Below are 72089 nucleotides of genomic sequence, written 5' to 3'. Positions count from 1 at the left end.
ATCATTGTAATTATTGATATCTTCTTATTGATTATCAAATTTGATTTTATGTATTATTAGTTTTTATTTTGGAGCACTGGAAAGGGGCACCATTTTCATGTTTGGCCCATGTTCCAAAAATCCTAGTTACACCCATGTGTTTGTGGTTTAAAGCACCTCCTATATTTTTGGTTTTCTGCAAATGTTATAACTAAAACAACACTCTTCTATAGTATATATAAATCCAACTACTGCTTGTAGAAGCAATGGAATAAAAAGAAATAATACTTATTTTGTAATTTACTGAAGGCTGATTTTGCTACTTAGTCCTTGATATAAAATAAATAAATAAATATAATAGCACAAAAAGGTGGTGGGTTTCAAAGTGCTTGGGTCCCCAACAGGACTGCAGAAATAATTTTTAATTTAATCATGGTCATTACACTAATATTTGCTATCATTCTATATTAGGAAGTGAAATTGTGTCTTTATCATTTAATTGAATATTGTTTTTTGTATTCAGATTAATTATTAAATTAAAATAAAAAAAGTAAATATAAAAAAAATAAACACATGGTAAGTACATTAAAAATGTGATTAAACATTTTCTGTTTTTGTTATTATGAATCAAATTTACAAAATCCCCCTAATAAATAATAGACTAGTCCATTTCCTATGCTATCTTTCAAACACTCTGTCCCTTCATTTCCGTGCGAGTGTTATTATATTACATAAGGCGGAGGATTTTCTCATAGACCATGTTAGTATTATTTGTTTTATAGGGGAATTATAGTTGATGGTGTGTCCAGGTAAGTATCTCACTTTATAAAACCACCACCAACATTATAGTCTTTATTTAATGTAGTCGATTTATTGACTAGGGTGGAATTAGAGGTTTGCACCCAGTGGACACAGTGTGAACAAAATAATTGTAACAGTGTGTTTACAGTGTGAACACTATTCTGCAGTGTCCGCAGTCAAAACACTGTTATTACTATGGAGGTATATGGTTACCACTGTATTATGTGCTCACTCTGTGGACACAACAGTGCAAACCTCGCCAATTTCACCCTAGCAAATATACTGTAGTTAACATAGGGTGTACGCTCTGTGTCATTTTTCAAAAACAGCTCCATTTCTTGACCTTTATTATGAGCCTATTGGTTGTGTAGTAATCCTGATAGGAAGTTAAACTGATTAAAGCTTCCGAGGGTAGGTTATTCATCCTCCAAATTCTTACCAGTTATTGACCAAAACAATGTATGGGGAATCCCCCAGCCATTACTTATCCCTCTGGTTGCATCAATAATGTAATGTGCATTCTCAAAATCGACCAGTAAAAAACAATAAGTCTCTGATTTCCTTTGCCTTTTTGCTTTTCAAACTTCCAACTTTACTAAACTCGGTCCTTATTTGGGACATTTTATGTCATTAAAGGAAGTCAGGAATTGCCAAGTCATTTTCTACTCTCCCTTGCAATTTAAGTGTCAAATTAAAAACATACAGTAATACCGCACATCCCACCATAGTTTAGGGATTGTTGACAGAACCTATGTAAAAATACCTGGAAAGGATGTGTGCTCAATTGTTTATGCATTGTCTCTCCCAGCAAGGATGCCCAGTAGATGCTTGACTTCTGTAGGTTATAGTTATCTTTGGCTAAAGCACTGCAAGCTATCGCATTTTATTTTACAAACAATTGTTGTATGCCCATATATAGTCATGATGTGCCCATATATAGTCATGATGTGCCTATATATTGTCATGATTTGATGTCATCATGACCATATTTAGGTGTGTCACATGTTTTTGTCAAATAAGATTTGATAGTCTGGACAGGGCTTCAGATCAGTCTGAGGTTTACAATGTTTTCAGGACACAGAAGTCATACAGTACTTGTTCACACAACACCCACACAATCCCTATCCCAAAGAAATTCATTGGCTACCAAACCAATCAACCTCGACATCTACACATCATTATTTTGGTCTCTTTGCATCACAGGGGCGAAGGCCGGTTTCCTTCCTCAGGGTGGGGGATGGCGGTGGGGAGATTGCAAACATTGAGAATGCTGAACTAAATGCTATATTATTGAAAATTTAATTCACTTGTATATTTTAACTGAGTGGAAATAATTTGCTGCAACCCCTCCCCCCTCCCAGGCTACACCCTTGCATCAACTGTCTCAGTGTTGTAGCTATCCTCATTGCAAACTCTGCTATGCCCTTGCACCTTATCATTATCATACCATTTTCTTTGTGTTGCATCTCTGAAACAGCATCCCTGAGCACATCACCCATGTTGATTTAATCACCTTTTTCAACAAAATTCTGAAGACCTATTTTTGACTTGATGGAGCCTTGCTTTATGTTTGTTTATTTATTTAAAACTATATTTTTAAGAGGGTTACCCGTCCAGAAGCCAAGAATATGTGGCGAAGACAAGCCCAACCAGTCACTACTTGCAAATTATGTTTTCGGAGATAGTGGCCAAAACATGTTGCAGAGGTCCCAATTTTCTCGGAATTCCCGGGAGTCTCCCGAAAATCGGTATGGTGTCCCATACTCCCGCAAACGGCAAAAATCTCCCGCAAATTCATTAAAAAACAAATCTTTTGGTTTTATTTAGGCCTAAACTTTGGTTGCCGATTATTTTTTGCAGTCTGACAGTGCCATTTCTGGGCTTCTAAAGGTACCTAACTCGAAAATGTCATCACCTCAGCCCCAATCATGGTGGGTCTGGTGTGGACATAGTAGCATCCCTAATGTCATTTAAACAAATCTCCCGGAAATGGGTTCTTCCAAGTTGGAACCCCTGATGTTGTGATGTCAAAATTTTATACATCGTACTATGTTGTATCTATACATCATGCTATGTTGTTATTTTCCTCATTTCTGACTCTGAAACAACATTTTTTTTTAAATTGGATGATAGTTTCTGGCTGAGAAATGGCAGAAATCCTAAACTTTGAAAGCTGATTTCTCAAATACTGTACTGCTCTTTAAACAGCTGTATGTTTAAACTCCTACTGTATATTGCATCATAACAAAATGTCGGATTTAAATGCTTACAGTATATTAACCATTTTATAGCTTTCGTTTTGCTGTTTACAGTAACCCATATGATTAATAGTAATAACTAAAAGTCTATTTTATTTATTCTAGGAGCGACTGCTTTGACAGTCTTTGCCATATGTTAATTGTCTATCAACATTTAACTTTTTGCGATATAGTGTAATGTACAGTAAATCCAAAATGTTGTTATGATATTTAGCTATACTTAGACTACAGCATATTGAATTCAATGAAAATGGATACTGACACATGAAAAATCTTTTTGTTTAGATGCTAAATACAGTATCTAATCAACCAATAAATTTATATTTCAACTTATGTCAACTTACAGTACAATACTAGTTAGTTTGTAACCTGATCTGAATGTATAATTAGCACAATAACTACTCTACAGGGTACTTATTTGTCTGTTGTTTGTAAAAATATATTTTTATGAGATCTGATATTAGTGAAAGCTGTGTTTGGCTGTGTTTCCACAGAATAATAATTATCCAATAATATTCCTAAAAACTGTGATTTCTGATGGACTAGAAATGTGCTGTAGAAAATGAAATTATTTGATCATTATAGTTCAGTGCAATGCTCGTGCCAAAGAAGTTAGTTAAATTTCATGCTCCTATTTTACCACATCAAAAAATGTTAAAGCATAAAATGTATGCATTGTAGATACTGTAGTTATTTCTTGTAATTTGTTTAGTATTTGCTAGAAAGATGTCAAACTTAATTTAAAGAGGTGAGGTTAGTTTGAATGTTAAAATGTGAGGGTTAAAGCTTTGTAGAAAGACATGTGTAAAAGACACCTGTATAAAATGCAAGCAAAATAGATTTCTTTGAGTAATATTGATGATAACCATTTATAAACAAGTTTCCTGTGATTGAATAAAAATGAGGTTCACTAAGAAACACACAAGTTAGGGGTAGGTTTTGAGGTCAGTCATTTTATTTCAACCAAAAGAAAAGAACACGTTGATATTTTTCATTTTGAAATTGATAGAAAACTTTCAATTGAATATGTTAGGGAATTGTAATCATATTAGGCCCTATAAAAATTATTAATTAAAATTAAAATTATTAGTTTATCACCCTATCTACCTGTATGCTGGAAAAGTGATGAGGGAGGGAGGCTTTTTATTTTTTTATTTTTGCTATAAAGCCAAATATCACCCCCCGGTTGTTTGCTAGTACATTGATATTCAAGTAAAACATGATTGAGATAATACAAACAATATCATCTACTGACTATTTACTATAACATATTTTTTAAATAATTTTTTTCCAAAAAAAAAAAAATTCCAATTTTTTTATTTTTTAATATATATTTTAATACCATAGAAGACATGCACATTAATAATAACATTTTGTTAGGCCTTAGGTCAGAATCAAATGCAAGAAAAATTTCTTTATTAGGAAATTGCTACAGGAAAGAAATAATTGCACATAAAAGTACATAAATACACACAGACATTGCAAAGAACATTAGGGAATATTTACTGTATATACAGGTAGTAATATATGAATTAAAATTGTGAGGTACTTATTTAAAATGTTTAAATAAAGATGTTGACATTCGGGATGTATTGTCCCATGCAAAATACCAAAGAAATCATAAAAAAATCATTTTTGAAATTAACTTGCTCATTTTGAAGTAACACAAATTTTCAACATTTAGTATATTTAAAAAATGTTTACCCATAATTTTAAAGCAAAAAATGATGTCACTGAAGTACAAGATAAAGATAACTTTATTGTCCGAAAGGAAATTACATTATTTATTAATTATTATTTTCACACAAGGTACACATTTTTTTAATTCAATAATTTTTATGCTCAAGTTAACTAAGGTAAAGGTATTGTAAAGCATAAAAATAAAGGTGGAATTATGAATGCTAAGCATGAAATATAGGAGAAAATGTAATGAATTGCTTAAATTCTTGTAATTTCTATAGTGCAAGTATCAAGTACAGTAATGATTGGTGCTCAATATGTCATCTTATAATGAAAAAGGATGTGATGTGGGTCAGTAGGTCGGTAAGCGTTGATTTGACCTTGATCGTCCGTCTGTTATCAAGTCAATAATTAAAATTGCAATCAATTTTTTTCACAACTGTTTCAGTGTACTGTACAATTCAAAAAATCATGTACAGTAAATTATGTGCATTACAACTACAGTATTTGTACAAGGTAACATTGTATAATAATTTACCATAATGTTATAACATCTGGATCTAGATTGTAAATGAAAATGTACCAACTACAGTGTATATACTATACTGTATGATCATTATATAAATTATGTTTTTCTAAGAATTTCGTCACTTATTTTTATATATTGATCTTACTTTAAAGATGTACTGTACTGTCCCTTGAAAATGACCAAAATCATAAAAATATAATTTTTAAATTGACTTGCTCATTTTGTAGTAACATACAAATCATTTTTATAGTTGTGATTTGATTGTGGAGAGAGAACAATTAAGTGTTGATTTAAAAAAATATGTATACATTATGATTAACATATTATGTAATTTGAAACTTTGTGTAATTCTTAAAACTATTGGAGACGTTTAATGACCACTGGAACTCAAATAGAGTGCTTTCAAGTCATATTCAATGCACTGCCGCTAATGGATTAGACCGCATTTGAAGGATGACGTACTTTACTTCTCTTAATTAACTGTATTATTAGAAGAATTCTAGGTCTGAGAGCTTTCTCCTATGTTTACTGACATGTTTAGTTTATAGATTAATTCAGAATAGAATAATATAAAGATACTCTAAATTATTGATGTAGCATATGGCTATATGGTTAGCCAATTTTACATAATTAAACTACCTGCTTGTGTGATAAATTAAAAGTTAATGAAATTTGTCTTGTATACTATCGTCATCATTTATGCAGTTTAGCAAGCAAGTTGGAATTCAGTTCAAACACTTAGTATTCTGGCGTATTAATATTAATAGAATAATCCTGTAACCATGTATTACAAGATGACATATTGTTATTATTTAATGTTGATGACCACATTTCCAAAATCTGAAGATTTGATTAGTTTCAATTATTAGTTCTTGCGATTTTTAGAAAATGATACTACTGTAGTAGTAGTATAGAAAATTTAGGGTTTACATAAGGCAAAATAAAAAAAGAATAACGAGTTTCCCATCCCCTCGTCCATCCATTTTCTATGCTCACTATTTATTTTTTTTTTTTTTTATTTCCTTTATTTTACGAAATGTATGAAAACTTCCATCAGTAAAATTCCTCTTTCAATCATTCGTGGTTGGGGATAAATAGGGTATGAATCATGTCTAGTGCTTCTTTTATTTGCTTTCAATGTGTCTACTTGGTAAAAGTGAGAAAATACAGTAGTAGAGCTGTTTCCATCGATCATCTTGGATTTGCCATCTCTGAGTTAAAAAAAAAAGTGCTGTCATTCTCCTTTTTTTCAAAATATTAATACGAGAAACTACTCTTTTTTTTTTTAACTTGGCTTTATATACAATGAAACCATTGTGGAACATAATGCAAACATTTCATTTTTTGAATTTGGATATTATATATTTTAAAAGATATTGTGGTACTGTATGTTTACTGTAATAGTGAATTATTCAAATAATAAGTCATAGAAACCATACTAATAATAATATTGTTATACACCCTTATGCCAATAAGGCATAAGCAATTTACATTGTTAACCCCCTCAGGAAGAGGTTCATTAGGAAAATTTTAATTTTAATGGGTGAAGGAATTCTATACGGTAGTATTTTACTCTATTTAAAGATTACTCTAGTTTACTGCATAGTACTGTAATAATTACATATAATGTACATTGCTTATGTGACTATTTCAAACATGAACAAAATATTATAATCATAATCATTTATAATCATAATGAAAATCATTGATTCTTGGTAGTTACAATATTATAATATAAACTTGTAGAATGTTATGTGGTTCTCAAAAGGATAAATTTGATAATTATTTAATATTCAAATTCTATCAGGTGATTTAAAGTCTACTTGGTCTAGCTGGAATTTAATAGCACAGCACAATGGATCTAAAAATAGGCCCAAACTCTGTGTGTGACATGTTTTTTCAATCCATGGGAAAGCTATAATCATACAAACATTAAATCATGCAAGTACTAAATTTTGTACCAAGAGTCATCATTTTCTGTTGAAAATACAAAATTGTTTTCAATTAAGCAGCATTTTAAAAATATGTTGCTACAGTGGATTTAATTTTGATTCAAGTTACTAACAGTATAAAGGATAAATATGTTGTAAATTTTTTTTTAGACACTGAATGTTAAGGCCTCAGATGTAACTATTGTGTGCAGATGCCTAAATGGGCCTAGATTATCTTGTCATTCACCATGGCAACTAGCCTAGTAGTACACCTCCATTCCCTCAAATCTTTCCCTGCTGTTTTAGTGCTTTAATATAGGCAAAATGTTTAGCATTTAATTGGAAATATAAAAAGAAGTACAGTAAGTAATTTATTCACCAAAGAATGCCATATAATTATTCTTTTTTTGTACAGACTCTATAATCAATTTCAAAGATTTTAATAGTAAGATGTTAGTCTGTGAAAACAGCGAAAAATATTGCTTTGAGTCTCTGTGTTGTATTAAATGTTTGAATCTTAATCTTTCTAAATTTTTGCAAATCAAGGATTTAATAATTACATTTAATTTACACAAGTTTTCTATATTTTACCTCCAACATCACAGTCATTAATACAAAAATGCCTATGGTGATAAAACCACCCACCATATACTGTACTAATATTATCAATTTCAATTTTACCTCCCATTAATAACATTCATTCATGTCGTGTTTTGCTTGCTTCAGAATTCCTTCCTTCAGCTATATGGCCATTCTAAATGCCAGCATTTGAATTGGACTAGGATTAAATAACATTTATCTCTGTAATTGACTTTATGGATAGTTAGTTTTGTAATAATGTTATGTTCTGAGATCAATCAGACTTATTTTTAGATGCTCTTTATATCCAACAGCATAGTGGCTCATCAATTAAAAGCTGGATGTTATGTAAATTTTGGGGCTAGATGAATTGCGGCATCAGTGGGGGTCGGAGAGTTTCAAGTCTGTCGGACTGACTAGGCCCCACTTGGCCATGACACAGATTTTTAAAAAAATGAGAATTTTGTTTCAGAAGAGCTTAGTAATTACACAAAATTACTCAGTTCTTTTAGGTGTTAGGGACCTAGGGCTTTTCCCCTGGACCAACACCAAGAGGCCTGCCCGGCTTGTCCCTCTGAATGTGTACTGTATCCCACTACAGCGAGCCAGAATGATTCATTTATTTAAAATGAATGAAATGACACTTTGCAGAATTTGAATCCCTGATGCCATATGGTTCTTCATTATTCATTCCTTCCCATCCCAGCTTCATATACCAGTCACTGTGCAACAGTATTATATGTGCATTGAGTATTAAATGATCCAGACCACATAGTAATTTTTTTTTTTTTTTTATTTATTTCAGGTGGCTGCATTGATTTGGAAGAATCCTAATGCATTTGATATTGAAGCTAAAACTGACGCAGTCTTGGATAAATGATCTACAGAATATTACAAGATGGTTATGAGATACTTAGCCCATTGCAGCTTTGCAAGAAAAAGGATTATCTGATGTTTGTGTGGATTTTTTGCACTTTTACATTCATCTAACAAAATGAACAGTTAATTGAAACATATTTGCTTTTAGTTTATTGAAATTGAACAGGGTATTATGGCTCGTCAGAGCAGAATGCGAACCTTGTTGACAGTTGCACTTACTGCAGTCGTAACAATTATGATCACTCAGAACATGTGCGATGTTCCTGATATCAAAGGCAAAATGGTTCCTAAGGAATCAATGAAAACAATTGAAGATGACGAGAATAGGGTATATGAATACCATAAGGATATGCCATTGATTTTTATTGGCGGTATGCCACGTAGTGGTACCACATTGATGCGTGCAATGCTTGATGCGCATCCGGAAATACGCTGTGGTGAAGAGACTCGTCTGGTTCCGAGGCTTCTTGGTATGCGCGTTCAGTGGCGGAAATCAAAGAAAGAACAAACACGGCTATTAGAAGCGGGTTTAACTGACGCTGTCATTGACGATGCGTTGAGAGCATTTATTTTAGAAATTATCGCAAAACATGGTGATGCCGCACCAAGGCTCTGCAATAAAGATCCCTTCACGCTTAAGTCAATGATGTATCTGAAATCTTTGTTTCCAAATGCCAAGTATATATTTATGATACGAGACGGTCGAGCTACCGTGAACTCTATAATCTCACGCAAAGTGACAATTTCTGGGTTTGACATAACAAGCTGGCGTGACTGCCTAAAAAAATGGAACTTAGCTGTGGAGGCTATGCACAATCAATGCATGAGCGTAGGCTCACGCTACTGTCTGCCAGTGTATTACGAACAGCTTGTCTTACATCCGGAACAATGGCTACGAAAGATTTTACATTTCTTAGATATTGATTTTGATGATTCAGTTCTACATCATGACAAGCATGTTGGCATGCCGGGGGGTATAAGACTATCTAAGTAAGTAAATGCATTTGCTAATTTCTAATTTTTTGTCTATCATTGCTGCTGCCATTTTTTGTTTTTTATGGCTGTATGAGGAGGGAGTCTTTTTTGTTATGGCAGTAAAGTAATTCAGTTTCTTCTTGTTAATCGTTACTACATATTCTTACCAAATAAAATTAACAAAATCTAACTTACAATTTAAGAGTTAAAATGTCAATTTTCATTTTTATACTTGGTACCTTGTTGAGTAGATATCAACTGTTCTCCAACAAGGCCAAGTTATAGTCATAATGAGAACTGGAGGGAGTGGATTGTTTTATTAATGAGTGGAAGTGGTTTGTTGCAACGGGAACGGATTGGTTTCCCAACCTTGAGGTCGGGTTTCAATCCCTCGCTGTGCATTTTGCTTGTGTCCTTGAGCAAGGCACTTGTTCTTAGCACTTGTCTCCACTCAGGAGTATAGTACCTGGAGGGGTTGCCCGCTTCTGTGCTGATCACCAGAAGTAAAACTTAATGTGGACCAAATGACCAGGAAAGAAAGTGCTATGTGTCTGCTAAGAAAACCCGCTATAGATGATATGAATAATAATAATAGTAATAAATAATAATGAGAACAAAATTCTGCTATTTGAACTCGGTACCGTGGATTGGAATGCAATCAACTTAACATCCATGCTTGAACTTCACTCTTTGTTGGATCCAAAAGATTATGTACTACTAATATTCATTTAATTTTTTCAGGAAGGAACGGTCAACTGATCAAGTAATCAAACCGGTAAATTTAGATGCATTGACTTCATGGGTAGGAAAAGTACCAGCAGATGTGATACACGACATGGCCAGCATTGCCCCCATGCTGCGAACTTTAGGGTACGATCCTTACGCCAACCCACCAAATTACGGCAATCCAGATCAGTTTGTGCTTGACAATACGAAAGAGATTCACATGAACGCAGCCAAGTACAAAGAAAAATTAAAAGAAGTGATCGGACAAGAGCCGGTTGATCCCGATTATGTTGTTCCAAAAAAACCAATACCAAAACCATCAAGAGGCAGGCAAGATATACGACGGCCTCAGTTTCGTAGAGGGAATATGCCGGTTGCAAGAAACCATTTGGAATGAAGAAACTCCATCAATTTAAAATAAACATAGCCATGGAAATATGTTTGATATATAATATGATTGAAAGAGTCTTAAGAATTATGCTGCCCTCTGTTGGCAAGTACAGTATTGAAGCAGGTGATAATGTTGTAGTAATATTACTGTAGGAAAATTATTGGAGAAGAGAAAGAGAGGAGTGAAGCCGGAGTGACGTGGTTAGCAATCAAGGACCTACGGTTCAAAGGATTTGGAACCTGTTATAATTGGACAAAGTTTTGGGTTGTTCACAATGCCATAGCCAGCTGTTTTTTAAAAACGAACTTGGGTTCGTCGGCCCGAGCTGGTGAAGGGTTTGAGAGGATGTTCCCCTCCAAAATGAGATTTTTTTTTAAAGAATAGGAACCTCTGGATGGCCAGAAATAGCACTCTCTGATTGTGCCAGACGTGTTGGCTTGGCCTGGGCCTATTTGCTGCGAAGCAGCCAATTCATATTCTTGACAGCAATTTGACCTCTGAAAGGTCATTGTTTGTCAAAAATCAATCGCCTGAGACAACTGAAAAGCGGAGTTTCCTTCTTTCGTTCTGCCGCGTACCCCCCCCCCCCACTTCCGTTAGCTCCGCCACTGTACACACATAATCCTTTGTTGCATGTATTTATGACATACAATAACAGATGTCTTCCACACGCATCATTAATTCCACAAGTCGTTGACTAATCTTGGGACACAGGTTAATAATAGGTGAAGCTCTATCCATACTACAGTATCAAATTTTATGTAGCAAATACCTGTAACTGTGATTTTTCCCATATATGGGTATGATGATGTTCAGCAAGTGTGAACCACTATCAAATGAGAACAATATTTCTCAGGAACCTGATATTTCTTTCTAATACTACAATATTGAGATAGCCTTCCGCACTACCACAAGAAAGCAAAATCTCCCGGACACTAATCTCCCGCAAGTTTATTACATGTTAAGTTGAAGGGCCTGGATGGAACCTAGGTTATTTTCATATATGCTTATGTTGCTATTAAGTCTGGTTACGACTGTATCATAGACTATCCCCCGGAATTCAACTGGAGATGTGTATCAGCAATGTACAGCAAAATATTGTTAGCAGACCCAGATCCAGAAGGGGGCACGGTTGGCATTTGCGTAATGTCGTTAAAAACATTTATGGTATAATGGAATTGGTGACCAGGTCCGAAAAGGGGCCCCAGTCCCAAAAAACCACAGGGCCCTTGTGTTATGCCACTGACGGTGGGGGTTTGGGGGCACGTTCCCCGGTTTTGTTACTAAATATTAAAATTTCAATGCGTATATTGAACTTGGCGCTACTCGCTTATCTATCCTGAATCCCCTCACCCCCCTCCCCATTTGAAAAATTCTTTATCCCTCCCTGGTGAGATGTGTTAAAAAAGCTCAATCACCAGATCAGCCCTGGAAAAAATATTTTTGTGCCTATTACCATGAAAATTGCCTCCAGCACCAAATGTTATCTTTACACTATTATTATAGCTAAACAGTAGTATAAAAGTACATTTAGTGGTTTGGAGCAAGCATAAATATCAAATTTAATTACCGGTATGCATTAAATTGTGACGTGTAAAAAAAAATTACTCCAGGGTAATGGTTAATGACTCGGACCGCCCGTTGAGGAGTCACGCACTTTTTCCAGCCGTGCACCAGATCTCCCTTGAGTAGTTTCTTCCAACTTGGGATCCCTGCATTGCCATCATTTAAAAGTGATTGCCCCAAAATATATATTTTCATGGAACAAGAGGATTGTATTTCTTCTAAGAAAACAGTGCAATACTTTCAGATAAGTGAATGGATTTGTTGAGTAGATACAGAAAACTTGCCAGTTTTACAATAAAATTAATATTCTAGTTTATTATATTTTTGAAATAGAAGCATAAAGTACAGTATGTCCACAAGGATTATAATAAAAGTAATAATACAAATCAGATGAAATGAATAAGTGAAAAAAAATTATCAAAATAATAATAGTAATAATTTGTAGTTATATTTAAAATAGTAGCATGTAGCCAACAAAATGTCTGTGTACATGAATGAATGAATATATCTGAGAGTGGCTGATTGCCTCTTACACGCCGGGGCCCGGGTTGAAGACCCAGTTCTGCAACTGAGTAATTTGGGTCTTTTATAAATGCTCAGCTCCTCGAATAAACCCTTTCAGAGGAGTTAGGCGAGTTAAGGACCATGTCTAGTATCCGTTGTGTGTTGTAGATTAAGTCGGGTGGTGTGGACCCAGCCCAAATTTCACAGTGTTTATTAAGTTTGAGATAAATATCTCAACGAGTCGTGAAAGTGTTATTTTAATTGTATAATTACTAGACTATAGTACACAGTAGCTTCATAAACTAACTTGTATCTTATATATTTTGTTTATCCTGGTAATTATATCATTTTCTGCAATGTGTTCTATATTCTTTTTACATTTTACTTTAATACTGTATAATGTAATGCATAAAAATATACAAAGAATATCAAGTGATGCATATGATATGTATGCACAAGGGTAAAAACATAAATTCATTTGATATTGAAAGTATTTATGTAAAAAAAAAAATCCTATTTTGTATAAAAAAAATTTCACAATTTTAACATTTTAATATATTGGACATTTTTTTAATATGATGAAAAGCCAATTGCATGTCAATCCTCTATTTAGTTTCTTCTGATTAGTATCAGGGTAGAAAAAAAATTCATGAGAGCTCTTTCCAGTTTTAATGTCCAGAATAATTGTGACATGTCGTGACAAAATGAGTTTTGCAGTATACACAATTTGAGATATTCAAGAAAATATACATGAATTGATATTTTTACAAATATTGGGTTTCAGTGTTTCACAATAACAAATGTTTGGGGTTGATTTAAATTTAGTTGAAAGTGTTTTTGAGACACATTTTGTAAAACTCTTTTTCTGATTATTGATAGGAAAACCAACACAAAATTTATTACTACAGTATACTGTATTTGTTTATTTTTAGTGGCAATTTTGTCTAAAGTATGTTTTCAGACTTCTGAATTTGAAAATGATATTAATTTAGTTGTACTTAGCTAGGAACCTGATGAAAGACCTAAATAAAGCCTATGTAGTCATCTACAGTATATACTGTAAATATATCAATAACTCATTTTTTATTTTTTATACCACAAGACTGTTTTTGTCATGACAAATCACAGTTGTCCTTTCAATAATGTTCAGAAGTAAATTCTGAATTTTCTGACACTTACAGCCACCGTAATTAAACTATAAAAATGCTCTCAATTAAAATTTGTCTTATTTGTGTATGTTTTATGGCTTAATATTGTATTGGATTTATTAACAGTTTAAAGAATTATAACTTTGATGTAGTATTTAACAACTCAATGTACAGTATGTAGTATCTGTGTATATTACAGTATTAGCAAGCAATTGTAACATGTCTGTGTATTCTTTTCTTCAAGGCCTACAGTTGTAATTGTACAGTAGAAATGGCTATAGAAGATATCTATTTTTGTATGCAGTTGATTGTGAACAATTTTTCAATATTGGATTTGGAGGCAAAACATTTTCCTTCTCCCACCTATTCCCCTCACCAGCAATAAAGTATTGGTCTGGTGCTTAGTTAGCTGCATGAAAGGCATTTCTTTTCCCATCCCCCATAGGTGGAGACGATTGAAATTATCTGGACATTTTGCTAACCCCACCCCTCCCCACCGCCCTTTGTTATTCATAAGGGTTCCTTTTTGTCTCCTGGTTCATTTTCTTGATTTTATTATTCTGCTATTTTTGACAACAAATTTGAGATCTATTGAATGTGCCGTGTAATTTTTGTTTACCCTTCAAGTTTTCTAAAAAGATTTTGAAACTGCAAATCTCCTCTCTCCCCCCCCCCTCCCAACCATCACCTCCCCAGGAATTCCCTGATTTATTTTCAAATTCTGGATCCAAACCCTTATCTTATTTTTGCTATATTTTCTGATTTTATTATTATTTTATTTTGTTTTTATTACTTTAATAATTGTTATCATTGGCAATGTTATTAATGAGCTTTTATATGTTTATGTTCTTTAAATGCCAAAATAATTTAATATGTATAAATATTAGGAGTAAGCCAGTGAGTATATATTTTGTTCTGGAACTCTTGTAGGTACCGTAATTCTGTATAAAAATTTTGTTTTAAGAGATATAAAATTGTAAAATAATATGAATAGCCTAGATAATAACAAAAAATGGCCAGTTCTAAATTTACCATTTTTTGATGATTGTGTGTACTATTATCAAGGTTATTGAAGGTACTATAAAGTTAAGTTTATGTATTAATTTTATTATGTTATTGCTGATTTATTTTTGTGCCACTCTATTAATGGAGGAATAAGTATTCGTCCATGCTACAGTATATCTTACTTTATACATTACCATACAGTAGTATATTAAAGTTTTTAGGGGAAGAATGTGTTTTCAGTTCAGATTATATTTAATGGAAATATAAAAGTTGAAAACAAAGCGTAAGTAACTAAGAAATTAAGAAATTTTTCTTGTTTTTATAACAACATAATGAAGTAAGTTGTATAAATTTGATAGTTAATTATATAGCTTTTTGTATGTGCTTATACTCATTTTTTTTTACATATATGAATTTATTAACATGAATCTGTATCTGTATAATAAGTGGTCATTGGTTAGTACATCCATGGTTCCAGTCTCCCTACTTTTTTCTGAATTTATTGTTAATTCCTTTATAAATCCAAACTTAATTGGGTGTATAAAGGAGTTAGTCAAAACAATTACGTTTAAACTTGCCGAAGTCGACTTCGTCTGAATTCCAAAATCAGTCTAATTTTACATGCCAAATTGTTGTTTCCATTAATTAACAATCTCCAAGTCAAATTTTATACAAGTCGAACAATTTTTCAATGCCATTTTAGAAGTTCAACTGTACATTTCATATTGAAAGAACATTTTCCACCCATTAATTTACTTATTCAATTCCCAAAGCATGGATTTTAATCCAGTAATTACTGTCACTAGCCAAAATCCATGAAGTGGGGGTTGGCCACAACACCATAGAATAGACCTGTAGTACAGAACAGGTCCAAAATTCTGACAGATTGTTCCTGGGTACAACAAAATTTCGAGTCTAATTAACAAAGTGTAATGTATGTCCACAAAACATGGAAAAAGATGCAAGTTAATATTTTTGAAAAAATTAAATGAAACGAGTTAGCAATGTGTGGCATTTGTGTGTTGCTCTTATGCATAATAATAATGAAACCAATTAACCCAATACCATATTAAAGTTTAATAATTAGTAAAAACTTGATACATTGTGACCATATCCTCATTTTGTGACACAAATTTAGTTTATAAACACTACCAAAATTTCTCTTCCAAAAAAGCAGTATAGTTATACTGTAGTAACTATTCCTGGACTCGGCAATTGTATGGAATTTATCCGGTTAACATATTCATTTACTATTCTGTATTCGCTTTCAATTTTGAATTAAAAAAAATAAACCTTTATTACAATTATTTTAACATTTTAAATCTATTAGAATAAATCTGTATAAAAGAAACTTGAACCATTGTTTTTTATTTGATGTGACTTTTCTCAGCCACTGTCCAGTGTCTTTTGGTTTTTAGTGTGTAACCATCTATAGAGGGCGACAGGTAACATTTTGATATCTATTGGTTTATTTTTCATATTGTACAGTAGTTGCTATTACAGTATGTAGATTACAATACTATGAAAGTTTATGTAATCGCAATACTGTATCTTACAAGGTATTAGTATTGATGAGGTCAAACGTTTGTCAAGTTGAAAGTGATTTGTTTCATTAGGGCTACAATATTATGGAGCTTCAGTGCAACCATTTATATAATTCCATGAGATGATGATTTGGGTGTGGCTGAATTAGTTTTAAATACATAAAAGATCAAATTAATGATTGTCAAATAGTCTTTATGTCAGTTGATTGGCTCAAATCAGTTCCTCCTTTTTAACTGACTGTATGTTGTAAATTTATTCCATCAAATGTAACTTTTTTTTTTTTAGTACAGTATCTCATTTATTTTCAGTATTGCAATCTAAATAGTTTTCATTGAGAAATCAGAGGATAATGGTTCATTGATTAGGGGTCCAATGTTAACCATGTGGGCCCAGGTCTATGATGAGATCAAATGTGGGCATAGCCAGGGGGTGCCCAGAACCACTGGAAGAGGGAGGGGGAAGGGGCATACTGTAGCTCAGAAATCTAACAGTTCAGGGATTTTAAGTGATTATTTAATCAATTTTAGAGTCTTATAAACTATTATATAGATTTTTTTTCCCTCCCCACAATTTGTGGTTTTTCTCAATGGTGGATGTGGATGTGAGGGAGGCAGGTCTATCCGACAGGGGCCTTTCCTCCCCTGAAACCACCCGTGATATTGTCTATATTGTGTGCTTCTGTTTACTTTATATGTGCTGTAATCCTCAAAAGTGGGAATAAAGTAGATTTGTTATCAATTGTTGTTTTATTTCATTTTTGTCCAGTTTAAATTCTTCAATGTTAGCATTTCATTATTCGAAAGTTAAGTCTTACTCTTAAATTTGAATTTTCCCTTGCCACAAAGTATACATGGGAATGGTTTTTCCCCAAAGCTTACCAAAGCAATCTTTTCAATGGGCAAACTATCACACACTAGATTATAATGAAACTTTCCACTATGCCCCACCCCATACATATTGTTGCTAAGGGAGTCCCACAAGACGACAGTGTTGGACGTTATGCGAACACGTGCCTTTGTGGGACAACACGTGTGCTTTTTGGGCGCGCGTATTTCTGGCACTGTTTCTGATTGGTCAATTGTCAAGTTTGATTGCCACTCTGGAAAGGTCCATTTTGGGGTTACCAGTTCCCACCACCACGTTGGTATTTCAAGAGTTATTTTTTTAGAACCATAAATACGTATTCATAATGTAATTTATTGATTGATGATGAATACATTGCATTTTATTCTGACAACCTATCATAAAATATTGCAAAGTGTTTGCTTGTTGATAAGTAGTGGCAGCTCTAGGGGAGGGCAAATGGGGCACCCAGATTTCCCCTCCCTCAGTTTTGCTGGAAAAATGAGCATTGTAAAGATTGGCCAACAAAATTAATTGCTCCCATCGGTCTGTCATTTCAAGGTCACTAGCCATTTAAAAATGATGCACTGCTTTAACATATTTTTACATTTTGTAATAATTATACTGCGAGCTTTTAAATAAAAAAACAAGCAGGATAGAAGCGTTGCCCGTCGATATGTGTTGTGATACATTATAATTGTACCTCTGGTCTGCTATGGGAAAAATTTTTCCCTACTAAAATTTTACTTTCCCCTCACTTACTCCCCCAGATTTCGGATTCTGGCGCCACCACTGGTAATAAGGAGTAATGCTATAAATGTAGGACAAGAATTGTACCCGGGACAGGACCATCTCTGAATCTGTTCTTGAGATTACTGAACACGTCTGATTTTTTTTCCCTTTTTAATCATTAAATACCCTACTTAACTTTTTGTACGCTGGTTTATATGATTTTCCATATTAAAGTTCTGTTTTTTTATTTACTTTGCACCTCGGAATATGTTTACCTAGATAAATTGCCCATTTTTAGGTTTTATATACACTTTATTGTTAGGCCATTTTTTTTTGCATACTACATTTTAAAATCTGGCATTGTGTTGCGCTAAATTAGAGTTGCGTAGCGCCCTCTATAGTAAAACTAGTTTATCGAGGAGCAGATGAGCAGTGAGAGTACAATAAAAGTGAGCTAGGTGACTACTACCAAAGATACTAGAAATACAAGATAGAGTTCTCGCATTGTAAAAATGAGGCGGAAGTCGTGCCCAACGTAGGCGGCGCCCTTCTTTTTAACCATTCAAGTTTCCTATACTTCGTGCCCAACGTACAGGGCGCCCTTTAGATCCAACTGTAGGGGGCGTCCCATTTTTCGTATTCCCACCATGCATTTCGGTGGAACACAGTGGAACACTTTTTTTGTGTGGAGAACTCTATCTTGTATTTCTAGTATCTTTGCTACTACCAAAGGCTATCCTTTCATTGAGAGAGTTCCCCAGCGAAACCATCGTTGTCAGTCCTGAGAAGAAGAACTCCTTAGTTAGTAGTAGACAAAATAATGGCTTCAAACGGCAGCTGCAGGAGTCATGATGTCATGTGGCAACCTTCCTCCGAAGATAAGACAAAGATGGGTCAATTTCGTATCCGTGTCAACCAAAGATATGGGCTGAATCTCAGTAAGCTTACAAACAATACATAATATTTAGTTAGAGTAGCAAGACAGCATGTATCGAATCATCATACCACCTCAGCTGATTATCCTTGCATGCCACAACCAGTGACATGTTTCTTGTTAGGCTATTTCCATTTTCTGCATGGCTACTAGTACTACTACTTTAGGCTGGTTACTACTAGGTGAAGGAGGAGATATTGTATTGAAGTTCCACTCACTGACCGCTCCACATCATACGAACGTAGCATCCCTGGACCCTGTCTGGCTCAGCTCAGCCTGGCCCCCGGGGCCTTTTTTGGGCCTGCCTACTAAGCCTGCCTAGCCTGGTGATAATGGTCTCATCAGTAACTTTGAGTTTTCAGAATTGTATCTAGCTAGGCTAAGTAATAGTTTAAAAAGGGGGTATTGATGGGGAATGCAATTGGTGGAGTTGGGGGGATGCTTGTCCAGGAATTTAATATTGGGGTCTGGGAAATGCCCCAGAATCTGTGGCTTTATCAATTATTGTATACTGTATACCTAGCTAGATTTTAAATGATTAGTTGTCGTTTATGGAATAAATTTTGGTTATATTAGGGCATATAGGCCCTAGGCATATAATTTTTTTCTATAGTGACTCAAGCCATGTGCAGAATCAAGGGGGCCCCCGCAGAAGGCCCCAGTGAGGTCGAGTGAATGTTGTTAATAATGAAGTATGGGGCTGTAAGGGAAATGCCCAGAGAAAAATTTATGCCCCATTTACCTGTTATTGGAATTGTCCAAAATGGATGACATTTTAACTCATAATATTTTTTCCATAGTGGTTTAGGCTTCTACACAAGGCCTAATAACTCCCCTCTCAAGGCTACTCTCCCTGTCTGTCCCCCTTTCTTGACGTTATTGCCAATTGTAACACTGACGATTTCAGTCCATCTTTGTCTATAAGTTCATATAAATTTAATTCTTGGTTGATATTCTGTTTAATAATTACAAGATTTGATCATTGAAATTGCAACTCTGTTTTGACCATAATATATACTTGCATGAAGCATGTATTTGTACCAGCAACTTGCACACTACCAGCTACTGTATCCTAACCAACATCTAATATTGATCACAGTATTGCAGACCTCCATCATACTGTAACATCCCCATGGGGTAAAATTATTTGGAGGTTGCTTTTGCCATTTTTTTATTTGTGTTTTCTGATGTTTTTGTGGATGCAATAGTTGTTTTTTAAGGCAAAACAAAGTTGTTTTTTTTTTTAAGTGTCTTGTTTCAGGGTGAAATGGAAAGTTGGATGACACATATTTGCAAAACAACTATAATATCAGAAAGAATAAAATACACTATGAATTAATACACAAAGATTAAGAATATTTTGCACTGCTGGTATTTGGTCGATGATGTGGCAGGCTAGGAAAAGGATAAGAAATTGTCAACAATTATTCAGCCAATCAAATTGTTCCATTCCGTACACACCCATTACAAACCCTCTGAATTGTTCAGTGATATTTATACAATGTTGCTGGTATTTGGTCTATGAAGCATGCATATCAACTTGCTCAGTCTGAGAACTAAAATAGTAAAGTTGAATTAATATATGGTTATGTGTATTTAATATGTAAATGTAAAATAAATAATTTTGTATATTTTATCCATAATACCAAAATCCAATCTAAATAAGATAGTATACATACTCCAAGTATGTTTACAAAGATATGGTTTTTTTCTCCCTCATAGAAATAAGATTTTAAATATAATAAACAATATAATGAAATAAACTAATGCTTGAAAAGCTATAAATAACCGTCTTCCTCTTTTGTTGATGCTACTCAAGTTTCCAATTCAAGAGATAGGCTTGAGCACAATTGGCTATTCTTACTACGTCTGTTGTAAAATGAGAAAAGAATAATGTATAAGCCTGTAGGAAGGCTTCTGTTTTTCACAAATGGGCAGACACACCTCAGCCCCATCATGGTTGGGAAAGATTTTAATACATATAATACCTCAGATGTAAAGATTTAGTCTAAACTCATAGCAGATAGTACAACTTGTAATGAGTCTACCCTTGACCAGTCTATTTAAGCATAAATATAATGCCAATCTATTAATATACAGGCATCACTGATTATTAACTAACAGACTATCCATGGACCTATGGACCTATCTATTCAGGTATGCAATCAATAGTACTGTATGGTATGCTCTTGTCTACTTCACTGTATATGCTAATGAGATTATTACAGTAGCAATGCCAAACAATAAACTATAAGCATTATTAGTGTCTATTAATAATATAGCTATAATAAAATCTTTTCACTATGGGGGAATATAACCCTTAAAATTAGTATTTTTACACTGACTAACCTTCGCACACACAGTTGACATAACAATAACAGCTTTCTAAGTTTGTGTTTAACAATATAGTACTGTACTCTAATTTGTATTTGACAATAAATGAATTGAATTGCTATTAATATTTTCTCCATGTTGACCTGCACTGATTTCTTACCTATATTTATCTTCTGCAAATTAAGCATACTGAAAAGACTAAGAAAATCAGAAATGTGTAGACCCTTAATTTGAAATTTAAATGAAGCATTGTGAAGTGTTTTAAACAAGCAAGTTGCAATGCCCTTGATAATCCACAAATTGTGAATGATACCAGCATTTTGTCATTACATATCAATAATTCAATTCAGTAATAAAACCATATGATTGTTAGTATGTGTACTGTAGACTGACACAATTGAAAATTTTAAAAAATTCTGCACTAGAGCCTTGTGCAAAATTATCATTAATAACTTCACAGGACAAAAAGTAATTGAATGTTTCTTTTTTCCTGACTAAATGTATAAAATATATAATAATAGGCCTATTATTTGTATAAAATATAATAATAACATAGTAGGCCTATTTCTTTTATTTTCAAGTATATTTATTTTGATTTTTACTTATTTCTTGTAAATTAATTTAATAAAAACTGTTTTAATAATGAAAATTAATGTTTCAACTTTAATGAATCAACAAGTATTTTCTTATCCTCCTACAACATACTCTGCATAACCAGTCCTCCTTGACTTTCTCTGGATGAGAAAAATGGATGTTATAAAATACCATTTATGTGCACTCTCGCATCAATGTTTTTATTTCACTGATGATGAAATACTAGTCATAAATTTAGAATTAAAACCATCATATTGTAACATTTTATTATTAAATTAAAATTGGATGACACATATTTACAAAACAACTATAATATCAGAAAGAATAAAATACACTATGAATTAAAACACAAAGATTAAGAATATTTTGCACTGCTGGTATTTGGTCGATGATGTGGCAGGCTACACAAGCCATTATAATATGATACAAAGGATAAGAGATTGTCAACAATGATTCAGCCAATCAAATTGTTCCATTCTGTACACACCCATTACAAACCCTCTGAATGGTTCAGTGATATTTATACAATGTTGCTGGTATTTGGTCTATGAAGCATGCATATCAACTTGCTCAGTCAGAGAACTAAAATAGTAAAGTTGAAATAATATGTGGTTATGTGTATTTAATATGTAAATGTAAAATAAATAATTTTGTATATTTTATCCATAATTCCAAAATCTAAATAAGATAATATACATCGTGTGGGAATTCAATATTTTGAATTAATTTGAGATTAATCAGTGGATCTTTCAGTTTTTAAAATCCAATCCCCTTACCAAGATTTATTTTAAAATAATTATTTGAAGTTTCAGATTATATAAAGGGGTGGGGAGGAATTAGTTAATTTTGAGGGGTTTTTGTTTTTTTTTTTCTTCCATTTTCAAATATTTTGTTGTTTTTATTGTTTTCCATATTTCATTTGTACTTTTTGTATTTGTATATTATTTTTATTCGTGTTGTAGCCTCCTACGATGACCTGTACCAATGGTCTGTGAAGAATTACTGTGAATTTTGGAAGGAATGTTGGGAGTTTGTTGACATAAAGTGTTCCAAGTCCTACGACCAGGTGAGAACAAACACCAATTATTCAAATCTATATATGGTGTTTATATATAATATATTCATATTATAATATAGGCTACTGTATTTATATGTGTGTATATATATGTGTATGTATATCACATTTTTATCATTCTTTTCCTCAATATTATATTTATATTTGTCTATAGGATCTATCAAATTGTTTTACCTCTTAAATGTATTTCTTCTATAATAATCTATACACTAATGTTAACATAAACTTTTAACTACTTTTAAAACTTATAATTTAATTGTTAAAGTATAATGTTTAATTACCAGTCTTTTGATACTTTTTTGTTTTTAGACAAATATCTCAAAGATGTAATTAGTAATGACACTATAGTTGAGTCATTTCCAGGGGTGATTCCTGTTTATATAGTCTAGGGGTTGTGAACTACCGGCCTGCTGGCCATTTCCGGCCCATGGGTGTATGTTATCTGGCCCTTTAGAACAAGCCTAAAATAACATTTTTCGATAGGCTTAAGTCTTGATTTCTTAAACCTTAAAAAGTTTTTGTATTCTGTTTTTGACTCCTAGACTTATGCCCTACATAATAATATCTATGTATTTAGTAATTAAACAAATCGGAATAAGTATTGCAGAAAATATCATGTAAATTATAAACCTGTCAGATTCAATGTTTACAGGCAGCTATTAGTAATAAGTTGGGTAAAATAGTTTAGAAATAGGCCTACACAATATAATTATAGTTAAAGCCACTATTATTGCATCGTTGCGCACTACGTAGCATGCAATGATGCAATAATAATGGCTTTAACTATAATTACATTGCCAACATTCTTTTTTAATTTAGGAGTGGCTACACCCCCTTTTAGATCCTAGATTGTTTAAAGAATTTCATGATCATTCGACCTTCAAATTGATTCAGTCTGCTAACTTGGCCCTTGTCATAATTGTTGGCATAATAGACTGTGCTTCATTGGAGACTAATAGTGCATACTAGGTATATGTAAAATCATTCTCCTACTACTCCCTTCCCCTACGCACCACTACTCACTACCATCTCTAAACCCCCCATCTAAACTCCCCATATAAACCCACCCCTTCCATACAATTACAGCCACACTGTATGAAACCTAATACTTGTGTATAATGAAATAGACGCTTAACAAGAGGCAGTTGCTTCTTCAAGTACTACTATTCTACACCTCCAATAAGTCCATATAGGGAAGTGTGATTATAAATTCATAAATTCTTTTCTTTTAAAGTATCCCTCGTACACATATCCCTTCCCAATCAAATACCTTTGATAAATTTGAAATATAGAATGAACAATATACAGCATGATCAGATGTGTATATATTTTTTTTTAATGTTTGCAGGTAGTCGATGTAACAAAGGGTGTTGATGATGTGCCAACATGGTTTGAGGGTGCTCTATTAAACTTTGCTGAGAATTTGCTGCGTTACGATGATGACCGCGTTGCTATATATACTGCAGGTACTCTCATTCATAGCAGTCGATACTTTTTAATAAAATGATAAATATTTGTTGTGTATGGTATAAACATGAAGAGGTGTATCTACGGAATTCATCCAAGTTCAGTTCTTACATAGGGGATACCACCAGTGTATACCCCAGTCCAGACCATCACATTTTATTTGACAAAACATGTGACATGTCTATATATGGTCATGATGACATCACATCATGACCATATATAGGCACAGCATGACTATATATGGGCATACAAGAGTTTTTTGTCAAAGAAAATTTGATAGTCTGGACAGAATGTTATTCTACTGAACTAATCCTGCTTTTGTGTATTAATATTTTTAAATAACCATTAAATTAAAATATTTTTGATATTATAATATAATAACTTCAAAATAATTTTTTCTAAATAATGTTGTTTGCATATAAAAAAAATTTTAATAATTGTTTTTTTTTACCCTGTAAATTAAAGAACTGTAATCCTAATTGTTTAAATTATATCTATTTTTTATAATTACTGAATTATCTAATAAAGCGTTTTTGATAATTTTAATTTATTTCTAAATTGTAAATTTTACTGCTATTTCTTAATATTTCTTGAATGTGCTGCGTTCTTTCATTTGTTTGACTTTCTTTTTAAATGTGCCTTTTTAATGTAATTGACTTTTGGTAATATTTGCTATTTTTAGTGGTTAGGGTTAGTGCAATTTTCAATGTTTTCTTTCCGTCTTGAGGACCCCAATGGAAATACGTTTACTCGTAAACTTTCTTGGGTATATTCCTCAGTTCATTCAGTTGATATTGTTCTTTGTACTCTTTATCTGGTTCTGCACTTTTGTATTGTTTCGGTTTTATCTCTCTGAATGAACTGAATAAACTGAAATGAAATGACCATATATAGGCACAGCATGACTATATATGGGCATACAAGAGTTTTTTTGTCAAAGAAAATTTGATAGTCTGGACATAATGTTATTGTACTGAGATAATCCTGCTCCTCATGTAATTGTATTTATCAGTTTTGGCATGGTTGCTTAGTTAGAACCAACCACCGATGTACACCTCTCCTCCAACCAATGCATGTCTATTAAGCTAAGCATAGGACAAGATAATTCAAATATTAAGAATATTAAATATGATAACAACCTTGATGAAAGTATTTACAGTTAAACTAACTTTGTCTAACTCGAATACTTTCTAAGTCGATCCTTTATATTACAAGCCAAATTGTTGTGGTTTCCATTAATTAACAATCGGTAAGTCGAAATTTTTTTTTTTTTTTTTCAAGTCAAATAATTTTTCAATGGAAATTTGGATTCAACTATGGCAAGTTCAACTGTATGTTTTTTGTTTTCTAAGGTGAAAGAAGAGATGTGGAGCAATTAACTTTCAAGCAGCTCCGAACAAACGTAACAAAATATGCTGCAGCTATGAAAAAGATGGGCATCAAGAAAGGGGACCGAGTTGTAGGTAAACAGAAGTTTACTTATTCATGCTTTAACTGAACACCGACAGATTCAAGGGGGAACCAAGTTGGTCTGACTCCCTTCCCCCTCAAAAAATTTTTAAAAATGAAAAAGAACTGTAGTGAAAAAAATAGTCATTATGTAGAATTTGCAGTTTATGTAAAATTTACTTTCTAATGCTTTTTCATTGCTTTTGATGGAATATATATTTATTAAATCTAAATAATATCAATTATTCTTGTTAGTATTATATAAAAATACATAAGTAACTCGATGAATAGAGATGAATAATTATTAATTCATTACTAATTATATTTAATAATAATAACATTTATTCATTTTCAGGGTATTTTGAATAACGAACAAATCATTTATTTCATTATTATAGCAGGAATAATATTTGTATTGTAAAATTGGTTCATTTAACAGAGAACATGTTTTTTATTTATATAATTATGTTTGTTAAATGCCTGGCTTGCAATGCTGTTGGAAGTGTGACGTTCACAATACGACCCCATTATTGGATTGTATTACAATGACTTTATTGATTATAACTACAGTAGTCAACTTACTGTATTTCAGTTCAACTTTATATCACAGATTAAGCCTACTGTATATAAATTCTGCTTGATATTACATAGTGTGTTGCATTTCACAGCTTTAGCAGACAAACTTTTATCCTTCTCATTGTAATAAATTTAATTTACTGATGAAATGCTAGCATATCATCTTAAATGGCCATGATAGCCATAATTACATAAAATTATCAGTAATTAACAAATGGTTTATCAATTTATTAATTAATTACATATTTTACAAGAACATGAGAAAATAAACCAATGCTTTCTAATTGGAGAATTAAAGAGATATAAGTGCAGATAGCATATACAAAAAAAAAATACCTTTTTTTTTACTGTTGTTAATGTTGTTTAGTTGTTGTAATACAATTAGTGTACTCTATATTATTATGAACTGAGATGAGAGCCCATATCTGAGGGTCTCTACTATCAAGTAAACAAGTACTATAGTTCCTCTGATATAAGCTCACCCCCCCCCCCCCTTACATAATTATGTAAGGGTTGCTGATAATGAGCATTTGGCGCGGTGTGTAAGGTGTTGGACTTCTGATCAGGGTTTCGAGACCCACGCTCGTCGCATTGCTTGTGTCCTTGTGCAAGGCACTTTACTTACCGTTTACCCCTCTCTACCCAGGAGTATAAATGGGTACCCGGTAGGATGGTATGGCATTGGTATGCATTGAATGTATGGGATACTCCCCAGGGAGCAGAGAAAGTTGCACAATGGGAGGATCTGCCAACTCGGTATTCAGTGATCAGGGAAATAATGACGCCAGCGCCTTGTATATAAATTCTGACCATTGACGGCTTCTCCGGAGGATTCAGGGAGGAAAAAGTCGGAAAATTTTGGACCTCCGTTAAGGAATAAGGCTATATTATTTTTGGAAAAAATATAAATGCATTGATTTATGATTTCTTGCAGGTTACATATCCAACTGCCCTGCAGCAGTGGAAGCCATGTTGGCTGCAGCTAGTATAGGAGCAGTATGGAGCTCAACGTCACCTGATTTTGGTGTGACGGTATGTGTGAATGATATGGGACTGAGTGAAATGTAAAGATTTACAACATGTTATAAAATCTATCATGTCTAACTACTCAAAACATATGTCCCTTTACAGGGCCACCATAATGCAAAAAGGAATTTGTAAGTTTCTGTCTGTTTAGTGTATTTCAAAACCATAACGATAAACAAAGCATATGCAAAGAATCCAACAGCAACGCTCATTTGTCTATAACGCCCTGTTATAATCTAAAACCATGTGGACTGAGTGAGACTGTCTCTTATACACATCTAGATGTGTATAAGAGACAGCTACAGGAGAGCCTAAATGGATGGTTCACTCTGCTGGAGTAAGTATTATGGTGACTTCCATTCAATCACCCCCTCTATATCATGTATTCATCAGGTACTACAGGAGAGCCTAAATGCATGGTTCACTCTGCTGGAGTAAGTATTATGGTGACTTCCATTCAATCACCCCCTCTATATCAGGAGAGCCTAAATGCATGGTTCATATGCTTGATTACTACAGTACTTGTAAATCATTCTCATATTACGCGGCTAATGCACACATGCATACATTTTTTAGGAAATAATGGCTCCTTTGAGCTCTATTTTCTATAGGGTCCTCAGAACTTGACTATAATTGTATGTTAGAATAGGTATTACAAGTTAAAATAATGAATTTGAATCTGATAAATATTTTAGCATAGTAACATAAGTTATTGAAAAATTATACAATAAATGTATAACTTGGTAACTTTATTCATTCTCAGGGTACTTTAATTCAGCATCTTAAGGAGCATATTTTGCATGGTAACACAACAAGAGATGATACAATGTTATATTATACCACAGTAAGTACTTTCATTGAGCCTTGTCACATCTAATATTTATTGCAACCATCATTATTATTGTGTATTCTCAACACCATCATTAATGTCATTGCCATTATCACATCAATGATTATAACTGATATGGATTTATTTTACAATATGTAGTATTAAATTTTGTTTCACAAAACTAAATTTACAATGGCAATTGATGGCTTTTGTAGCAATAAATATTGAATCTCTTGTTTGGATGTAGACTGGTTGGATGATGTGGAATTGGCTAGTAAGTTGTCTTGCTGTTGGTGCTAGCATTGTCCTCTACGATGGCTCCCCTCTGCTGCCAACTGCTAACGTCCTCTGGGATCTTGTCGACCAAATTGGGTAGGTATCAATATGCCAACAAACATATCAAGCTCCTTGTGCTGTAAATACTCGGTAATGTTGTAGTTCACTGTTTTCCAAAAAGTTTACAGACTTCGCATTGGATAATTTTAACCAAGACGGAGAATAACTTTAACTTGGTCAAATCGTGCAGCTGCTTGCATTGAGATTTGAACATGCATTATGTATTATCCAGCCTGTGGCTAAACAGATTATATCCTGCATTTTACATTCTGTAAAAAGTTTTACTAGCATGTGCTTAGGAAGATTCAGTGTTTCTATTTGACAGTTCCTATTTGGAGAAAAAAAAACTGGCTACTATTCTTAAGCCGGGCACTTACTGCGTCATACGACGGTTGTACGGCCATCGGCCGAGGAATCTCACTACGCTGCTCCCTTAGAGCGTTAGACAACGTGACATCCTCTGCCGATTGTCAGTGGCAGTCTGAATGGATCGTTAAGAACGATATATTGCATGCGCATCATGGTGTTGCATTCTCCATAGCATCATGCTGGCCAACAACCGTCGGGCATAGTGAGTCCCCGGCTTTACCGGGCAACGCTTGTGTGTCCGTAGTTTGTGAATGCTGCTTTGCACATTCAAAATAGTGAAACGGTGTCATAATTTCTAGTGATTTTGTGTTTTCAGAATCTCCATCTTTGGAACAGGGGCTAAGTGGTTGTCGGTTTTGCGAGATAAAGAGGTCCACCCAGCTGAGACTCATAGTTTGAGAACCTTGCATACCATCTTATCTACTGGTTCACCTTTGAACCCTGTCTGTTATGATTATGTATATGAACATGTGAAAAAAAACCTTCTACTTGGATCAATAACAGGTATGTGATAAGTTACAGTTGAACTTGCCTAATTCGAATCCAAAATGCTATTGAAATATTGTTAGACTAAGAGAAAATTTGACTTGCAGATTGTTATATGATGGAAAACAACAATTTGCCATGTAAAATTAGATAGACTTAGAAATTATTCGACTTGGGCACAGTTGACTTAGGCAAGTTTAAATGTATTATGGAATGCTTTCATAGTCTATCAGAATTTACCTGGAATTAAATTAATCTCTTGTACTAAGGCAGTGGCGAATTCAAGGGGCGGAGGCTGAGCTAGCCCGGCCCCCCCTCCCCTAAATTTTTCAAAATTATTTAAAAAATTAAGAATAAAAAGGATAATTATAATTAAATTTTGGTCAGAGAGTTCTATTTCTGGCCATCTAGAGGGGCCATAATCATAAACTGTCTTGCCTCAGCCAACGATGGTGGGGTTGATGTGGTCAAGACCCTCCCTCTATGAATGTCTCTCCCTGGGCCCTCTCTATTTCGATTTTGGTGGATCTGCTATTGTAAAATCAAGAAATCTCATACATTCGCAATTTCAGAGCTGGTATAATTTACCATATTTAAATTTGATTACTAAATTTTTTTTTACGTTTTATTGAATTGTCTGCAATTTTATATTTTTATGTGAAAATAAAATAAGGAAAATAAAATTTATTCCTAAGGTCACCGAGTCCTGTTGCAATCCTCTATCTTCTTAACATCATTAAATAGGAAGTGTTCTCATCATCTGTGTTCACATCAACTGAGGTGGAACTACTTATTTAAGTCTTCTTCACATCTCTTAAGTGTCATTATCATCTACTGTATGTTTATTTATACAGGCGGCACAGATATCATCTCCTGCTTCGCTGGTCAGAACTGGGCTGTACCGGTTATTCGAGGGCAAGTGCAGAGTCGGAACCTTGGAATGGCTATTGAAAGTTGGAGTGATAGTGGTATGTCTTTTCAATAATTATGATTATGATTGATTTATGCGGTAGAACTTATTTTTTGCATAACTCAGTTATACGATCGCTCAGTTTTACGTACGCCTCACATGGACGATGATGTTATCAAAAGTAAAAAGAAATACTCAAAACATATGTCCCTTTACAGGGCCACCATAATGCAAAAAGGAATTTGTAAGTTTCTGTCTGTTTAGTGTATTTCAAAACCATAACGATAAACAAAGCATATGCAAAGAATCCAACAGCAACGCTCATTTGTCTATAACGCCCTGTTATAATCTAAAACCATGTGGACTGAGTGAGATGAACAACTACTATCGGTGCACAAATAGTTTCTTTTCTACTAAAAGGTCAAAGGTCACCACAGATTTAACCCAACCTTGATTTTACAAATCCCCTGATTTAAGTACGCTCTCCGGTCCCGTACCGTATGTAAAAACGAGGTTCTACTGTAGTAAGTTATTATTGTAATAGTGGCAGGCAAATATATTGATATTACTTGATACATATTGGAGATGCACATAACCTGAAACATTAATATGACACAAAAGATCAAATTTGATTCATTGTTGACTATTGATATTATTATTCATATTGATTATGTATTTTTGTTACATTTAGGGGAGCCTCTGCTTGATTGCAGTGGTGAGTTGGTCTGCACTAAACCTTTCCCTTCACAGCCTACTCACTTCTGGAATGATGAGGACTGTATAAAGTACAAGAAGGCATACTTCATTAAGTTTCCGGGTAAGCTTTAACGTAAGAAATTAAATACAGTAGACAGTGGCAGATTCAAGGTGGGCTGGTCGAAGGTGGGCTAGGCACCCCCTAAATTTTTTTAAATGGAGAGAAAAGGAAAATTATATTAATAATAATAATCATAAATGTTCTTACCACAACATCAACCATGGTGGGGCCCTTCATCTGTGAAAGTCCCTCCCTTCCCCTTCCTCCTCTTTCGAATTCCTCGATCCACCACTGGTAGAACCCCCTCCTTTGGGACAACCCTATTAAGGGGACACCCCTGTCAAAGGGACACTGTTGATCCCGAAGTTGTCCCCATAATGGGGTTTCTACTGTAGTACAGTTACCCGAATATGGTTAATTTGATGCATGGTTTAAAGGTATCAATTATTCAAATATCTCTGTTCTGTCACTTTTTTTTTTGTAAAGTGTATATTGTTGTAAGTGTAACATTGCTACAATTGTTTTTGGCATTGCTGCTGTTGTCACTGCTGCTGTTGTAGTTATTACTGCTACTCCTGCTGCTGCTATTGTTGCTTTCTTTGACAATAAACACAATCCATTCATATGATATGCATATTTTTATGTTAATGTAGGTGTTTGGGCTCATGGAGATTTCTGTACAATTGATTCAATCAGCGGGGGCATCATCATGCAAGGAAGAAGGTAATAAGGCCATGCACAATATGTCTTTTAAGAAATAGTAAAGCCATATTATTTTATCTTTGAAATTACTGTGGAAATCCTTACTAATGCTAAGAAATTGCTTTGTTCTTTTAGTGATGGAACATTGAATCCAAATGGTGTGAGATTTGGTAGTTCTGATATATACTCTGTTAGTAAGTACAAAAAAAAACAACTTTGCATTTCATAAACATTTAGTTTTGCTGGCAGAAAAGGAATCAAATTCTTTGTGTCAGATGCCTAAAATACCATACACGATTGCTGTCATCACACATTGATCCCACTCAAATTGGTCATACACAAATTTTCATGACACAACCACCATTCTCATTAAAGATTCACTCTCTTATCAAAAAACTAGTTGTGTTTCTCAATAGTAATAGTAATAATAATAATATAATAATAATAATAATAATAATAATAATAATAATAATAATAATATTTAATAATATTTAATATATTCATATGGAGTATTATGACAGAGCTTTTATGTGCGTTACATATAAAACTAAATCAGAGCACAACCTAAAACTAACCAGGACCACCATGAACATTAAAAATCATCACCACCACAACGTTCACCGGCAATTTAAGGTGCAAGACCCATCAGTACATAATGGTGTGGTTATCTAGGTGGTTCTGACAAACATCTAAATTCAAAACAAATGTGCTATCATGTAATTTGTAGTTACTCTTTGTTTGAATTTGACTTCAGTTGAGCCAATGATTGAGATAGATGACAGCCTATGTGTGCCTCAGTATAACCGTCATCAGGAAGAGAGAGTGATTCTGTTTCTAAAAATGGCCAAAAATTGCCAGTTCAATGACCTCATTGTCAAGGCTGTCAAGAGTAAAATCAGACAAGAATTATCAGCACGACACATTCCCGCCATAATTCTTCAGACTGAAGATATTCCCGTAAGTATATGCTGTGCACAGATATAGTATTTATCATCTGCACTATTATCTACATCATCATTATCATCATCATCATCATCATAGTCATTGTTACCATCATCAACATCACCATCATCGTCCTCATCTACGCCACGGCCGACATCACCACCACCATCATCATCATGTGTAGCTATGCATCCTTTGTATCTCGCAATTGTGATTGTTGTACATAAAAAGAATTATATCAATTTTTTTTTATTTATATTTTATTTTTATATAATGGAGATTATATATGACATTGCATATGTAGCAGATCAATATTGAATTTAATTGAGTATTATTAGACTTTCATGGTCACAAAAGTTTGCTGTAATTTGATCAAGAAGTCAGATAGTCAGATATGTTTAGTAAATTTTTTAGCAGATTATATTGTATTATTTATTACATTTTTAACCCCAGTTTTGAATAGCTTTTTTCCGATTAAAATCTTAGATAGCTTGATACTAGGGATAAAGGCACAATACTCCAGAAATTTCTCAAGTTTTAGTTTAGCAGACCTAATTTTTAGTTCCTTTGAGACCTTAGGTCACAGTGGAACTATTGGGATGATACAGATGTGAAATGTGTATGTGAAATGTATGGCCACAACATGTTGGTATGTTTGTAAACAAATGGGCTCCTAAACAGTGCTTCACGGCGAGTATACAGTGTGTCCCATATTTATTGGTGGACATGTAATTGTGCAAGAAATGTTAGTTTTTTTTGGTTAGATAAAAAATGTAAGCCGTATGCGATAAAACATATACCCCCTACCACCATTTTTGAGTTTTTTTAGGGAAAATTTTGATTTGCGCATGTCGACATTTTGTTTTTATCGTGAGAACGTTAGCAGTAGACATAGGACAGTATACCTCCATGTTCAAACTAATTACAAGTTTATTATGTATATTAAACCATACATTTAAATCAATATGTTTTCACAATCGTATGTGCTATTTAAATATGAGTATGAATTAAATATAATAGCCCACAAAATATTGACAAAAACCCATACACGTCGACAGTTCTTTCTTTTGTGACGCTAGGCCTAGGCTGGGTGGCCCAACCAGAGAGAAAGTAATGGGCCTGGCCTAGCTAGGGTTATGTGGTTAATTTGTTAATAAGACCCAAAAAAAATATATATACTTGTTTAGCATCACCACCCGACCCTGGTTTTTGACATGCTTCTGTTTTTTCATATGCCAAAAATTGTCTAATTTGGCCCGGAAATGTTCAAAAAATGACCGATAACGATTGTTTTCCTTGTATTTTTTTTTTTTTTATCATAAAGCGCACCACTAACTGTATATTTTTGCTGCGACAGTCGGTAAAAATGCTGTTTTTGTTACTTTAAATCATTAACAAAAGTCTACAGAAGTTATAAGAGATAGGAATGTCTTCCCGGATGGAAGTGCTATTCAGCAAAATGTATCGCTATCTGAAGCGTTTTTCAAACAGGCAAATCCAGGCCTAGATGAGGAGGCCTAGGCCTTCATGAGGTCCAGGAAACCTGCTTTCTGTCATCCGGCCTAGGAGCGAGTGTGTGCGTGTACAACAACCATAAGGCGAGACACTTTCTATTCCTTGTTTCGCGTACTTATTTTGTCGGAGGAGGGCGGAATAAAAAATTTTTTAAAATATAGTTTTCTTATTTAGCAAATAGTCTTGGCAAAATCATCCAGACGGAGGAGACAAAAATAAAATTTTAATTGTGAATGTAAAATGGGATGGTTAAATGATTCAAATTTATATATATAATTAGGAAGAAATATACATATTTTATCTTTGGAGATTTCAAGGTAGCGGAGGGTGTAATAAAAATAAAGAAAAACTTTTTTTTCTGAAATTTTCACTTTTTTGTGGCGGTGGGTGCACAAATTTGCCAAAAATAAAATTTTATTTTTATTTGAAATCATCAATATTTGCAGTCGGTGGGTTTTCTAAACAAGGTATAAAAAAGATCTCGCCTAATGGTTCTTCATTCTTCTTCGATGTGTGGATTCTGCTGTAGATATAAAGAGTACAAGTATTTAAATTTGTTTAAAATTAGAAAAGACGACGACAACGGCGGTGGGTCAGAAACTTTGTCAATTGTTACCATATCACGATAACTAAAATTTGGCAAAATCCGATTAGTTTCAAATTTAGTAGAATGCAGTGAATGACTTTGGTGACTATTAATTATCGCAATTCTCAAATTTCCTTTTAGTTTTTGCATACAAAGGAACGTACACACCCGCAGTGTTCTGGTTGGTATATAGTCAGATATTTAGATTTTAAACCATATTTATAGAGAGTGACCCATCCAGCATATCCTAGAAGGTCGACTGATATTCAGGGACCCTCTAAAATATATGAAATAATGTGATGCTCTATCACCAAAGTCTCTTTAGGAGGCTTAGGTAATGGAGTTGTTTTTAGCGGTGACAAAAAGTCATGATGTCACAGGAGTTGAACCCAGAACCCTGGGATTAGAAGGCAAGCATCTTAACCACTAAGCTATCCAACTCCACTCCATAGGTGTTCATGAACCGGTGATCTTATTTACAGTCTTGTATCTAGGAGTATTGAAATGGGGTGGGGGAGTGGATGAGGTGAAGTTTATAACAGACTATAGCATTTCAAGTATTGAATTTTATTCATTAAATTTCATTTCTCTTAAAGCCCCATTCCTGAAAAAATTTCACTAAAAAAGGATTTTTTTTTTAGAAAAAATGCATATGCATTACTCTAATTATCATAAACCATGGAAAAATATTGGGATAAATTTTAGATTTATAGAAAATGATAAAAAAAATGAGAAATAGACTATTTCTCATAGAAGATTACCATTTTCTCAACAAATTCTTCGTTACTATGCAAATTCAGAGGTTGTAGATCGCATCCGCTGGAATACTCTCGCTTTTGTGTATACTTTATACATTCAATAAAGTGCGGCCTATAATGAGATTAGTTTTTGGTACATCTAACATATCTCAGGCCTGCATGATCGACCGCAGTGTGCATCTCGCACACTGCGGGCGATCGCGTAGGCCCGAGATATATTGGTTTAATTGTCAAATTCTTGGTCAGAATCATTTTTGAAAATCAAATTTGAAATAATTCCAAGGAAATGTTATTTTTTAGAATCTGAATATATATAGCGCCTTTCACAATCTGCAGATTTTACAAGCGATTATAAAAGACGCTGGCACTATAATATTTCCCTGGTCGCAGGATGCTGAATTGGCAGATCCGCACATTATGCAACTTTCTCTGCTCCCTGGGGAGTATCCCTGGTCACTGCTGCTTGAACGCGCACGACCCATACATTCAATGCCGTACCATCCTACCAGGTACCCATTTATACTCCTTGGTGGAGAGAGGCAAATACAAGTAAAAGTTCCTTGCCCAAGGACAATGGGACTTGCCGGGAATGGGGCTTCAAAATGATAATAAAAACTAAATACAAATCCTAATATGTAGCTTATTACCTTATCAAAGACAGTACAGGTATATCTTAACTGTATCTTTATTTTATCTGAGAGGGTGTTCTTGCCTCTTGCACTGAACATTAGGTTTTCATTGGAACTTTTTTGCTCGGCTCTTCGAATAACCATCACATATTTATATATTTTATTTATTCTGCCTTTAACGTGATAACACTTTCAGTGACGCAGCACTGATCTCACTAGTGGATCACATGAACAAAAAAGTAGAACAAAAACATACATAAAAAAAAAAATTTAAAAAAAAATTAGGTGAATTTGAATAGGACAGAAAAAGAGGAAATTTATCTTACTTTAGTCTATTTTTTTCAGTACACTTTAAGTGGGAAGAAAGTTGAAGTTGCTGTGAAGAAGATCATAGCTGGCGAGATAGTTGAAAGCAGAGGCGCTTTTCGCAATCCTGAGTCTTTGGACTTGTACGAAAACCTTATAGAATTGCAAGGCTTTTAAAAATGTGACCAGGTTTTTGATGAGGGGGAGGTCCTGGTTTAATCTCTATACAGGTCTTTCAGTTTGTGCCATTTTGGCATGGAAATTCTTAATATACAGTATTTGGATATTTTGGAAGCCATCTTGTGGCAATGCTTCATTCAATATAGTGCAATTCTACTGAAAAATGTAACGATTCTTGTCCCAGAAACATGTGCCTTTTTATCAATTTTAGAATTCAAATTTATTTAATAATTTGAGAATTACTGTAGGTTATACGGTATACCACCTGGTACCCATCCGTTATTATTTATTGTAATGTAATGTATTTAGATTTGTATACCGCTTTATACTGAAGTCTTAAAGCGGACGAGGCATTATGACCTACCTCGTACTGTAACTTCCTTCCTCAGCTGCCCGGTGTTGGCTACTCACAGTTATTAACATCTGTTTAAGTCAATGATAAAAGTAAAGTCATTTTTCAATGATTTCTTGCTATGAAAATTGTTTTCTGGCAGGTATTTTAAAGGATATATATGAAATCACTATAGAATAGATTATTTAAACGTCTGAATTGCTCAACAAAAGCAGTCAGATGATTAATATAAGATTTAAACAATACATCATATTGATGCAATATTTATTCCTATTGAATCAATATTTCATCATATTGGTGAAGAGTTCTTTATTTTAAAAATTAAGTTTATTTCAATAAAGTTGGTATAGAATATTTAAATTTATATTAGTGTGTATTAATACAGTGTGTTTTATTTTCCATAGAATGATTTAAATATAATTATAAACAAAATGGAATTATGACCAAAAAAGAGCAAAGCTTGTACATTGTTCTGGCCCGTAATGTCCGTAACCAGGCTCATGGGGAGGGGTTTTCTATATATAAATTTGTTTCTCAAAGTGTTTCTTTCAATAAAGAAAGTTAAAAATACTACAACAGTAGTAAACAAAACATCCCTTGGTTACAGACCTGGTGTTGAACTTTGCAGTCTTGTTCAAATTTCTCATTGGTTTTTTTTGTGTCTGGTACAACACATTAATAGGTAAGTTTATCTCACCAATAAGCATAATGCGTAGGCCTACCTATTAATCAGGATGATTGCCTCATCATTAATAACGGTTGACAATGAGGCTGAGGCAGTACTCTCGCACTTTGAAGATGTATACAAGCTTTCGCTGGCAGCCAATTGGACACCTGATAAGGAGTGGCGTAATTGGCACGCCTTTGAAAAATACTAGCCCCCCCCCCACCAAAAAAAATAAATTCATGCACAAGTAGTTAAAAAATCACCTAAAATTACCTTATCTTGCGAGCCAGTGCCCCTCACCTAATCATTGTGCGCCTTACATGAGTTTTACGCTCCCTTATCAGGGCCCCCCCCCCCAATTTCAAGACTTCTAGATACGCCACTGCTGATGTGGTTGGAAATTGTCTGCCAGCAGGGGTGGCGCCAGAATTCGCCCGACGAGAGCAAAATGGGCATGGTCGAGCGCCGCTTAAAATGTCTCAAAAGTGGTCTAGTGGGCAAATCCCCCCACAATTTTGACAATTTAGGCGTTTCAAAGACTTGCTTAATCGTTGTTAGAGTCTACTAATATGTACAAAATACATTTTTTTTTTCTCCCCAATGGGTGGGGGACCAGCTCTCCCTGACTGGGGCCCTTCAAGATTCATTCTCATTATATTACCTGTTATTAATATTCAGTGGCATATCTAGAAGTCTTGAAATGAGGAGGGGAGCTGATCTGAGAGCACAAATGTGAAGTGGTGCTCTCAATGGTTAAGTACAGGTGTGCTCACTTGAAAAATAATAATAAGTGATTTTTAAATATGAGTTATTTTTTTTCTTCAAACATTTTAAATGGGAGAGGGAAGCTTGTGATAAACCATTGTTAATATTATTGTTCTGGCTATCACGGCTATATATACTTTGAACTAAATTTTCAGAATGAATATTATCTTCTAAAATGTAAACATGGTACAATAGTATAAATGTTATATGGGTATTTTTGTATAGTTAGAGAGCAATAATTTAATCATTTATTTTCACATATTTTAGGTGTATTACGGTACCGTAATACTTTTACTAACTCATCAATAATCACTTAGTGATTATTAATTCATTGTTAATGATAAATAATTTATGATGAATAAATTCAAGGTACTTGAAGTTGTATCCTGTCTAAATTTTGTTGTCTATTATTTAAACAGCATCTAGGTTTTAAATACAATGCTCCACAGAATTTTGGCCCGCTTTTGGTGGCACATTTAAAAGATATACGTATTTACAGCTGTAGTAGATCCAGAGCTTGTGTCAACTATCACATAATGGTGTCTGTGAGCCTATGCCTGGAGACGGGGAATCATCAAAGCCAGTGGCAGTGCTAGCAGGGGAGGGGAAGCAAGGGCTTAAGCCTCCCCATCAGAGAGGTCAAGCCCCAGACCCCTCCCCCCAGTCAGAGCTTGTCGGGAATTCGCACCAAAAAAAAAAAAAAAAAAATTAGGCTTAATGAAATGAAATGTGTGTTTATTGAGTTGAGTTTAAAAGTATAGTAACAATATTGCATTTTATCAACTTTACATTTAAAAGTATTTTTCAAGTCTTGAGAGTGTCATTTCTGGCCATCCAGGTCTGAGTGCAGGTACAAAGGCCCCTTCAAAAGTATAAAGTTGGTTTATGATATGGTAGACTAATTTAAATGGTTTCTATATTTAATCATTTATAATGTCTGCAGAGCAAAACAAAAAGTTATGGATCTTATGCAGGCTTGGTCAGGTAACTGCTACCAGGATCCAGCAGCTGAAATCCCTAAAAATATCCAGTGGTTCTGATGTACTAGAAGACAAATTTGAATGATTTTCTACACGTTTTTCATATATTCCTTCGAGCAGAATGAGTAACTTTGAACGCAGGTAGCACAATGGATGGATTTGATGGGGGAAAAAAAAATTTATATTTCAGTTGCTTTAGAAATAGGTTTTCAATAAAGTATTGTAGTGCATCATACCGTGTAGGAAGCATACGTAAATACGAAAACGGCATTGAATGAATTCAAATGATACGAAGATAATAGCATGTTGTTGTGTTGTGGTGTACCTGCAGCATAAATTGTCCTGTATTGCGGTGAAGGAGTTCTTAATATACATGGTGTCGAATGATCGATACAGAAAAACGTTAAAAATATCAAACAATTTACTATATATAAAGTATTGTATAGTACATGGATTGTACTCTCATACCATGAGCGGTAGAGTATTGACGTAATAAGTCATTTGCAAATATATTTTAATGACTGGATTTCAAAATAGTCTATTTTGAAGGGTGACTTGCTTTTGGGGAAGGTTATTCTCTGTCCGCTACCTTCGTCCATGAATAATGGTATCGCAATGGTATGAATGTAGGGCATGTCAGAATATAAGCCTAATAGATACTATTATATGCTAATATATATATTATTTATTTATTGGATAAATGGATACGTATATAGGCCTATACTCAAACAAACGGCCCTTAATTTCACTGTAAATATGGAACTACAACGCATAATCACCGTCAAAATTTGTGAACATTAACAGAATATGTTGACTGACAACGAGTCGAATGGCCCAGCGCAAGCTACAGCCGTAATATCGGCGCTGGTTCGAACGGCACGCTCGCCTATGGCTCTGTGTACTATAAGGAACTCAGTGCATCTTTCGAGATGAGTAGGGGGTAACCCCGGTGTACTGGTCCGTCTCACAGCCGCTGCCTTCATCCAGTACGAATGTACTAAAATGGAAGAAGAATGCTACCATTAATTTTGTTTAAAGTAATCTAGGGGAAGTGGTTGTCGTTTATCGATGAAAAAATAAAACTTTTAATAAATTATTTTAATATTAATAAAGAGTTTATAATGTTTAGTTTTATTATGTAAATATTAATCTTAGTAGTATATTTATTCCAAAAAATAATATTTACATATTATTCTTTGGAATACATTTTTTTTATTCACAATAATCAAACCGTGCGGACCAATCAGTTGAAAGACTGGCCTCCCATGTATAAAGACCCATAAAATAGAAAATAAAACTTGTTTTAATAGACCTTATAATTTGCATTTTTGTCCCCATTGAATAACAATAAAAATACAATTATGTTAAGCTATATTTCTGACAATTAAAAATATTTTTTTTAAATGGTGGGTAGTACCAGCACGTAAAACATGATTCATGAAAAGTAATTTATTATTTTTTATTAATACTTTTTAATAATACTTACATATTCATTCTTACTTAAAAAAATTTAAGCCACAACAAATGTGTCTGCTAAATGTCAAACAAACCTACACAGTAATGGGCGATATCTAGCCATAATAATAGATCAATATGGATGTATTGATGAATGCAAAATAGGTTTGATATTGGTACATAATGAAAGAACAATAGGGAGAATTTGCTACTAGCGAATGCATAGTAAATGCTTTTATACAGCGCTTTAGAAAGGCGTTTACACTCAATGGAATATTTTTAATGAAATTAGTAATTTGATTTGCTTAGTGGTGGTAGCGACGGACAAGAATTAAAATTAATAACGAACCTCGATGTCTAGCTACTTGTTCGACTCATCGTTGCAATAATATAACAATTATGAATTTTCTAATTACGTCAGATTGATGAGTTTAAATATGATCTTTAAATTTGATGTATTAAAATACCAGATCTAAATAAAACACAATGTATTATCTAGTTGTATTATGAATTAAAGAAAAGAGGAAAGATTTAATCATGGCGTCAAAGAATCGGGGTCCTGTCCTGTCCAATGTTCCCCCACCTCTGGCGCCACCACTGCACAGACATCCTAACCAGATCAGCAAAAAATCTCAGCATCTGAAGTTGTCTACAACTTTGCTGGTACTAACTAGATGACGTAGCACAAACAAAAAAATTCTGGCCAAAGGAACCGCATGGAAAGGCAGAAAAAATAAGAGAATACATATGATATGGATGAAATGGGACTGACCTACCCAAATTTTACAACAATGCGCCAATAAGGACAAAAGTAGACTACAGTGCAGGGCAGAATCAGACTACAGTCGGACACTATAAAATAATAATCTATCCCTGTAGATACTGTAAACCGCAAGTTGAAAACCATAAGTTGAAAACAAATGCAGATAAAACAAGTCAAGCTAATTAGAAAACAGAATATATCTTCATCTGAAAACTTATCGAACAAGTAAAACATATAAGATATTTGGGTTTAAAGATAGACGAAAACTTAATATGGGATTATCATATACTATACATAAGTACTTCTGTAAGCTTCAAGGTTCATAACCTGAGAAACATTGCACGAGTCTTTAATTATTACATTATATTATGCAATTTCTAATCCGAGAATAATAAAGATACTGTAAAACAAAAAATAAGCAAAAATGTGCAGCAAGAGTTATAAAACAAAACTTCGATTATAAAAACTTTCGTAGCGAAACATAATTTGACAGATAAATTGGAAATCATTTGAAGATCGACGTGACCTTGCGATTCCATATCTATTAATGTACAAATATATATATGGCATGGCCCCCCTCTCGTTTGTATAACGAAATCGAAATTGTTTTCGATCGACATGGCTACTCTTCTAGAAACTCAAGACTTTGAATGTTATTGCACCGATCACTAAATGTGTGCCATGGAGAATCCTTTACGGGTTCCTGGGGAAATAGTTCTAGGAATCAAATATTTTCACGTTCAAGAATTTACTAATATAAACAGTAAAACCAAATACAAAAAGCTGTTTTTCTAAATTTGATATTTAAATAATATAATTATTTTCCTTTTTGTAGCATTATTTTTTAAAATCAAAATTAAATGAAATGTATGCTTTGTTGATAGTTTTGCAATTTTATCGTAAAATAATATTTTTTTGGACTTTTTAAGATGGTTAATATTTTTCTGTATTACCTTGATTGTATATTGTTTATGTGGACTGTCTTTATTTTCATTGTAATTTATTGTAAATAAAAATAAAAAATATAAACCATGAGTACAATCCAACTATGTAAATTGACTACTGGTCGTTAGAGGGCGACAACAACCTGCAGGACACGACCCCCCTCGACCCTCCTGTTTTTGCGTTTAAGCCAACCTAAACGGTCGAACTGGCATTATAACAGCAACGATTTCCAATATTTCATGGCATCAATCATGACTGTGTTGATAAACCAGTGAACAAAATCTCGAAGAAATAACGTAAGTTTACATCAACTTTTGTTACTTGGATCATCCAAACGATAATTCTACAAATATTAATAGCGATCTAAACGAATTACTACACTGTTTACATGAAATAGGGCCTACACGCAAACAAAATTGGAATTTCCTAGTGTGCGTCACTATTCTAAGTATTATTTTTTTTAATTATTATTTTTCATATGAACTGCTCGTGAAAAGATAAGTGATGTTTCGCCCATTTCAGTGGCAGCGCATAATTACCGGCGGTTCGTTGAAATGAACCAATGCCCCAAAGTCAGGACTCAGGGGCCCCGCCCCCGTAAAGAGATAAAATTAATGATGTACAGTAAAAACATGCAATGCATAAGACCCTGTCTCTTATACACATCTAGATGTGTATAAGGAGACAGCAGACATCCTAACCACGCAGCCGCCCCGGCCTTCTAAATTGTTTTTTTTTTTTTTTAACTTTAAAAAAAAAAGGAAATATAAATAAAATTGATTTAAAGTCTGAGAGTGCAACTTCCGCTTATCTGGAGGTACCATAATTACAAATGTTCTTACCTCAGCCTCAACCATGGTGGGGGCTGAGGTGCTATACATCCTTCATCTGTGAAAGTACATCCCTGGGCCCCCTCTAATTTTGAATTCCTGGATCCGCCACTGATATTTAAATATAAAGTAGGTCTGTAATGCCCCTTTGGCATACAGTATAAATGGTTAAAAATAATTAACTTTGTCACACAAACACATATCATCGTAATGGTGGAAATTCCCAGAGAGAGAGAATCAGGGGGCAAAGTGTATTGTCAATGTCAAGAGGTACGACTCTTGAGTTTCCTTTGAAACGCAATCCTATCTCGAAAAGTAGTACCATGACTTAGAGGGCGTTCTTCTAAAGAGAAGTCGTCCGTATCTTTAGAGCGCTTCAAATTATAATAGGGGGCCCCCTATCTCGTGGTGTTACTAGTTTTCCGTTTCATTGACTGCATGAAAAATCAGGACAGTCGAAACTTTGCCATTCTGTACTCTTCGATCATGCGAAGACTGGAATCGATTTTATTTAATGTGATGTAGTATTGAGGAGACGAAATATTCGTTTCCTGAATAAAATATTTTGTATTCTACTGTCTAACTCACCGTTTTTGCATCATTAGCCGTGAGGTTTCATGGCATTAGGCGATTTATAAATCCAGGATAATAATAATAATAATAATAATAATAATAATAATAATAATAATAATAATAATAAGTTACCTTGATTGTATATTGTTTATGTGGACTGTCTTTATTTTCATTGTAATTTATTGTAAATAAAAATAAAAAATATAAACCATGAGTACAATCCAACTATGTGAATTGACTACTGGCCGTTAGAGGGCGAGCACAACCTGCATGACACGACCCCCGACCTCGACGCTCCCGTTTTCGCGTTTATACCAACCTAAATGGTCGAACTGGCATTGACAGCAACGAGTTCCAATATTTCATGGCATCAATCATGACTGTGTTGATAAACCAGTGAATAAAATCTCGAAGAAATAACGTAAGTTTACATCAACGTAAAAATTGTCTGTTACTTGGATCATCCAAAAGATAATTCTACAAACATTAACAGCGATCTAAACGAATTTATTTACTACACTGTTTACATGAAATAGAGCCTACACGCAAACAAAATTGGAATTTCCTAATGTGCGTCACTATTCTAAGTATTATTTTTTTTATTATTATTTTTCCTATGAACTGCTCGTGAAAAGATAAGTGATGTTTCGCCAATTTCAGTGGCAGCGCATAATTACCGGCGGTTCGTTGAAATGAACCAATGCCCCAAAGTCAGGACTCAGGGGCCCCGCCCCCGTAAAGAGATAAAATTAATGATGTACAGTAAAAACATGCAATGCATAAGACCAGATCAAATAAACGTATATAAAATCATATTCAGTGGCAGATTCAAGGGTGGGGGTGGGGGAGCAGCCGCCCCGGCCTTCTAAATTGTTTTTTTTTTAACTTTAAAAAAAAAGGAAATATAAATACAATTGATTTAAAGTCTGAGAGTGCAACTTCCGCTTATCTATAGGTACCATAATTACAAATGTTCTTACCTCAGCCCCAACCATGGTGGGGCTGAGGTGCTATACATCCTTTATCTGTGAAAGTACCTCCCCGAACCCCCTCCATTTTGAATTCCTGGATTCGCCACTGATATTTTAATATAAAGTAGGTCTGTAATGCCCGTTTGGCATACAGTATAAATGGTTACAAATAATTAACTTTGTCACACAAACTGTATATCATCGTAATGGTGGAAATTCCCAGAGAGAGAGAGAGAATCAGGGGGTAAAAGTGTATTGTCAATGTCAAGAGGTCCGACTCTTGAGTTTCTTTGAAACGCAATCCTATCTCGAAAAGTAGTACCATGACTTAGAGGGCGTTCTTCTAAAGAGAAGTCGTCCGTATCTTTAAGCGCTTCAAATTATAATAGGGAGCCCCCTATCTCGTGGTGTTACTAGTTTTCCGTTTCATTGACTGCATGAAGAATCAGGACAGTCGAAACTTTGCCATTCTCTACGCTTTGATCAGATCAGGCGCAGACTGGAATCGATTTTATTTAATGTGATCATGGAGGTATTATGTGATGTAGTATTGAGGACAATTAGAAACATTCGTTTCCTGAATAAAATAGTTTGTGTTCTACTGTCTAAATCACTGTTTTTGCATCATTAGCGGTGAGGTTTCATGGCATTAGGCGATTTATAAATCTAGGATAATAATAATAACAATAATAATAATAATAATAATAATAATAATAATAATAATTATTATTATTATTATTATTATTATTATTATTATTATTATTATTATTATTATTATTATTACTGTAACTATTATTATTACTGTAACTATTATTATTACTATTATTATTATTATTATTATTATTATTATTATTATTATTATTATTATTATTATTTGATTTAGCATGACGTCATTAAATCGAGATACCCTCACACGGTGGAAAAGTTGTGATGTTTCGCGGTGTTTCGCGCGCCTTTGCTTTTATTAGCTAGTTGATAAATACCACGACTTCAACCGAGGGAGGTGTGGCTTCTTAGGATGACGTCATGAATAATCTTAAGCAGTTGTCCGTCATCGTTCATTTATCTCATACTGCTTTAGTCAGTGTTATCAAATATAGTACTCAGCACAGTGAAAGTCCTTATGCTAAAGGAAGCGACTTTTCCAAAATTAGGACACCAAGGGCCTTTTATGTTAATCCATTAAGCTCCGCTCCCGACCCAATCATGTTTTATCCATGTCTACTCTTTTGGTTTTCTTTTTATCATCATCATCATCATCATCATCATTATACTTGAATAATCTTTGCTATTGTATAACGTATGTGGAAGAACAGTGGCGGATCTGGGATTTGGTCTTGAACCCAGGTGTAGAACTAACAGATTTAGAAATAGCTGTCGCGATTGATGAATTCTGGCAAAGCATGATAAAATAATAGAATGAATTTGTTATAGTTAGTTGTGATATTTTTTAAATATTTATATATTATTATATCTATGCCTACAGTATTTATTTTTACTTGGCAAGCATCTAAATCTGTCTCTTATACACATCTAGATGTGTATAAGAGACAGATATATATATATATTGTATAGGTCGGAGAACAAACCACGAGAACGAGTTTTTGTATGAATCAACCTTCAATCACCAAAAACGCCGTTACTATAAGGAAACAAATTCCATTAAGCAAATAACAAATATCAATATACGTAACTGTAATATTGTCATAATATGTCATGCCTTATTGGATCTATCGACAGCTTTTGATACTGCTGATCATGTTGTTTTAATTGATCGCTTATCCAATAGGTTTAGTGTACGTGGTACTGCGCTAACATGGTTTTTATCTTTTCTCAGTGAAGGCACGCAAACTGATGTCAATTAGATTGAATCTAAAGTTTTTACGTTTCACCATGGTGTTCTGGGCCCTATGTTACTTTCACTTTACATGTCACCGCTTGAAGTAGTAATTACATCACATGGTATTCAAACCAAAGAGTATGCTGATGAATTTCAGTTGTATATCGCTTTTTTCACCGAAAGATCTTCCTATTAGCTGTCGAAATTACAAGATTGTCTCTCTCATGTTGGCAGGTGGATCATTGCAAACAAACTTAAGCTAAAAGATGACAAAACATAAGTTTTCCACATTACATCTTGACACCTCAAAGACCAAATCAAACTTTCATCTATTCGTTTTGGTGATAAGTCCATCAACACTGTCCCTGGTGCTCGTAGTCTTTGACCTATGATAGATGAAAAGTTATTGCTTAATAATCATGTTACTAATACCTGTCGTTTAGTTAACTTTTCTATCTACAAAATAGGTAGAGTTAGGAAGTTCCTAGATAACAACACCACGGAAAGACTACCGTTAGTGCACGCTTTTCTAAGTTCCAGAATTGAGAGATGTAATAGTTTATTGTATGGTATACCAGCATTCCAGATTGCTAAGTTACAACGTGCAAAACTATGCAGCTAGACTTGTTACTCGGATGAAGGTTCTGACAGTATTTCTTCAGCATTGCGCTCTCTTCATTGGTTACCAGTAGAAAAACGAATTCTTCTTTTAACCTGTAAGGTCCTTCAGAGTAAAGCACTAAATTACTTATCTGAACTTGTAGTTCTTTACCAGTCTGCCATTTACTTAGATCCTCTTTTCCCATGCCTCTTACACCAGTAACATCTAAAACAAAATATGACTTTCGATCTTTTACTGCCAGTTCACCAATATTTATAAAGAGGCAACGTCCTTGACTATGTTTATGGACCGCCTAAAAAAGCATTTTTTTAATATTTAATTTGTATAATATTCATTTTTGAGTGTAATTGCGCTCTGAGAGATTATTATAAGGCGCTATATTAAAAACCTATATTATTATTATCATCATCGTCATCGTCGTCGACGCCGCCGTCGTCGTCATAATGTTTGTTTGTGTGTTGTTTTATGTGTTTAATAAATAAATCAAACAATAATGTTTCTGCAACCATAATTATTGCTTTGTATTTGAATCCAGATAGATTTGAAATGGGAAACACATATAAATTATTATTGTTTCTAGAGGTAGTAAATGATTCATATGCTAGGAAGTTTAAAATATTTGGTGTTCCTCAAACTGACCTTGTCGAAATATTCGTCCGAGAATAATGCAGTCTGTTTTGACATTTACCTTTGACTGTGTTAAATTGTTAAAAATTCAATCGCGACTACTAGAAAAACGTGCATGTAAGATTTTTCTTGGTGATCAATATATTGATATGAAAATGACATTTCAATTTGTAAGCGAAGTCCTCTTTCTGTTTGAAGGCAGGAAATATGCACTTATTTTGCTGAGGAATGTACAAAATCCGATCGTTTGATGCGACGTTTTGTAAAAAGAAATTTCTTGAACCCAGGTGTAGAACTAACAGATTTAGAAATAGCTGTCGCGATTGATGAATTCTGGCAAAGCATGATAAAATAATAGAATGAATTTGTTATAGTTAGTTGTGATATTTTTTAAATATTTATATATTATTATATCTATGCCTACAGTATTTATTTTTACTTGGCAAGCATCTAAATATCCGCCTCCGAGTTGCATGTTGTGTATTTTTATACTCACTAATGCTAATTCCCGCTTGAGTGTATACAATATTGTTACACTTTATGATTGAGATCTTTGAGCACATGATACTAGTATATGCAAATGCGCTGCCCGCAAGTCATATTACCTCAGAGGTTGGGTGAAAGTTGGCTTAATTACAGAAGATGCTTACGTCTACATTAAAATAAATTTGGTAGCTAATTGTCTCAATATTATTATTCTTTGTTGCAGATGGAGATGAATACAAAGAGGAAGATGTGTTACTTACACTTGTTGTTGTTTGATGCCTTTAATTGAGAAAACCAACACACATTGCCAGGATGAAGTAAGGTTATTCTATGTCTGCAAGGGGAAAAGGCAACAAATCTGACCAGACCCAAGTGTTTAAACGTTCCAGAACTTCTCAAACCAAACGGCCCTTTTCAGGGCCACGAAATAAAAAAGAGATTTGCATGCTATCGTTTCTGCAGATTATAATGTAGTGCAATATTTACTAATAATTATTTTCAGTGACGATAAAGTCTTATTAGTGGGCATGCAATAAAATCTGTTCATGGACTTTTGTATGAACCACTGAATTAAAACGGTTGCACAGTTTTTCTTCCACAGACAAATAGGCCTATCCGACAGCCAACAACGAAAACATGATGTAGCTGACAACAGTGTAGGCGGGCCTCTGGCAACAACAGCTGGTACTGGGGTAGATAGGGTAATCCTGGACATTGGTCAGTGCACCCTCAACAACAATGCAGATCTGCAAGAAGCCTATGAAATTGTGGAGGAGATGGAACACATCATATCTGATTCTCTGCTGACAGCAAATCACTATTTCATTGAGAATATCAAGTCTGCTTTAATTGACAGCGAACTCGACACGTTTGAATCCAAACCTTCAATCAACTGTAATGAATTGAAAGATGAAATAACTAACATGACCCTTCAATCTATAGGCCTACCTTTCAATTTAGAGACGAACGACTTCTCTCTACTTTTGGTATTCGTGACCCTTGGCTGTTATATTAAAAGTTTGGAGATTTTAACAACTGAATTAGAATCTAAGTTGGGAAGGTTAGAAGAAGTGTTAAATATAGTGCTGGATGCCATAGACAGTTTGTTTGACACACAGGATACTAATAGTCAAGTAGACACGGAGGTTCAAGAAGAGTTAAACTCATCATTGTCAACTGAAGACACTGTTGCAAGTAGTGTAAAGCTTCTAATCAATGAAGGACAGGCTTTGGAAACCGCTATCCATCCCATGGTTTGTAAGTGGAATGAGAACTGCCACAAGAAGCAAGGTCAATTTGAAAACTTATCAGAGGCGCATGTAATATGTGAACGATTTAATGGAGAGTGTTACGGCTTAATCGGCAACGAAACTGTCACACTTGTTGATAGGTGTATGGGCGAGACAACATCTCTAGACCTAGACTATAATAGTGTCCTGGTATGGAAAAAAGATTGCCATCCTGTCCCCGTTAAAGTTTCAAGTTCCATTCACAAACGAGAAGCTGGTGCCGGAACCGTAACACTGTATCAAGACTCGTACCACAAAGGCATATTCGAAGACTTCCTTGTTGATTACATGGGTGCGGAGTTTAACGGCAAAACATTTTCGTTCTCATGCCAACTTACTCCTAGTACTGTGATAGTTTTTCAACACTCACAATTTACGGCCTTTCAAATCTCATATGAAAACGAAACACCATATGAGGGCAAGGATTATAACGATCGTTTCTCGTCCTTTATTTTTCTGCCATATTCTTTATCCATGCTTTGTAGAGAAACCGAACCAAACTTTAATGGGATTGTTAAGAATGTATGTGCTGACACTATATTTTTATCCCTAGTCAAGATAAAGTCTTTGAAACTATCATGCGAGACTTGCAGCGTTACTGTGTACCAAGGTTTATTTAAGGCGTTTCTTGCAGACGTTTTGAAAATCAGTGAAAAATGGATTAAAGTAAGATCAGTTCAATTTCGACCTTGGGATTATAAAGAATACCAGGGAAAAGTCCAATCGCCTGTTACCTTTTATGAAGACAAATATTTTGAAGGCCAAATTAAAGAAGTAAAGGAAAAAGCCGGTTTTGTCAGCGACGCAATGAATGACAAATACTCGTATCTGAGTTGTTTGGGAAAATGTAATGTGCTGCTGTTTGACCACAAGGAATTTTACGGGACAGTAATATCATATCAAGGCTCGCAAACCTTTCTGGACAGATTAAATTACAAAACGTCCTCAGCAGTGCTTTACCTATACGACAATGTAGACACCGGAATGATGACAGTGTTTTGCAATTTGGCTCCTTCGACACGTACTTTAAATGTACTTCGCCGCAATTGGATTGACGCATACAAGAAATTGGCTCCCAACCTCAAAAATAAGATTACAGAAAGAGAGTATTTAGCTTTACGTGCATACACAGCCAAAGGCAGGGTTAACGGCGGCATATCTACAAACATGAATAATTATTTAAGAGATACCCCTGCAGGTCGAAAGCTCCCAAAAGCAGAAATTGATATTTTCAAAGAAAATATGATTCAGATTGATTCTTTTCTAGCTGAACAGACAAAGTACGTCAAGTCATTGATCCGTTACGAACAAGTTTTACCTGGTTTAAACGATTATCGTTCAAATAGAGAAATCTTTAATCCGACATACTTAAGTACATCAAAAAGAACCGATCTTAAGGTAACAGATGTCATTGGTACCGTTAAAAAAGGAAATGATTATTACAAACTGACGATACAGCCAAAGTCTGCTGTAGATGTGCACCAGTTTCTTCCCCCTAGTGAAGCAAATTACGATTTGCTGGAAGAAGCAATTCTTCCTCGAAATACGAAGTTTAAAATTATCCGGATGGATCAACCAAAATCAGTCACATACACAATCGATAATGAAAAATACAGGGTAAAAGAAATAAGCCTGTTTGTAGAGGAGATAATTCCGTCGAATTAATCTATGGGTGTTCTAGAAGATTACACAAACACAAATTCTACTGTTTGTCACAAATTTCATTTTAATATCTTTTCTCGAAATACGAAGTTTAAAGTTATCCGGATTGATCAACCAAATTAGTTACATACACAATCGATAATGAAAAGATACACTGTAAAAGAAATAAACCTGTTTTTAGAGGAGATAATTTCGTCGTAGATTAATCTGAATGTTTTAGAAGATTACACAAATACAAATTCTACTTTCTAAAATTTCATTTCAAAACGTAAATAATGGTAGTTATTATAACATACAAATATGAATGTAAAACTCTATCCGGACTATAATATAGTCATGATGACATCACATCATGTACCATATATGGGCACGTCATGACTATATATGGACTTACAACAGGTTTTTTCATAGAGAATTTGATGTGCACAGAGCTTTAGAGGCATACACACCAATGGTCCTAATTCTTAGGGACCACTTCACTAGAATTCACACAACTCCCAGCTTCATACAACGAAGACATTTAATTTTGGTATGGTCATGAACTTAATTTTTATTAGTGGCTGCAATTGGTTCACTGGGTTAGAAAATGTGACCAATGCTACATATTGGGCCCAGTGTGTTAGAATTGATAACATTCTATTGGATACCATTGTCTCAAGCACGGGTGCTCCACAAGGTTGTGTGTTGTCTCCATTTATATTCACATTATACACAAGTGATCTTATAAGTGAATCTTGTCAAATTGTTAAATTTGCTGACACCTGCATCACAGGCTTAATTGCAAACAATGATGAGAGTACTTTTTGGGCTGAGGTTGATAATTTAATTAATTGGTGTGATATGAATTGCCTAATTATCAATGTGAGAAAAAACTAAAGAAATTGTATTCGACTTTCGAAAAATCAAAACGCAACTGTTACCTTTAAGTATCAAAGATAATGATGTCTGCACCACTAGTGAACATACATACTAAGGTGTTTGGATAGACGAAAACTAACATGGAATGCAAACACCGAGAAACTATATGCGAAGGTAAACCAACGAATGTACTTTTTAAGAAAATTATATTTCACCAGGCTATGATACATTCCATAATAACCTTTTGTTGTATTGTATGGCTAAATAGTTTATCTAAAAATAATGCAAATAAATTACAGAGGATTATTACTATGGCTAAGAAAGTAATAGGAGCAGACGTTCCGTCTATCTCTGACATCTGTGATAAGGCTATAGAGAAAAAAAACTAAAATGTATAATTAATGACAAGTCCCGTCCTCTGTTTAATCATATTAATTTCAGTAAATCAGGTAGAATTATTTTATCAATTAAGAAGACTGAGCGTCATAACAAATCATTTCTTCCGTGTGCAATCAGGCAATACAATAAGCATATAACTTATAACTTTATATACTCCTTTACGTGCTGGCCTTCGTTCTGAACTTGATCCTTTTATACTATACACACCTAAAACAAACTTAACATCTGTCCCCAAAGGTTTTTATGCATTTTCACCTCTTCTCTGGAACGAACTTCCAACCGCCACCATCCGTTATGCTCCAACTCTTTCTGAATTTAAATTTCTTCTTAAAACTCACCTTTTTCCATGGTTCATACTTTTAGAAGACTCTGGTAAAGAGTGCTATATAAATGCTTAAATATTATTATTATTATTATTATTATTATTATTATTATTATTATTAATATATCGTATCCTCTGTATTGTATTTTAGTATGTCATTGTTTTTATTGTGAACCTTGGAAAACAAATTTCATTTACTTTGTATATGACAATAAATTGAACTTGAATTTGAAATCGGTGGTAAATTGAAGTTCCAAATCAATAACCAAAAACAGAACACCCACCATTAAAACAGAGTTCTGTTTTGTCGCTTACCATTTCATCTCCTCTGACCACAACATCAGTGGCGTTCCTTGAATACTCATTAACAGTCTTTAAATGACTCAGAGAAAAATCTGATCTTAAACTCAACATAAAAGCCAAATGTTGAGTCTGAATAAATAGGGCCTATCTTGGTATCATCAGTGACTTAGCTTTCTCCCATGTCGATGCTACTTTCAGTTTATTAGTTTGTTCTTAATGCCCTGATAATTTTACCTTTTTTAGCTATGCATCTGATACATGATACAGGCTTTTCTTAATTTTAATTCTCTTAAATTCTATCAAAATATAATTTTAAAGTCACTGTCACCACTTTACTATACTGTACCGATAGACATCTAGATTATTATACCAAGAAGCTACATTAGATCAACTTTCATTGTACTTTCTGTCAGTACTGGTGCGCCACAAGTACGGTATGTGTTCTCTCGCCTATTCTTTTTACACTTTACACTATTGATTACATCTGCAATGATACAATATGCTTTATCATGAAATATGCCAAAAACTGTAATAACGGGGTTTCTGACAGACTGTGGCAGACATAGGCCTATATTGATTACTATGATGAAGTACATAGATTCGTTAAATGGTGTGATGATAACAATTTAAAGATTGATAAGACTAAGGAAACGATAATGGACTTTAGAAACAAGAAAGGTACAATTGAGCCTCTTAAAATTATAGAAGTCTTGGTTGAGAAAGTTGATCAATATCAGTATTTAGGAACCACAATTGGCAATAGGATGCCGTGAAAAGTACACCCTGAAATGACTACGTACCAATCAACGCCTATACTTTCTATAGCAAAAAGCTAGGAATGTTCAGTGTAAATCGTGAAACACTGTTTTACAAAGCAGTTATAAAGAGTGTTTTGATTTTTCACTTGATTTGTTATTCTGGTAATGTTTTAACTCCAACAAGGAGCAATTTGAACAAATTGTTAAGAAAAGTAAATGAAGCATTAAGGGAGATTGATATTGATTCAATAATGAAATTACATAATAATCGTATGGAGCAGATTTATAAACATCGTAAATTAAATTGAAGTTGTATTTAGCATTGTAAAATAATAAGAATTGTGTACAGTATTCAATAATTGTACATTTGAATTATGAATTTACATATAAGTATTTTTCTAAGTATTGTTTTCCTATGACTTTTAATCACCTAATGTTTGTGCATTTAATGCATTGTCTATTCCTTTCATGTGTTCTGAATAACCTTTTAGATAGTGATTACGTTCGCTAGGTAATCCTCAGACTTTTTTATTCTAATTTTTTATTGTATTTTGTATTGACTTTGCCTTGAAACATAAACACGTCCATTGTGTTTACAATTCAATTTTAACAAAAGTGAAAGTCATTAATTCCATATGTAATTTCCAATTTTATAGTAAAACGCTAGGTTTTTAAGTTTTAATTCTTCCTAGAATTACATTTCTAGTCACGGTCGTTTTTTAGGTAATTTGTAAATAATTTTATAGAGTTAATATTTATTACGACGTTTAAACATTTTAATATTTGCACTTCATAATATCTTAACGTAATATTTTGTCATTGCCAAGTTGTTTTTGTCTTGTGATTTTTCATATTTTTTTTTTACTCGTTGACCAAATGGTCATTTATTTTAATAATTTTATTTGAAAACATTCAATAACAATATTTCTTTCAGTTTTCCTTTAGGATAACATAAAAAGATATTTGCTTATTTTTTTTATTAAACATACCTAATCCAGTTATTAACAACACACCTACAGTTGTGAAACAGTATGCCGATAGTACAAATAATAATAATAATAGTGATATTAATAATAATTTAATTACAGTAATATCCTTTATTACTACATTAGATAACAATAGATTTAAACTTGCTTGCTTTCACTAGATGGATGTTTTGTTGTAAACTTATTCTAAATTTAAGTTAAGCGTAAAAAACTGGTATAATAGGTTTAGCAATGTTTTGTTTACATTCACGTGTCTTGAGCCATGTTTTATAAATTACGAAATTAGCTAAACTGATCAGCTCATTTGCTACGTTATTTTTTATCTCTCTTCTTATAAACTCCAAATACAATAGATTTTATATCAATATCAACTAAAAGTCCATTTCTTTTTTAGAAATTCTCCATAGTATCCCAATATCCATTAACACGTTTACAATAATAAAACATGTGCATATAATCTTCAGTAATACCACATAAAGAACAAAGGGGTGTTGGAGATATTCTGAATTTAAATAACTTCTTATTGTTAATCAAAATGGCATGTAATAACTTGAAATTAAACTGTCTTAATTTTATTTCATAAATTTGACCAATTTTTATTTTCCAGATACATGACCAGTCATTAGGATCCATTTAAAGTTCCTTTTGCAAGTAACTAAAAGCTCATTTCCCGCCATCTAGGAATCAAAATTTTCCCGGGGGAGGACCGCCGAACACCCCCCCTTTTTTTCTAGGGTTTTTTAAGAACATGTTCACCCCCCCCCCCCGTAAATTTCAACCCAGATCCGCCATTTTATGTCTCATTATTCCAGAATGGCTCCACTCTGGTCAATAATTGAGATTAGTAACATTTAAGTTGAAATAAAATCTGAAGTCAAGAATTTAGGGGTTATTTCAGTAGGGCCTAAGATGCTGAAAAAAAAAACAAGTGCGTAATGTCTGTCGGGCAGCGTATGTTGGCATACACAAAATTGGCAGCATCAGAAAATTCCTGGGTAATGATACAACTCACAAGCTGATCCATGCATGTGTTATATCCCGCCTTGACTTCTGCAACAGTGTTTTATATGGTCTTCCAAAACACTGCAGCTCGCTTAATAACCAGAACAAATACTTACACACTGGCACATTACACCTATTTTCAACGATCTCCACTGACTATCCATAAAGAAACGACTCATCTTCAAAGTCCTGCTAACAACTTAAATATTAAAGGCTATTAACACCGAGGTCCCAGCGTAAATCAGAAAATCAATTAGGCCTGTAATACATCATCCAACATTTAGATTAAGATCATCATCACAGTCAAGAATCGTTGTGCCTAAGACAAGCACAGCATTTTATTGTGATGGATCATTTACATTTTCATCATCTAACCTCTGGAACAATCTTCCAGAACACATTAAACACAAACACATTGTTGTTGTTGTTGTTGTTGTTGTTATTGTTGTTATTATTATTATTATTATTATTATTATTATTATTATTATTATTATTATTATTACTATTATTTTTATTATTATTATTATTATTATTATTTATTATTATTATTATTATTATTATCATCATCATCATCATCATCATCAACAAAAACAACAACAACACAACATCAGAAGCAGCAACAGCAACACCATCATCATCGTCAATATTATTTAATTTGTTAGGCCTGCCATATGCATATTTCGAGCTACTAATAGAATACATTTATGATGCAAAAAAAAAAAACTGTATTTGGAGTACTGTGTTGAGCCAACCATTCTAGGAATATTACTATTAACAACCAAAAAATATCATCGTGAAATGATTCCAAGATATATTTTTTAATTCCTTCTGCTGTTTATTCAGACGCCCTAAACTGGGACACTGCGGTCTCGAATCTCATTAGAAGTAACTGATTTTATAAAGTAGGCCTAAAGTGATCATATCTATATTAGTAACTTTAAATCGTCAACATACGTGGGAGAAAAACATATAAAGTTCCTGATAGATTACGGGCATCGGCATGTGCATTTCGTTCGGCATTATATATGCATTGTTCATATCCCATATATCAATAAAATGAACGCGAACGCCAGTAAATACCGCCCTCATAAGTTTTCTAATTTCATAAAAAAAATAATTGACATTCAAAAGAAAATCCGATTTTTCGCGTGGATGTGGGCTTTTCACGGCAATCTTTGAATTAGGACATCTTTCTATGAGCCTCATTACGGCCTTTACAATAAATTTCAGTCGAATGACATAAGTATCTTTTGTCCATTTCTCGTAGTGAGCCCATGGACTAATCACAATGATATAATTGCATCTTTCTGCTGGAAGTTTGTCAAGTAAATTGGCTTCAAAATCTGCATCAAAAAATGAAGAGATACGGGGTAACATTCCATAAGGGTGAAATCGGAATGTCATATTGAGTTGTAGATGGTCGTAGTAACGTATGATTTTATCTGCTTTTACAAACCAATTTTGCTCAAATTCCAGCATTTTCGTTATACCCTTGTACCACTGGCGCGTTGTTGAGTCCCCCATAAGCAGGACGTGTTTACCACGCAGACACGATTCAATATCCGAACGACTCCATTGTTTTGTATCACATTGAAACGAAATCCACGTGGATTGCATCCAATATCCATCGCTTAGCATCTGTTGTTGGTCAGGTTCACATTTTGGAAGATTTAATTTTTTAACTGAGAAAATCTCTAAATCGGTCTTCTTGTCACTGTTGACGTCCTTATGCTCTGAAATGCAGGTAAATTTCAAACATTAACAATTTGATCAATCTCCACAAAAGTTAACTCCATATTAAACATGGGCCGGTAACCTGATTTTAAAATAGTAATGAAAAATACTGACCATCCTCAACAGAAATACGAATATTTACAACTTTATTTTGTAAATTACGCCTTAATACGTTGTACCATTTTTTATTTTTCTGCGTGTGGTACTTTACCTTTGGAGGGTTCGATATTCACAGTGTGTGGTCCATTTAGAAGCTGCACATAAAATAAATTTCTATGGCCAAAAAAAAAAAAAAAAAAAAAGAGTTAAGTAGTTCTCTACATAGGCCTATTACGAATTTACTTTTACACAGTTCACCCTCTAGTTAAAGACCGCTCTAATTACGAAACCTTTTAATTCGGGACCATGTTTTTAAAGTCCAAAAATCTTCAAACTTTTAACACACAGCTAATCGTTTAATTTGCCGAACTAAGAGATAACTTAACAATTTCAGGTCCAAAGGCGGTCTCAAAATGGAGAGAGAAAGCTGTGGGCCTACATTGTACAGATTCTGAACTATTCAGAGTGGATAAGCCTTTGCTCCATTCAGACTGAAATAACCAAAAGCAGATTTTGAAATTGCAGCTCCGCCCCATAAACACTATTTAATATTCTGGGTTTGCTTCTTATTTTAGAAAAATTGAACCTAAACAATGTTATTCCACATTTAAAAACTTATCCTTTTCCATTCCAAAATTGTATAATTTATAAATGCCAAGGACATTATACTTTTCGTCATTATTAATAATGTATTATTATTATTATTACTATCAATGTTGTTATTAGTATTATTATTTTTATTGAAATATATTATATTATCTTTTTTTTCTTGCATACTATATTCCTATTTTTTTGCACTGGGTTTTTCCGCCCGGTACTTTGGTAGCTTCCCATGCTTGGAGCTTTTCTATGTTTTGCCGATTCATAGGCCATATATCAAGGATGTGCTTCCTAATATTTAGTGTCAATCTAGGGTGGGGTGTGCATGTGAGGACCAATTAAAGAGATTTAAGAGCAAACAGTCAACACCTCTTTCAATAACATATCAATTGATCTGAATGAAACTTTCGGGAAAGTTTAACCAAATTACAAGGACGAATTTATTATGTGTTGGGGACGATCTAGGTAAGGGAGTAAATTTGAGGGTCATTTAAATTTTTGAGGTCCTAGACCTAAATATCGTTTTTAAAAAATCAATAGGTATAATTGAAACTTCGTATAACAGTTTGTCAAGGTCTAGTTAAGAAATGATTACATTTTTGTGACAATCCGGAGTAGGGTGCGGATATGAAGACCATTCAAACGAAAATGTCCCAGACCAGATATTTCAACAACGGATCAACTGATCTGAATGAAACATTCGGGGGAAAAGTTTAACCAAGTTACAGGGAATGTTGAGGAAGATCAAGTTGAGGGTGTAAATGTGAGGCTCATTTAAATTTCTGATTTCCCAGACTTAAATATCTCTTTAAAAAAGTCAATGGGTATAAATTAAACTTTCTATAATAGTTTGCCAAGGTCTAGTAAAGATTTTTTTAATTTTTTGTGACAATCCGGAGTAGGGTCAGGGCGGATCCAGCGGGGTGTTGCGATACAGCAGTGGGCGAAAGGAAAGCTCGATTATCCGATTACTTACCACTTATTGGTGGGGCTGGGTTGAGCGTGGCGGCGTGAACTTTATATTGTGCCACCCTCCCCGTCAGAAAATGTCTGGATCCGCCCCTAAGGGTGTGGATATGAGGACCATTCAAAGGAAAACGTCCCAGGCTACCTACTAAACGAGATTTTCGGGAAAGTTTATCCAAGTTACAAGGAAGAAATAATTTTGTGTTGGGGACGATCCAAGTGAGGGTGTAATGCGAGGGTCATATAAATTTCTGACGTCCCAGACCTAAATATCTCTTTTTAAATGGGCCTAAATGAAACTTTCTATAACATTTTATCATGGTCTAGTGAAGAAATGATCAAATTTTGGTGACAATCCGCAGTAGGGTGTAGATATGAGGACTACCGTGATATGCATGAACAATTTTTTTGCTTTCAGCCTCTGAATCGCTATGAACGGAAAATACACTGGCATTATACAAGGTCGGCTCATATAGCGCGCAATGGTTATGAGTCTCGATGTACCTCGCAATTACAATTGCAGCCATAGTTAAAATCTCACTAGCGTCGTAGTAGCCTGGGTTCCAGGCCCTAATTTTAGGTTACTCACTCTTTATTGCACTTAGTGCGCGCCATACCTAATTTAATTGGCGTCCCATACTCGATTTCTTTTTTTTCGAACCGTCTCTAAATTAACTTTCTCGTTGGTGGCGCTGTCCAGAATGAGAAAAATAATAAAAAATAAGAGACTTGTGGCAAGTCTAGCGTCGTAGGAGTTGTGAACTTTGCTTTTAGTACGACAAGGATTTTGGCTTTCTTTTTTACTTTACACTTTTTAACATCTTTTCTTTTTGTTGCAATTTAAACTTCATTTTCTCATTACAGCAATGAGGAAAAGCCCTATGTTCTGTTGTACAAACAGACATAGTAAGTCTAGTTATTATTATTGTTGTTGTTGTTGTTGTTGTTGTTGTTGTTGTTGTTGTTGTTGTTATTATTATTATTATTATTATTGTTATTGTTATTGTTATTATTATTATTGTCGTTGTCGTTGTTATTACTATTATTTTTTTTATCATTTCAAAGTACGTTGATACTCAAAAAAACAATTTGAATAAAATATGAATCATACCTCCATAACTGCCATAACTTCTGTCCATTCTCTGTTTTAAGATAGGCATCGTTCCAATTGGCCCTCGATTCGTTAAATCTAACTAGTGTATCACAAGGTAGTGTTTTCGGCCGGGAACATAGGAAGATGGCGCCACCAAGCGCATTCGGTTCTGGGTATTCGCACATATCTTTCCACGTTTGTCTATCATATATTCCACAGTCTGCTGTTTCGTTTGTCTTACCGTCTGAAAAATATCCAATCCATTGGATTCTCTGGTCTATAGGCCAAACTACATTTGTTTGATACTTTATAGCTTCGGCTGGCGCGACTAGCGTTAAATCAATTGTTGTTTTTCCTTCCCAGGCTGCAAAATATATGATTTCATATGTTCCGTTATCAAAGTCTACTACTTTTCCGTGGCTACTAGCATTTAGATTATCACTTTCTATTCTTGGAAACCAGAAATCTCCTCCTTGGACACGGCTTCGATTGTTTTTGTCCTTTGTTTGTATTACTACACTAAAGAAATCACCGACTTGGATTTTTCTAGATTTGAGATAAAATGCGGTTTTAGTAGCGTCGATAGTTTCTATGGTACCAACATGTGGATGTAGACTCTTCCAAGGATATTGTATCGAAGACTGCACCAATTCAAGTTTTTTGTCTTGATATGTAGGAAGCGGTGTCTTTTTAAACAATAACCCATCAATTTTGTTGGATTTTGTTTCCAATTTGCCTGTAAAATATTTTGTTATATCTATAATAATAATAATAATAATAATAATAATAATAATAATAATAATAATAATAGGCTTACTAATACTACTACTACTACTACTACTACTACTACTAATAATAATAATAATAATAATAATAATAATAATAATAATAATAATTATTATTATTATTATTATTATTATTATTGTCCGTATGCGTCGATGTCGAGCTAAGCTCGACCACACCCACTTGGCTCTCGTCGGGGAAATCTTCCCCCTCGTCGGGGCATGCCTCCACTTCCCGTCGGGCACCTCGGACCCCCCGTCAGGCAAATCCTGGCGCTACCCCTGACTTGTACTTGTGGTTTGATGCCAGAATAGTCTACTTAACTAGAAAAGATCTTATGTGCGAGATTCTTTCCACATTTTTGGACCACAATGGAAATAAGTTTTCCATTTTTGGTACTTCATTGTGTTTAATCCATGAATATTATTTTTGTATTCAGAATAAAGAAATAAAAATAAATCCACCTACCTCCTCTAGTGGCCATTGGTCCAAAGACCGAGTAAACTAACTACCGACAAAAATGTTTAATAAGAATCTTACCAAGCATAGTAATAGCACTAATCAACATAACAGCACAGAGGCAAAGTAGAGTACCGAATACTTTACCGCTACGTGTTGCTGGTATATGTTTGTTTAAGGCTCCCAACAATTGTAACTCCATTCTTAAGTACGTAGTTATACCTCAATAATAACCCACAATGTGTGAAGCAATGTTGTATTTTCAGTATCAACTCCGCGTAATACTGCATAATTTAAACTGTGTTAACCTTTAGAAAAGCCAATAAATAAGCCTGATTCAACAATCTGCATATTTGTATATTGTGGATACCAAATAAATGCCAAATTATATATGAACTTTACAAGTGTAATTTTTAATTAATAGATTTAAAAGCTTTATGCTAATACAATATGAATATTTTTATATAATCTATATACTAATATTTGAAAGTAAATTATATTAATCTATAGATATGCTGAGCTCTCTGAATTCCAAACAAAGAGAATTATTTTCACGACCGCACTTTTGATTCAATATACAGGTCTCCCTCTAATGAAAATGACACCCCCTCCCCATTGCTGCATTCTGTGCTACTCTTTAGGATAACATTTGTACAACTAATATTCTTCATAATCTGAATTTATTTTCATGAAAATTCACATTTTGCCTGCGTAAGTCTGTTAATTTAGGCTGCACCTGGTCTTTGTGAATGTTTTCTTTTGCATATTTTATATGAATATCAATAAAGAATGATTAAAACAATATTTCAAGTCGTCAACACGAACCTATCACACTAAACTTCTCGCGTGCAACTGACACTGTATGTAGGTGTTCTTAAATCGCATCAGATAGCGCTTTATAAACCACATATTCGCAGAGTTAGTGCATGTTTGATCTGATCGAAAATAGGGCCTATATTAGTGGGGGGAGTTTTTGTATATAAACATGCGAGGTGCACATGGGATATATTTAGATGGTAACAGATGACAAACTGTATAAATAATGGGTTGGTCAGGGATAAATTTTGGTCCAAGATATAAGTTGGTCTGAATTGTCTGCTGGGCCGAGTTGTCGGACATATTTTAAAAACCAATCCTATTTGAAGTACTGTAGATGAAGAATGTTTATTAAAGAGCTACAAAAATATATAGCCTATACGTTATCAAAGTAAATACCATTTACAGGGACCAGACTTAACATTGTCTTTACCTAACTTAGACTTTATTTTCTATTTTTTGCTTTCCATACGGTAAGAGCTTATACGTCCTTTGGAATGTTGCATTGTATGCAAGCTTTGATGGTAACATAGACCATTCATTACACCACCACCACCAAATGTATTGCCACCACTGTAACCGCCACCGCCAGCAATGACACCGCCAACTACGACACAAAGTTAAGTAAGGCAGCACAACTTAATACAATAATACAATGTTGTCAATAGTATACTGTAGGATCTATTTTATTATTATTATTTTGTTTTACTATTATCATCATCATTAACAAAAACAACATCATCATCAACATTATCATTGCCTGCCTTATATGCATATTTCAAGCTATTAGGCCTAATAGAATAAATTTAAATATGATGCAAAACCTGTAGTTGGCGTCCTGTGTTGAGCCAACCATTCTAGGAATATTATTATTGACGACAAAAAAAAATCCTCATGAAAGTATTCAAAGATGTATTTCTTACTGTTTAAGCAGATCCTTATATCTGGAACACTGGGTTCTCGAATGTAATTAGATGTAATATAATTTGTAAAGTAGGTCTATAGTGACACTCTAATGGAAAAAGTGATATATTTATATAATTAACTTTAAATCGTCAACATACATGAGAGAAAAACATATAAAGTTCCTGATAGATTACGGGCATCGGCATGTGAATTTCGTTCGGCATTATATATGCATTGTTCATATCCCATATATCAATAAAATGGACGCCAATGCCAGTAAATACCGCCCTCATAAGTTTTCTAATTTCATTTAAAAAATAATCGACGTTCACTAGAAAATCCGATTTTTCGCGTGGATGTGGGCTTTTGACGGCAATCTTTGAGTTAGGACATCTTTTTATGAGCCTCATTACTGCCTTGGCAATAAATTTCAGACGAATGACATAAGCATCTTTTGTCCATTTCTCATAATGAGCCCATGGGCTAATCACAATAAAATAATTGCATCTTTCTTCTGAAAGTTTGTCGAGTAAATTGGCTTCAAATTCTACATCTAAAACTGAAAAGATACGGGATAACATTCCATAAGGGTGAAATCTGAATGTCATATTGAGTTGTAAGTGGTCGTAGTGGCGTATAATGCTATGTGCTTTTTCTGACCATTTTTGCTCAAATTCCAGTATTTCCGTTATACCCGCGTACCACTGACGCGTAGTTGAGTCCCCCATAAGCAGGACGTGTTTACCTCGCAGACACGATTCAATATCCGAACGGCTCCATTGTTTTGTATCACATTGAAACGAAATCCACGTGGATTGCATCCAATATCCATCACTTAGCATTCGCTGTTGGTCAGGTTCACATTTTGGAAGATTTAATTTATCTACTGAGAAAATCTCGAAATCGGTCTTCTTGTCACCATTTGGTCCGTTATGCCCTGAAATGCAGGTTTTAACTTTTGTGCAGATTGATATAGCTAAAATTCCAAACATTGGCAAATTTATCAATCTACACAAAAGTGAAGTTTATATTAAACACGGCCCAGTAACTGATTTTTGAAATAGTACTGAAAAATATTCCATTAGCTAAAAATTGCGGACCATCTCCAATTCAATTCAAAAAAACTATCAAGTGGCTCTCCTGACAGTAACATTACAAATTAAAATCATAACTGGAAATCAATCATTAATAATATGCAGTAACTCCTTCACATACAAAAGAGCCAAGCAAAAATTGTAAATTATTAATTAAATAAATAAATAAATAGAATAATGAATGAAATAAGAATAAATAAATGAAAATAAATAAAAATACAAGATGACATTATAAACAATAAGAGCAGCAAATATGAACATACAATTAATATAATATAATATAATTAATATAATTAATATAATTAATTATTATTAATTATATTATTAATTATATTATTAATTATATTAATTAATTATTATATTATTAATTATATTATTATTAATTATTAATTATTATTAATATAATATAATTAATATAATTAATTACAAGACGTCAACATAATTATCAAGATGTTCATGGCAAACGATATAAAATGATTAATTGAAAAATAATAATGAGCATCTGACATTGTCTGGGAGAGGATTAAGGAGCCTACTAAAATGAATAAAAGGGGAGTATTTAAAAACATTAGTACGAACAATTTTTTCTACAAATTTCAATTAGGTAGAATGTCTTCATTTACCTAGACACACGGAAATAACATCTGAGGCGTTTAGAGCGATGAATAATTTATTTTTTTACTCCCCCTCCCCCACCTCCAAATCCGCCAATGATTATTGTTACGTTGTATAATTTTCTGCGTGTGATATACTTTACCTTCGAAAGGCTCGATGTTCACAGTCCGTGGTCCATTTAGAAGCTGCACATAAAATAAATTTCTATGGCGAAAAAAAAGAGCTTTAGTTCTACAAAGGCCTATCACCCCTTTATTACACAGTTCGCCCTCCAGTTCAAGACTGTTCTAATTACGAGACCCTTTCAATTCGAGACCATTCCAACAATGTTCTCACATTTGACACACAGCTAACCGTCTAATTACCGAACCAAGAGATCACCCAGCATCTTCTGGTATCAGAGGTGGTCTCGAATTGGAGGGAGAACTGTAGGCCTACATAGTACTGATTGACTGACTCGAGTGGATAGGCCTTACGCAAACAAATGCCCATTCAAAATGAAACAGTCAAAACTATATTTTGAAATTGCAGCTCCGTCATAAAAACCCGATTTTAAAATTCTGGATCTGTTTCTTGTTTTAGAAACACTGAACCTGAATTTCTACAAATTAATTTAAAGAAAATATGCTGATCATACCTCCATAACTGCCATAACTTTTGTCCCTTCTCCGATTTAAGATACGCATCGTTCCAATTGGTCCTCGAATCATTCATGCTAACTAGAGTATCACAAGGAAGTGTCTTCGGCCGGGAACATAGAAATATGGCGCCACCAAGCGCATTTGGTTCTGGGTATTCGCACATATCTTTCCACGTTTGTCTATCATATATTCCACAGTCTGCTGTTTCGTTTGTCTTACCGTCTGAAAAATATCCAATCCATTGGATCCTGTGGTCTATCGGCCAAACCAAATTTTTTTGATTCTTTATTGCTTCGGCTGGCGCGACTAACGTTAAATCAATTGTTGTTTTTCCTTCCCAGGCTGCAAAATATATGATTTCATATGTACCGTTATCAAAGTCTACTACTTTTCCGTGACTACTAGCATTCAGATTATCACTTTCTATTCTTGGAAACCAGAAATCTCCTCCTTGTACACGGCTTCGATTGTTTTTGTCCTTTGTTTGTATTATCACACTAAAGAAATCACCGACTTGGATTTTTCTAGATTTGAGATAAAATACGGTTTTAGTAGCGTCGATAGTTTCCATGGTACCAACATGTGGATGTAGTGTTTTCCAAGGATATTGTATGGAAGACTGCACCAATTGAAGCTTTTTGTCTTGATATGTAGGAAGCGATGTCTTTTTAAACGATAACCCATCAGTTCCGTTTGATTTTGTTTCCAATTTGCCTATAAAATATTTAGTTATATAAAGATTACAATAATAAATAATAAATAGAAAAAAATAGTAAATAGTAGATAGTATATAATAAAATATTAAAATAATGAAATAATAAATTAATAATATGTCATTTATTTCACATACAAAATGGTTATACTTATGTAAGGTACGGGTTTTACCCGTATCCTTATACTGTACATTATATTACATGTTTAATTTTTTATTCATTTCCTTATGACTTAATTTTGGATTTCAGTTGTTTCTTTGTTTAACTTGGGTTTCTTTGTTCACCACATTCACATTGACTTCTTGATAATTAATACCATGTTTATCTTGATCATGTTACGTAACAACTTCCGTAGACGCTTTTCTTAAGTGAGTGAGTAGCCCTGTGTTGCTCCGCAAGAATAAGGAGTTCACATTATTAATTCTAGTTTTTATTATATAAATGTATTTTTGATAGAAATCCATGACAGTTATATTTATTCCAACAAATAACTTGTTTAAAGAATTAACTTTATACTATTACAATAAGAGTGTAAAAGATTGCTATTGTGCGGAGGCTCATTCCGTGGGTTATTGTAAATAGTATTAGCGCGTCCAATTAAGAAAGTTTGTGGCACAACAAAGTCAGAAGCCACAGAGTCAAGACGTGCAAAATTAGTTATCAAGAAAGTAAAGTGTTTGTCTAGCTTATGCAAGGCAAGGCATTACAGTAAATCTCGTACAGTACTGTTGAAGACTCATGAAAGTTACATCTTAGCGTGAAGCTAATGAAAGCTTGACGTATGCTGGCATAGTGCCCGGTCAAGTTGGGGGTTTTTCCAGTTATGCTTTGTTTGTCTTATGTTCTCATAATTCCTAGATCCTAGTTCCTATCCGAATAAATATAGCATTGAAATCAACATCATCTCTGGCTATTATTTCTCCTGTGCAAGATGTTTACACTTATACAATTTGATGAATAATATATAATAATAGTTAGTTTTATGCAAAAGTCTACTTAGAATATTTTTGATAATAGTCCTAGTTTAAATTGTTTCCCATCAATATATATTTTCACTAGATTATAAATATTGTAAACTGTTTTTCAGAATGTACATCATTTTCAACTCTGGAACTCCGGGCCGCAGTCGCCTTGGTACCATACTCGCATTCGGCCTGGCTGTCAAAAGTTTCTTGAGGAGATTTCTAAATATTATGAGCTACATATATTCACGATGGGAGCGAGGTTGTATGCTCATACAATTGCTTCATTCCTGGACCCACATCAAAAGTATTTCTCGCATCGTATACTATCAAGAGACGAATGCTTTGATCGCAATCTGAAAACAGCCAACTTAGGGTACAGTTTGTTTTTTTTTTTTCAATCAGTGACATATTATGAATCTTGTGCACCACATACAAAATTATTATTTCCTTTATTGTTATTATTACTATTGATAGTATTCTTTTATCGTTGTTATTCCTATGTATATTACTACAGCAAAGATATTTGGGGAGTTTTTTTGTACTAAAGAGCTTTAAAATAGAATGTAAATGTGCTTGGTTAACATTTTTGTTTACCATATTTCATTAAAATCAATCATTATTACCAGTTAATTAAATTTTTCAAAAGATCATTTTAAATATTTGCATTATTTTTCTTGTATTCACAGTTATTTTCCATTAACAAAATTAATTAAGGCTTTTATTTTAAACAGTATAATTATTTTCATTCCATCGACACACTGTTTGTAAGATAAATTTGTTGATTTGTTTTTCTTCCAGATCAATTTTTCCCTGTGGTGATTCAATGGTATGCCTGTCTCTTATACACATCTAGATGTGTATAAGAGAAAGAAAAAAACACAAACGATATGGTGGCTAAACGAATATTACATGTAAATATTTTTTTTACTTGTTTGTTCCCCGACAAAATTTATCGTCTTCCCCGACGGGGGGGGGGGGGCGACAAAATTTATCGGCTTCCCCGACGGGGGGCTATAGCCCCCAGCCCCCTCTGGCGCCACCCCTGTGTGTGAGACCCTTTTTCTATATTAGGTGTTCTTGTGTCACTTCGAAATCCCACTTCTCATCCGATCCATAGCTCATCTGCATTTCTTTGCTGATAGGTAATCGGCCCAACACAAGTTACAATAGCGCACCGCCTTTCGGATGAGACGTTTAAGCCGTTGGTCCCGTGTGCATTTATGGCCCATGTGCACGTTAAAGAACGCAGTACACTCTTCGGAAAAGAGTAGGGGATTGTCTCCCGGTGTACTGCATAATCACCACTAGAAGGACCCCACTGGAAATAAGTTTTCTTCTAGAGTTTCGTGGGCTATCCTTGGTGTTTACACCGAATAAATCCAATCCAATCCATTTATAATAGATTGCTTAAATTTCTCAATAAACATAATGCTTTATTTATAGGTCGATATTGATTCATAAAACTTCATTCCACTGATTTGGCCCTTCTTGATATGTTTGATAAAACAGCAGTGCACTTAACAACAATGATGTTGCAATTGGTGTCTTATTATCGCAGCCTTTCCCATTCAGCTTTCTATTAGCTATCTTACCAATCGTCACCAGTTCACTTTATTTAACTCAAAAAGCTCTACCTTGTTAAACTTACATGTGAAGTGCCCCAAGGCTGGATTTTATGTCCGCTTTTATTTGTTATCTATGTTAATGACTTGCCAAATTGTTTTAAATTACTTCAATTTATTCTTTTGCTGATGATACCAATTTATTCTTTCTTTCCTCTCACGAAAATAAAAAAAAATATTGGAACTGGTTAATGCCGAATTAATTGAGTTATCAAATTGCTTTAAGCTCAATAAATTATCTTTTAATATCAAAAGGACAAATTTCATATTTTTCTCTAAACATAATTATAAAATTAAATGCTCGCTTTCCAATACATACAATATACATAGATAACTTCGAAATAATTGAGTTGAGGGAACAAATTTTTTTGGAGCTACAATTGATTCTCATTTAACGTGGAAGGCTCACATTACTAGAGTATCCAAATCACATCACTAATGAATAAACTCTAAAAATTCACTTCCAACCAATATACATATTTCGTTATATATAATACATTAGTTTTACCATATCTTTCTTATGTTAACATAGCCTGGGCTGTTACTTTAGATAAATTTCAATATTTTTGCCCATTGACTAGTTCGGAGATATCTCATATTCACTGCCTTTTCAAATTAAAAAACGTACTCTCCGGATCTGGTAAGTCACACACTAAAGATTTTTTTTAAAATTAATTGAATGTCCTCAATATATGTGATTTAAACAAATTACACAATGCTTTTTCCATGTACAAATTATCCAACAATGTTATACTTTATCATTTAGGTACTTTATTCCCAAAAATATTCGATTTTTATATCTTCAATACCAAATTTTTAAGTAATAATTTTTTAACTGACCACTCTAATTCCATGGATCGACTCAGACGTTTCTGTCTTTTTCCTTGGTCCTAAACTTTGGAGCAGTCTACAATCGGCACTTGAAAACACATCAAACATTTCCTGTTTTAAACATAATTGTAAGAAGTGTTTACTCTCAGCGCATGTCGGTGACTTTTTTTTTGTATTCTCTCTGGTGGATTAACATTTTTATAAAATTCTAAAACTCTTTCACATCCCGTTTATTCTGGTTTCCTGTGCTTGCTTAGACAGTTTATTATTATTATTATTATTATTATTATTATTATTATTATTATTATTATTATTATTATTATTATTATTATTATTATTATTATTATTACTACTACTACTACTACTCTGCGAACTTATATTAAACTCCACCCACACTTGCATAATCATATCTAATGTAATTTATACAATTTTTTGTGTTCATCATATTATTATTAGGCAACTTTCATATTAAATTTTTATACATGTTTTCTTCATGTATTATTACGACACCTTTTATTCTGTAATATTTTAAATTACCATGTTATATCATATTATGTTGTCATATTTTTTGCATATGTCGTATATCATATATTGCCTAATTAAAAAATAATGAGTAATTTTATTAAGTGTTATGTATGTGAGGAAAAACCTAATAAACATGGCCTCTGAAACATGGACATTGCGGAAGGAAGATGTAAAAAGACTGGAAGCTTTTGAGATGTGGGTATGGAAGAGAATGTTGAATATTTTCTGGATAAAAAGAATATCGTATATTGAAATATTACAGAGAATATGAGAACAAAGAAACTTGATTGCACATTATAATGAAACGAGAAAAGAACTGGATAGGTCACATACTAAAAGGAGAAGGACTGATGAAATGGATTTTGGAAGGAAGATGTGAAGAGGAAAGAGGTAGGGGAAGAAGAAGAAAGCAGGAGAAAGCAAATCTGGCTGATCTAAAAAAAATGGTAGATATGACACCTTGAGAAGACTAGCACAAGATCGTGAAGCAACATATGATAATTGCCTATAAAACAAGACCTGCCTTTGGCAGATTACTGATGACGTTTTTAAAATGGTCCTGTCTTATAAAACTGCCATAACTAACACAAAGTTGAATATACAGTATTAGTAGGCAAATTGACCATTAATTCCATTGTCTTCATTAACTTATATTGTGAAGATTGTTGAGAGATTTTAGTCGGAAAATAATAATTAGTACCGCGATTTAAAACAACTGATACTCGTCACCCCTACAATTCAATTCAAAATACGGTAGTCTTTATTGCAATTTGAAAGCAATAATTAATAAAATAAAAATAAAATATACATCTCAATAATTTATGAAAGTAAAGTAGGTAAAATTTTAAAAAGTATACATTTTTTTATATACAATTAGGTAATTATTAAGATATAAGATTAATATATACATTAATGTAGAAATTGAGAAATTTACATTGAAAAAAATTTAAATGCATCAATTGGATAATACAAAAAGTCAAAAAGCATACTTACGCTTATCAAGCATAGTGATAGTACTAATAAACATAACTGCACAGAGGCAAAGTAGAGTAACGAATGATCTAGGTGTTGTTGGTATATGCGTGTTCAAGGCTCTCAATTGTTGATCCATGCTTTAAGTGCGTGGCTACTTCAATGATAACCCCCTACACTCTGAGGCAATGTTTTATCAACTCCGCGTAATATACTGCATAATTTGATTGGTTTTAAACTTTAGAAACGCCAATTCATAAATAATATTGATTCAACGATCTGAATATTTGTATATTGCGGATACCGAATAAAATTTAAATTATATAAATCTTTACAAGTGTAATTTTTAATTAATAGATTTAAAAGCTT

General features: G+C 33.7%; 4 protein-coding genes across 6 annotated transcripts in view; 3 read left to right on the top strand and 1 right to left on the bottom strand.

The window, feature by feature from the left end:
• Positions 1-11295, top strand: part of LOC117113065 (protein-tyrosine sulfotransferase 1-like) — a 17478-nt gene extending 6183 nt beyond the window's left edge. The window contains exons 1-3 of one of the 2 annotated variants that reach the window (XM_033256294.1): positions 706-788; positions 8563-9626; positions 10353-11295. In XM_033256294.1, the coding sequence (XP_033112185.1) occupies positions 8809-9626; positions 10353-10734 (1200 nt within the window). In that variant the 5' untranslated portion in view covers positions 706-788; positions 8563-8808 and the 3' untranslated portion in view covers positions 10735-11295. Of the gene's footprint in view, positions 1-705; positions 789-8562; positions 9627-10352 lie in introns of those variants that run through there. The other variant, XM_033256293.1, reaches the window with a different exon arrangement.
• A 7201-nt stretch (positions 11296-18496) lies between these two features.
• LOC117113036 (acetoacetyl-CoA synthetase-like) lies at positions 18497-37543 on the top strand. The gene is made up of 16 exons (XM_033256259.1): positions 18497-18545; positions 18804-19009; positions 22896-22999; positions 24357-24474; positions 25828-25938; positions 27435-27564; positions 27885-27960; positions 28290-28370; positions 28603-28727; positions 29377-29564; positions 30401-30514; positions 31148-31273; positions 31867-31936; positions 32051-32109; positions 32670-32872; positions 36691-37543. Exons 2-16 carry the CDS (start codon positions 18892-18894, stop codon positions 36826-36828), a joined length of 1761 nt encoding a protein of 586 aa, XP_033112150.1. The 5' UTR covers positions 18497-18545; positions 18804-18891; the 3' UTR covers positions 36829-37543.
• Positions 37544-42944: 5401 nt separating this feature from the next.
• On the top strand, positions 42945-51736 carry LOC117113053. The gene is made up of 2 exons (XM_033256281.1): positions 42945-43054; positions 48931-51736. Exon 2 carries the CDS (start codon positions 49484-49486, stop codon positions 51659-51661), a length of 2178 nt encoding a protein of 725 aa, XP_033112172.1. The 5' UTR covers positions 42945-43054; positions 48931-49483; the 3' UTR covers positions 51662-51736.
• A 5360-nt stretch (positions 51737-57096) lies between these two features.
• On the bottom strand, positions 57097-71909 carry LOC117113051 (NXPE family member 1-like). Of its 2 annotated transcripts, XM_033256279.1 has the most exons (8): positions 71742-71875; positions 70233-70334; positions 66089-66806; positions 65594-65655; positions 64488-64679; positions 60797-61514; positions 58232-58293; positions 57097-58019 (listed from the first exon to the last, which is right to left on the bottom strand). In XM_033256279.1, exons 3-8 carry the CDS (start codon positions 66661-66663, stop codon positions 57232-57234), a joined length of 2397 nt encoding a protein of 798 aa, XP_033112170.1. In that variant the 5' UTR covers positions 66664-66806; positions 70233-70334; positions 71742-71875; the 3' UTR covers positions 57097-57231. The 2 variants fall into 2 exon arrangements, with proteins under 2 accessions (XP_033112170.1, XP_033112169.1); XM_033256278.1 differs by lacking the exon at positions 70233-70334 and having other exon boundaries at positions 71742-71909.
• Positions 71910-72089: the final 180 nt, after the last annotated feature.

The sequence above is a fragment of the Anneissia japonica genome, unplaced genomic scaffold (genome assembly GCF_011630105.1).
Source record: "Anneissia japonica isolate Jap-2015-1 unplaced genomic scaffold, ASM1163010v1 scaffold288039_len1115542_cov189, whole genome shotgun sequence".
Taxonomy (NCBI): domain Eukaryota; kingdom Metazoa; phylum Echinodermata; class Crinoidea; order Comatulida; family Comatulidae; genus Anneissia; species Anneissia japonica.
Note: the sequence above shows the minus strand (reverse complement) of the source record. Positions and strands in the feature narration are given on the sequence as shown.

Excerpts from the sequence above, each read along its gene's own strand:
- LOC117113036 (XM_033256259.1), top strand. The coding sequence starts at position 18,892 with ATGGCTTCAAACGGCAGCTGCAGGAGTCATGATGTCATGTGGCAACCT. Across the intron at positions 31,937-32,050 it reads ATCATCATGCAAGGAAGAAG|TGATGGAACATTGAATCCAA; the intron begins GTAATAAGGCCA and ends TTGTTCTTTTAG. Across the intron at positions 32,110-32,669 it reads TTCTGATATATACTCTGTTA|TTGAGCCAATGATTGAGATA; the intron begins GTAAGTACAAAA and ends ATTTGACTTCAG.
- LOC117113051 (XM_033256278.1), bottom strand. The coding sequence starts at position 71,859 with ATGGATCAACAATTGAGAGCCTTGAACACGCATATACCAACAACACCT. Across the intron at positions 64,680-65,593 it reads GAACATCGAGCCTTTCGAAG|GGCATAACGGACCAAATGGT; the intron begins GTAAAGTATATC and ends CCTGCATTTCAG. Across the intron at positions 58,020-58,231 it reads GAATATCGAACCCTCCAAAG|AGCATAAGGACGTCAACAGT; the intron begins GTAAAGTACCAC and ends CCTGCATTTCAG.
- LOC117113053 (XM_033256281.1), top strand. The coding sequence starts at position 49,484 with ATGGAACACATCATATCTGATTCTCTGCTGACAGCAAATCACTATTTC.